At 48.2% G+C, this 70,300-nt stretch overlaps 1 protein-coding gene across 1 annotated transcript; it reads left to right on the top strand.

The window, feature by feature from the left end:
* Positions 1 to 24,112: 24,112 nt before the first annotated feature.
* On the top strand, positions 24,113 to 38,765 carry PRDM14 (PR/SET domain 14). The gene is made up of 8 exons (XM_010997561.3): positions 24,113 to 24,175; positions 24,545 to 25,268; positions 25,889 to 25,942; positions 26,038 to 26,195; positions 27,391 to 27,661; positions 31,759 to 31,961; positions 34,786 to 34,887; positions 38,512 to 38,765. The coding sequence occupies exons 2-8, from the start codon at positions 24,569 to 24,571 to the stop codon at positions 38,734 to 38,736; spliced, it is 1,713 nt and encodes a 570-aa protein (XP_010995863.1). The 5' UTR covers positions 24,113 to 24,175; positions 24,545 to 24,568; the 3' UTR covers positions 38,737 to 38,765.
* Positions 38,766 to 70,300: the final 31,535 nt, after the last annotated feature.

Here is a 70,300-nt window from a genome sequence, read left to right as displayed (position 1 = left end):
AGCTCATGTCCTGTCTCCAAGCACCTCCCCCCACTCCCCCCACCAAATTAACTAAACTGTCCCAGTGACCACTTGGCCACGCGTAGTGTAGCTCCACCGCTTCTGAACCCACCCTGTGAAAGTTACCTGATAAGAAACCAATGCATTGATTACACGGAGCTACCTGCCTGCTTTTTCAATCTCAAGACCCCTCTAGTTCACTGGTCACGTCTTGTTCCCTATCTTCCCTCACCTACTACTGTGGGTCCAATAGTGCCCAACCCCCAAATTTATGTCCATTCTGACCTCAGAATGAGGCCTTATTTTGGGACGTCTTTGCAGATGTAGTTAAGATGTAAGTCATAGCAGATTACGGAGAGCCCTAAATCCACCAGCTGGTGTCCTTATAAGAGGAGGGAGATCTGGACACAGACACAGAGGAGAAGCCACGTGGTGATGAAGAGGTGGAAGTGATGTAGCCCCAAGCCCAGAAGTGCCAAGGATTTCTGGAAACCAGCAGAAGTCAGAGAGGCCAGGGCAGATGCCCCTAAGATTCCAGGACAACCACACCTTCATTTTGCATTTCCAGCCCCAGAGCTGCAAGAGGATAAATTTCTGCCACTGTGAGACCCCATCCCCGAGTTGTGGCATGTTATCACAGCTGCCCCAGGACCCTCGCACATGCCAGGTGATGAAACACAAGGCACCTGAGGAAAAAACCTCTCAGCATCTGAATGAGTGTCTCAACTGGGTCCTGAACACCGAGGACACGCAGCAGCCTCCCTACTTGGGCTGTTCTCACTGTCCAGCTCGCTCCTGTCTTGTGCCCAGTGGACGGCCAGCCTCCATCGATGCAGGCACCCCACAGCTTCCCTGCGACGTCCACGCACATCCCACCCACTGGCCCTGCACCTGCGGCAGCCGGTACAGCAGCCTCGGCTTGGTTGTAACGACAGGTCAGGGGATGTGCCAGCCACTCCCAGCCAGGGGCAGTGCCTGCAGTAACAGCTGCCCCCAGTCCCCGACAGGGCTAGGCCTGGAGGAGGCAAGTCCAGCTCCGAAGGGTCTTGGATGCGCCCATGTGCCACTGACCCCGCACACTCCCCAGCAGGCTGGCGGCTCTGTGTCCCGAGACACGACCAAGGCGCTTCTCCTCCAAGGCAGCCTTGGGACACATCTTCAAACCCCTCCACATTCGCCACGACCTGGCCGGCTGCCCTCCTGGGAGCAGAGAATGTCCTTGAGGCAGACGAGGCAACCTGCTTCCGATGTCCCCTACCTGCCTGCTCTTCCTGGCCCTCTCGAGACCTCACTCCCCCAGGCCTGAAGCGACTGACCCCTGGGCCTCCCTCCTGCCTGTCCATTTGTCCTCGAGTCAGGACACTGCTTCCTCAAGAGGCTCCCGGATTCTGGCCTTAGAGCCACCTCCCCACCCCACAACAAGCTGTGTTGACGACCAGCATTTGTCACCCAAGAGGGCCCCAGGAAGACGAATGGACTCCTGGGACCTCAGAATGGGACCTCATGTGCAGGCGGGTCACTGCAGAACTGCCCGGGTTGAGATGAGGCCACTCAAGGGGCCCCGACTTGTGTGTGTGTGTGTTTGTGTGGTGGAGGGGGGTGGTCCCCATGAGGGGAAGTTTGGACACAGACACATGGCGGAGAAGGTGATGAGATGGCAGAGATGGGGTGATACGGCCATGAGACACCCAGGATGTAACCCCAGAAGCTGAGAGAGGCCAGGGACCAACTCTTCCCAGAACCCACAGAAGGAGCAGGCCCTCGAAACCTCGATCTTGGGCTCCAGGAATGAGAGTAAGCGTCCCCTGGTCCCACCCCCATCTGGCGCTTGGTGGTGGGGGTGGGAAGTGGGGTCGGGCGCTGTGCTTGCTGAAACCCAGGACCGTCACTGGCCACCTCCTCTCTGAGCACAACCCCACTCTTCTTCCGGGAGGAAACTGGGACCCAGGAAACCTTCATTCCATGAGTCCCTGTCATGGTGAGCTGCCCCCTAAACCCCACGCCTGGGGCATCTCAGGCCCTGGACAGGAGCCACAGCTGGCATGATGACCACAAGCGAGTGGCCACAGGTCACCCCCTGTCCCGCCCCCTGGACCTAAGTGCGGCTATCTGAAGTGAGCCACCAGCCCCCTACAGGCACCCCATTTCAAAAGGCAGGTCCTTATTTCTAGCTCCAGGGAGGAGGAATCAGACAGTGGTAACTGAGGTCTGCTGAAACTGTGGACCAGAGACGTCCTTCCTGAGAGCCCAGAGCATAGCTAGACCAGGATGCACCATCCCTCCATCCTGTCCTCCACGGAGTAAGAGTGAAGTCCAGTGATCCCCAAGGAGAGATGTGACACCGGAGGGCCAGACCACCCACAGATCGGGCTGAGTGTCCACCTCATTCCCCCAAAGAGAACTCTGTCCTCACCAGGGCTGCCGGACATGCCCGTGTCCCCACCAGCCTCCAGCCACAGGGAACCAGGCAGGTGGAAAACGTCCTTCTGGGGTGCCCTCTATTTATAGCCCCAGCCTGGTGACCATGAAGGTGAACACCCAGCACTGGTGTTTTCAGCAGTGGAGATTGACTTCTCTTCCTGGCCGGGGTCTGGCCGGACATGGGCGGGCTCAGGGTGCCTCCCACACCTAGGCACAGTGTTCACCTCCCCCTGCTGCTTCAGCTGGGCTGTCTCCTGTCGGGCAGTCACCCCTGGTCAGCACCGCCATCATCCCCAGCTCCACAGCCCTCGTCCAGCATCAGGGCTGATCCAGGGCCCTTCCAGACTTCACTGCCTGCCCACCCTCAGTTGGTGTCCTCACTCCATCAGCACTGATAGGTGAGGGCTCCCTCCAGATGCCCCCAAATGCTTCACTCCAACATTCTCCCAGGGTCAGCCCCATGTCCTCCCAGATGTCCCACTGTCACCAACCCCCCAACAGCACAGCAGGAAGGGGCAGCCCTGCCCCAGGATGGGAGGACGCATGACTGACCAAGGGTGGACAGCAGGTCCTGGCTCACCAGGCGAGGGCAGCTCTGTCCTCCCATCTCAGATGCTTTCTCACCCAGCCTGACCATAACCTGGCCTAGTTCCCATGCCCCGTTGTCTCTCCATTGGCCTCACTCTTGTTGTGAACAGAGCAGGACATTGTGGTCAGCGGCCACAGGCTGAGACACACCGGGTGCTGGCTGACCCGCGGACACCTGTGTGGACCACACAGAATGGGCCCTGCACCCGGGCCAGTGCAGGTTCCCCTGCCCACAGACAGCCTGGGGCCTGCTCCTGGCTCCAAGAGGTCACCAGCAATCTGTGGGGTAACCTTGCTACGTGGATCCACTCCAGGCTGGCCTGTGCTGACGGCATGACACACGGTGGGGTGTCTTAAGTCCCTGGCAGCGGCTAGAGTCAAAGGTTGGTGATACGGTGTTCCCAAGGTCAATGTGACAGACCCCAATGAAACCCTGCACCCCAGGACTCAGGTGGGCTTCCCTGGGCGGCCACATCTGATAGACCCCTGACCCTACTCCTGACCTCTGCCCTCAGCTGATTTCACTGCATCCTTTCACCATAAACTGACTCTGACTATAAAGCTTCAGTGAGTCCTGGGAGCCTCCAAGAAAAAATCCAGGGTGATCTTGGGGCCCCCAACCCCTCCATTGGGGTCAGAAGTGGGGGTGGTCTCTGGGCCCTGGACTCTGCAGGGCCCCTCTCCCAGAGGAGGTGTAGGAGTCCCTGGGTTGTAGTTAAGCTGAGTCCAGAGCCCTCCTGGGTATGGGGTATCTTAATCCCCTGGGTCAGGAAGAGGCTGGCTCCCTCCCACCTTGGCCCAGTCTCTGGCTTTTGTGAAATGCCCTGGGCCTCCAGGCACTGGAGGTCCCCCAATGCTGTGACCAGAGCCTCCAGGGGCAGCCACACTGGACTCTCACACAATGGTAAAACCTTCCCCCAGGGCAGGCCTGTCAGGTGAGAACCACTACCCAAAGGCTGGGTGGGGCCTGGGGCGGAGGAGGCCCAGGGACTGGGGCAGAGGGGAGGGTTGGAAAATCACCCAAGGACTTGCTCTCCCTGCAGGGACTGCCAGGGCAGCCCAGCTGCAGGCGGAGTGAACCCCTCGAGTCAGAGCCCTCATGGCTCAGACACGCAGGTCCTGGGCCTTTGGGGAACAAACACCTCGACACCCCGGTGCTGGCCAACACCTGCTATGGTAGGGCCTGCCCTGTCTCATCTTCCCAGTGAAGTTCTCACCCCTCCCAGCAGGCCTCTTGGGGGCTAATGGGACAGGGCTGTTCATAGGAGGACTGGAGGGCCTGTGGTGGGCTGGAGGCCACAAGGCAGATAGGAGGGCTCCCGCCGATCCTGCCTGTCTGCAGGGCATAGTCACAGGCCCACACACCATGCACCAGGCTGTCAATGTGGTAGAAGGTGCAGTGCTCCAGAGGCCAGTCCAGTCCTCTGGGGATGCCCAGCCCGTGCAGGTGTCTGACCACCAAGCAGTCAGGGTAGAGTTGGCATAGGGAACCTTGGCCACGCTCCCACACGCCCAGGGAAGGGGCCTCAGCAAGGTCCCGGGAAAGGATGGGAGGTCAGCCAGCCTCATCCCCTCCCCTTGAGTCGCAACAGGAAATAAAGAGCCTCTGCACAAAAAGAACATCATCAGCCTGACTGCTGTCCTGAGGAATGTCAGCCAGCAAGGATGGCCATCGGCCGACATCTGGGAACGGGGCTGCTGTAGTGGGTTGAATGGCAGCCCTCAAAAGTTATGCTCATGTCCTGACCCCAGAACCTGGGAAAGGGACCTTATTTGGAAATAGGCTTTTTGCAGATATAATTAGTTAAGGATCTGAGGTGAGATCATCCTGGATCAGGGAGGTGCCAAATCCAATGACGGTGTTCTCATAAGAGACAGGAGAGACAGAGGAGAGGCCACATGAACACTGAGGCAGAGAGGGGAGAAATGTGGTCACAAGCCCAGGGACACCTGGAGCCCCCAGAAGCTGGAAGGCAAAGGAAGACACAGGAAGGACCCTCCCCTGGAGCCTCTAGAGGGAGCTCAGCCCTGGGACATGCTGATCTCAGACTTCTGGTCTCCAGGACTGAGAGGTGATAAATGTCTGTTGTTCTGAGCCTCCATTTGCAGTCATTTGTCATGGTTGCCCCCAGGAATCTACTGCAGCTGCTGAACAGCCCCCTGCCCCGATCTGAACCCTCCCTCCCATTAGGGGCGGCCCCCTGCGCATACACTGTCTGCCCAAGCCATGGGGTTCATGCTGAACATAAGCCCCGCTTCTGGGTGCTGGCATTGTGGAGGGTGAGGGCAGAGGATGCCATGTGACCAGCCCCCAGCCCGGGGCCAAGCCTCTAATGAGCTTGCCTTGGGGGAAATGTCATGGTTCTGCCTTTGTCCCCGGAGCAAGAGGCTCTCCAAACCCTCACAGGAAGGAGGGGGCATGAGGCAGCCAGTGCAGGGATCCCCCGTGCGTCCCCACTGCACACTGTGACCCATCTTAGCTGTGCGCATGCAAGCAGGTTCTGAGTCCCGTGAGCCTCCCAGCAACTCCTCGAAGGTGAGGGTGTCCCTGCAGGCTCCACCCCCACCCTTCCAGCTAGTCGGTGGAAGAACAACTTTCCCTGGCCTTTCTGGGAGCTGTTCTGGGAGTGGTCCTGGGCTCTTGCAGGCTGAGCCCCTGTGGCTATGCACTGACTCCCCCCAAGAGCACCCCAGAACCAGCTGTTTGCCCTAGTGCCTGAATACCCTCTCCCCAGTCTTCTCAGGAAAGAACTCGGGGGTTCTCAGAGCAGTGTCTGCAGGCAGCTCTGCATTTGCCCCCACACTCACATCTTCCATGTAAACAGGCTGAAACCTTCCCTCGTGGACCCCTGCTGACCATCTCCACCTGCCAGCCCGCAGGCCCCAACCCAGGTGTGAGACCCACCTCCATCTCTGCCTCCTACTCTGTAAGGGGACAGTGGTCTCTGCCTGTGGGGTGAGTGGAGGGCATGCCTACAGACACAGCCCGGCTCCTCATGGGCCTGGACCGTTTCCTGACACCACGTGACACACAGTCATGATGCAGTGACATGGGTTGCCAGGCATCCAGTCAGAAGGGACTCACAGGCAGCACCTGGTGACAGACCAGATGTGCCTGTCCACAGGCAGTGGACACACGGGATGTTAGGACTTTGCATTGTGCAGAAAATAAACGAAGCCCACCAGAAGCTGATCTGCTCGTGTGAACCTGAAACCTTGAGAGCTCCCGCTGGACACAGGCTGGAAGCATCTGCACAGGTGCTGACCCACCAGCACTTCCTGCCTGACCCCTCCAGCCCTCCCTGGTGGGCTCCCTGACTCAGAGCCTGAGGGGCCACCAGGGGACGAGAGCAGTCACTCCACCACCGCTGCTCAGCCCTTCCTCCCCAGTGACCAGGAGCGGGAGGGCCAGTGGAGTCCAAGGCCCGTCAGAGAAGCTCCACCCAGCCCCACTGTCTGTACCTCCTGGGGTCTGTGTCCCACCGACCCACGTTCCTGGCATGGATGCCCATGTTCACAAGATGCCCCGTGTCCTGTTCCCACATGGGGCACCCGCCCCCGATCCCTGCTTCTCCCTGAAGCCAGCCTGGACTTCGCGCGTCCTGGGAGGGAAGGGGCCAAGAAGGAGGCCAGCCTGTCATGCTCACCCTCTGGGGGCCTGGACACAGGGCTCAGGTGAAGCTGAACCTTGAGGTCCAGATGCCTCCAGGTGTGGGCTGAACCTGCCACTGCCCACCAGAGCCTCCTCAGTCCATGATTCAGGAAACTGGAAAATCCAAACTGAGCCCATGCCCAGGCTCCGCTACAGATCTGCAAATCCAGGTTTACTCTCCCAGTGCTAAAGACCTGCGGTTCCCTAAAGTTAGTATTCTATGAAATTTCCACAAGGCTCCTTTCCACTCTGTTCTAAGCAACTTTCTAATCCATCCATACTGCCGTCATGGCACAGACTGAGAAGCTGAGGCTCTGAGAAGCCAAGGAACCCATGCAGAAGCACAAATGCGGGGCCACAGAGCAGGGTCTGCATCCACCACCCACCCAGGGTGACTGCCTGCTCCCTCAGGCTCTGTGTCCCACCTCTGAGGGGAAGAGCTCACAGAGCCTCCTCTCAGGGGGATTCACTTTGCAGAGCCATCCCTTCAGTGGGATTTGTGTCACGAAACCTTCCCTTGGTGAGATTCCTTTTACAATCCTATTCTGAGGGTCACCCTGAAGCAGGTTCAGTCTCACGTCACCAGGGCAGCTTTCTTGGGGCTCACCCCACGCTGGTCCACTCCCAGCTCAGACCCAGAGAGGCTCCCTTGGCCCTGAGCCCCATGACTCTGCCTGGTCCCTCCTGTGTCTCTAGCAGGGTCACCAGGAGCTCCCACCTGCCCGAGGCGGGCTGTGCACTCCATCCTGGGGAAGCCTCCCAGGTGTCAGGTGGAAGAAACAAGAGGTACCCGTGGGGCTGCCCGTCACCCACCTACTGACCTCGTTGCTGGGGATGGGCCTGGACAGGGGTCAGGGGCCCGCAGCTTCTCCTGGTTCTCATCCACTCCCAGCGCTGCCGACAGGTGAGTTACTAAGCAGCTCTGCACCTGCAAAGAAAAGACGCTTGCTCGCATGCTCCTCCCAGGGCACGGGGCCCACGTGGGCAGGCACCCAGCAGCCCCCAGGGCTCACGTGGGCAGACGTGTCTCAGGATATGGGACTCAGCTGGGCAGGCCCCTCCCAGCGCATGGGCTGACCTAGGCAGGCGCCCCAGGAGGGCTTGGCACACAGGAACCGTGCACATAGCCCTGGATGCAGAGCACCCTCCAGACCCACCTGACCCTTAGCACCTCGGAGCAGGACCTGACCTGACAAACAGCAGCTCCAGGACATGTCTGTGACCTGGGCTTCACTCTGTGTGGCCTCCCTCCCTCGCTCTTCCAGAGGCTTCCACAGCACCCAGGGCAACAGGCCTCTGTCCCGCCCACCACCCCTCCTCTCCCTGTCTCCTGGTTCTCTCTCATGCAGAGAGGGTCTGCTGGAAGTTGCCCCACCTCATGGGCCAGTTAAAATGGTCAGAAAACAAGCCAGAGCTTCCACCCAAGGCCGTCCTGACCCTCAGGCCCCCACAGCTGTTCCTGGGACTGGCTGGCTCAACAAGGCCCATTTCCTGCAACTGTGAGCCCCTGATGGGTGCGGCCTGGCCGACCTGGGCAGCCTGACTGGCCAGCCTTTCCCAGGTGAGCCTGGACTGAGGTCTGTGTAAACACCCCCTCCAGGCAGCAAGAGCACAGCAGGTGCACCTCAGGCCATACTCCCTGCCCCGCCAGCGGCTGTGGGGCTGGGCCGGCGGCTGGGAGTGAGGGGCCGCGGCCGTGCGGGTGGCCTGGTCTGAGCGAACCTCCGCTGGACCTTCCGCAGGAGTTGCGGGGCTGCCACTGCTAACGTGTCACCCTCACCTGCTGTTCTCCCCAGGCAGTGGGGACCAGGAAAGGAGGCTGACTCAGGGAGGTAAGTGGAAAGTTTCCACAAGAGTGCCCAGGACAGGACCATCCTATGTGGCCTGTGTCAGTGGCATGGCTCCAAGCCCTGTCCTCCAGCCTCCACGGTCCTTGCACGTATCCAGGTGGCTTACCTGGGAAGGGTGGATAAACTTTAGGAGCAGCTAACCTGGGAGACACCTCCGCATGGCCCACTAGTTTCCAATGAGGAGGCTCATTGCAGGGGGCTGCTGGCCGCTTGTGAGAAAATTCCACACCTGTGACAAACTTCAGAATTGTGTTTATCAGTGTAGCAAGCGTCCTGACTGGGTTTCATCTGTCAGGTTCTTAGCAACGTGACTGGTGACATTAAAGGTCCTCAGTCAGGTTTGAAATACCCAAGTGTACAGGTGCAAGAACCCAGGGAGGCGGTGTGCAGCCTGCACCCTCAGGGATGGGCTTCAGACTTGACCCCTCAGCTTCCTGGTGTCCAGCCACGGTTTTAGGATTTCTGCTGGCCCAACGCTGACTCTAAGGGTTCCATAACCCATCCTCTGTCTGCCTTTAATGAGACTCACACCCGCAGAAGCTTACATTGCAGGGTCTGTGTGACTGTCCCGTGGCTTCTGTAACAAATGACCACAAGCCAGGTGGTTCAGAACAACAGGTTTTCTTCCTCCCCTAGTCCTGGAGACCAGACAGCTGAGATCAAGGCATCCCAGGGCAAGTGCTCATATATGGATAGGTCTAGATATATTTCAAAGATAGAATCAGCTTTATTTTTCTTCACTTTGGATCTGGAGTTTGTGAAAAAGGAAGGAGCCAAGAGTGACACCATTGTTTGAGTCTGAGAAATAAGAATAGGCATCAACTCTGGGGAAGGCAACTGGAGGAACAGCTGAGGCAGAAAGTCATGGCTTTGGGCATCCCTTAGACATCAAAGTAAAGATGTTGGGGAGGCAGGTGGGGATAAAAGTATCAAATTAGATCTCTCAGAACTATTACCTTTAAAAATTAAAATCTTAATACTTTTTTGCTTTCAATTCTTTTGCTGAAATTAAAAACTGCGATTACTCTTTGTTTTTATTTCCCTCATTACTGGTAACTTTAACTATATAAATGTATAAATCAGTGGCGTTACTTACATTTACAATGTTCTGCAACCATCACTATTATTTCCAATTTTTTTCATCACCCCAAACAAATGTCTCTGTTTACTGCTTTTAGTAACATCCCACACATTTCATCTACTTATCCTGTCAATTAAAATTTCCAACCATGGCTTTGGGTTTCTCTTTTTCCTCTTAGTTCTATCAACTTTTGCTTCTTGTATTCAGAAGTGGTGTTCTGAGGGTACATAAATATTTCTTCAGGATGAACTGACATCATCATCATCATCATCATCATCATCATCATCATCATCATCATCATCATCATCATCATCATCATTACATAATGCCCCGTTTTATCTCTGGTGATCTCGTTTTCCTTGTCTGATATTAATATAAGCCCATTAATGCTGGATTGGTTTTGCATGCTATATCTTTATTCATCCTTTTATTTCTGTTCCATTTTTTGTTTTTTTTATCCTTTGAGTCATATATATTTTAGATATATATTGCTCCAGTCCTCGTATGGAATTTAAAAATAAAACTGAGTTTATAGTTCATTAAACTTCTGTATCTTACTTTTCTGATTTTAAATAAGCATTTCTCATGTTAGTAAAAAAATGAGTTTACCAATGTTAGTGTCCTACCTAATATCCCATTGACTTAAGTTATTTCCAAATTTTCAGTACCAGATGTAGTACCAAAATAATTCTGTGCTTGCAGATTTCTGTATTTCAGATAATTTGCCTTAGGAAAGATTCTCTAAATGGAACAAAACAGCTCCTGATACATATTGCCAAATTTCTTTTTGGAAAGCACCTACTATAGTGTATTCTACTGTGAACAGTGTAATACCTTCACCAGTATAAGGAAGTATAATTTTTCTTAATTTTTTCTGTGATTGACATTTAAAAAGAACTGATAAGACTATAGGTAACTTTTTTTCTTCAGCTCTTTTCTGTCCTTTGTAAATACCCTACAATGAAGATGAACTACTTTTGTAATCAGAAATGCACACAGATGCATAAGATGAGAGAAAGCAAACGGCTTCCCCCACTGGGGGGCCCCAAACCCTAAGCCAACTATCTGGCACAGCCAACCAGAAGAGGGAGGAGCCAAGGCAGTCATTTACGGCCTCCCAAGAGCATGGCTCCAGATCACAGCGCATAGATCTTCGTGAACGTTCGCTCTTCAATATTCAATCTCTAATTTTTGTTCCCAGAGGCTGGCCACTTTTCCCCTCCCGATCTGAACTCTCTCCTTGCCTTTTCCAAAAAGACACCCTGCACCCACCGTTGGGCTAACATCCTTGTGCCACTGGTTTCTGCAGAAGGAGGCTCTCTTGGTCTATGTTTGCTCTGAACAACCCAAGAGGAATTTAATTTAATTTACCTTTTTTAATTGAAGTATAGTTGACTTACAATGTTGTATTAGTTTCTGGTCAAGAGGTATTTAAAAACAAAACACAGACACAGGGAATGACACTACCTAGAAAGTACGTGCTGTCTCTGAATCCATCCTTCTCCAAACTGCACTGTGGATGACTTATGTCACTTTGAGCCTATGCATTTGTGAAGTGTATGCATGTAACAGTTACTAGAAATGTGGGGGCCAGGAGCCAGGAGATGGGTGCCGCCAAGCCCTCCATACCCATGCCCACAGCCTAGAGACTCCCTCTAAGGCTCTGTTCTGTTATCAGCATCTGTGGTGCCAAAAGGAGAGTCAGCCTCTGTTTATCCTCCTTCACTGGCTCCCCTGGTTTTCCAGAAGCCCCCAAGACTCACAACTAGTGGGCCGGGAGCTAAAACATCCACCCAGGTTTACCAAGCTGTGGCCTGGGACTCTGTCACAAAGCACACCCCGGGGTGGCCTAGCCACGCAGAGCTGCTCCCGGCACGGATGGGCCCTGCATGCCTGCAGGATCTGTAGAGCCAGGCCAGCACCAGCCCGCACTTCCATCATTTGGCAGATTGCCAGGCAAGAGCATCTCCAGTTCTTGTGCAGTATCCTGTGCATGCTGGGGACTGAAAGCTCTTTCTTCTATTTCTGCTCCTTGACAGGTATGTATATCACTCCATCCAAGGCAGTGGGAACACCCGTTTAGAAAAAGGCACACTCTGTGGACAAGACCATGAAAACGGCATTTCTGTCTAGTGAGGCAGCTTGGCTACAGTCATGTAACTATGAGAAAGAGGGGGCAGGAGCATTCTGGCTGAGAGGTGGAAAGGAGAAAGGGCAGCATAGGGTGCAGAGGAAAACGGAAGGGAAGAAGTGATGGGAACCAATGTAATTCACTCCTTCAGTGAGTCACAAAACAAATATTGAACAAGTCATTTAGCAGTAGACACAGAAATGGATGTGCTCATTATTTACCTGGAAGACAGCAACGATTAAAGTAGGATTCAAAGTCATAGTACCCCCTTTGCAAACGATGTGACTGCCAGGGGCTTAACTTCCAGAATATACAAACAGCTCATACAACTCAGTAACAAAAATACAAACAATGCAATCCAAAAATGGGCAGAAGATCTAAACAAATATTTCTCCAGTGGGACATACAAATGGTCAACAGGCACATGGAAAGATGCTCAGTATCGCTAATTATCAGAGACATGCAAATCAAAGCTACAGTGAGGTATCACCTCGCACCAATCAGAATGGCCATCATTAAAAACACCATAAATGATAAATGCTGGAGAGGATGTGGAGAAAAGGGAACCCTCATATACACTGTTGGTAGGAATGTAATTTGGTGCAGCCACTATGGAAAACAGAATGGAGATTCCTTTAAAAACTAAAAATAGACTCATCCTATGATCCAGCAATCCCACTTCTGGGCATATATCTGGAGGAAACGCCAATTCGAAAAGATACATGTATCCAAATGTCCATCAACAGATGACTAGATAAAGAAGATGTGAGATATAGATGATATAGATATAGATATAGATATAGATATATCACACACGTATATATACATATATATGTACATATACATACATACATACATATATACATACACATAGACACACACTGGAACACTACTCAGCCATAAAAAAGAATGTCATCTGCAGCAACATGGATGAACCGGAGATTATCATACTAAGTGAAGTAAGTCAGACAGAGATGACAAATACCTTATGATGTCACTTATATGTGGAATATAAAAAAAAATGATACAAATGAACTTACTTACAAAACAGACTGACAGACATAGAAAACAAACTGATGGTCACCAAAGGGGAAAATTTCTAATTTACATTACCACGACCACCACCACCATTTTATAAAGGAAACAAAGGCTAGATTTGCAAGAATAAAAGGCCTGGATTTCCTTGGCGCCTGCAGCTCCTCCAGTGCCCTCCTGCTGTCGTGCACAGCAGGGGTGACACTCGGAGGCCAGCAGCTTCTCCCAGCAACTCCTTCTGGTGGTTTTGTAGCAGAGTGCCTCCAGGGAGACATCTCCTGTGAACAACTTCACCCACCATGCTAGAGGGCTGATTTCTAGTACGTTCCAGAGGGTGGATGTCCAGCAAGCTCCTCCAGTGTGGCACTGAAGCAACTTGTCTGCCAGTCAGTAGCTGTGACTGAGAATTTTCCAACAAGATCTGCATCTCAGTTCATGGGCTATGGAGCAGCTATTAGATACAGTATGATGCAGTATGCTATCTGCTACTATATATTATATCTGCTACTCCTATGTTCTTTGGCATTCTCTTTACTTCTTACTATCCAATCCCTAGTTGCTCCATTCCCCTGCTATAGATAATAATTCTTTATATTAAGCTTTCTCTGTTCCAATTGCTGTACAATTTTCCTCTCCTGATTGGTCCCAGACTGATACAGAATTTTAAACAAAACCAGATCTCTGCTGTGGCTGTAATGGAGAGGGGGAAATCCCGCTTTTTGAAGGTAAACATTTTGTACACAGGAATAATCTGTTGTATAGGTAACAAATTACTGTTACATATTGTATAAAACAAACTCCAAAAACTAATGAAAACCAGACAGATGGTTCACAATGGCTAGTTTCTTCATATACTTCTAAGAAAAATTTAACAGACCTTTAATTCCCTAAACAAAGGATAAACTAAGGCCAAATTAAGAGAGAGTATCTAGTAGTGGAGTGTATCCAGAAGTGGAGTGTTAGGGGGAGACCAGGAGAAAGGCAATGGCAACTAACCATATTCAGAGTTACAAACATTATGTACATTTTCTCATTTAAAATAGAAAGGTATTTTTTAAAACAGAAGATGCAAGCACTGAGGAAAGAGAACAGGTGACTAATAGGAAATAAGAAGAAAATTAGTGAAATTCATAAATTGTGAAAAACATTTACTTTTCTTTATCTATTCTGTAGAAAAGGTTGCAAATTTTTTAAATGATAGTTTTAAAAAATCAGCAAAGTAGATTCTGGGAAGAAGATACCTAAGTATTTGGACTTCCTTTTTCTTCAATCAGTTCGTTCCCCCTCTGGAGACCAGAACAAAGCTCACATGTACCTTTGAAGCGCAAATTCCTGAAAAGTGGGTGTCAGAAGGCAATTCTCCATAGATCTCTCTGCACATCTTATAAGCAAAGCAGACGGCCCTCTTCTCTCGACCATGTTTTCGAGTATGTTTGGATGGCAAACAGTCTGGGAAGACAGAGATAACATTTCTCTCCAGAGCAAAGAACGGGTTTGCTTCATCATGGAAGATAGAGAAAAGGACAGGCATGTTCACTGTTCATTTAAAGAGTGCAATCCGATCCACTGCATGCCTGTGATGCAGCCCACTGTGTGCACTGGAGTCATCTGACCCTCTTTGCCCTGTGGAACTGGGGTTTAGGAAAATGGTCCAAAAATGCTGTGAGTCTGGCTGTTGCTATTGCTCCAAGTAACAAACTGTCCTCATGGATAAACTGACCCAGGATTCTGATGTCTTCAACCAGCTCCCATGAAACTGTGGCAGGATCTCTTGGTAACCTGAAAGTAAGGTATAATCTCAGACCTTTCACAGATCTTCACAGTGGGTTTCTTATGGAGAACCTATAGTTTGATCTTACATTGTTGTTATTTTTAATCCAATCTGACAACTTCTGCTTCTTAATTGGAGTCTTTCAACTATGTACATTTGATATAATTACTGATACACTTGGATATAAATCTATCATATTTTCCTTTTGCCTCAAGAGCTTCCTTTAACGTTTCTCGGAGCACAGGTTTTTTTGGTTATAAATTATTTCTACATCTACTGGTCTGAAAAGGTATTTCACTTTTATTCTTGAAAGATATTTTTGCTGGGCATAGAATTCAGGTTGACACTTCTTTCTTTCCGTAATTTAAAGACATTCTTATATTGTTTTTCTAGTTCTGAGGGAAAGTCTGCTGTCATTCTTATCTTTTTTCACCTGAAAGTCATCTTTTTTCCCCCTCTGGTAGATTTAAACATTTTTTATTTATGCTAGTTTAAAGCAATTTAATTATGATGCACCTTACTGTGGCTTTTGGGGACTCCTGTTACACATATGTTCGACCACTTCATATTTTCCACAGCTCACTGATACCCTGTTCAATTTTTTTAAGTCACTTTCTTTCCTTTGCTTCACCTTAGAATGTTTTTACTGCATTCTACTGCAGTATCTAAATGACTATTAATGCCACTCAGTGTGTTTTTCATTTTAGAGTGTATTGTTTATCTCTAGAAATTCCTTTTGTGTCTTTTGTACACCATCCATTTCTCTACCCATAACGTTCATGTTTTCCTCTACCTCCTTTAACACATGAAGATACCTTAAGAGCTGACTTAACATGTTTATCTTATGATTCATTCCATCATTGCTGTCCTTTCTGAGTCTGTTTCTATGGATTGATTTTATTTTGGTTGTGGATCCTATTTCCCACTTTTCTGCATGCCTATCTTTTATTGGATGGATGCAGACATTGTAAATTTTGTGTTCTTGAGTGCCATATTTTATTATACTTCCATTAAAGATTGTTGAACTTTGTTCCAGCAAGCTGTTGAGTCACACAGGATAAATTTGGTACTTGCTTTTGAGGCTTGCTTTTAAGCTTTGTTAGGGCAAGTCCAGAACAACCTTTAATTTTGGGTTAATTTTCCCTACTATTCAGGTGATGGTCTTCTAAGGGCTCAGCTAATGCCCTGTGTGCTTTGGTCTCCTCACTCTGGCTGGTTGGAATGTGACGTGCTCTCAGCTCTGTGTAATCCTGGAACTGTCTGTCCTGCTGCTTTCTAGTTCTCTCCCTGGCCTCACAGTTCTCTCTCATACCTGCACTACTCAGTCACAGAGCCAAGGAGATCCCTCTGCAGGTCTCTGGAACTCTCTTCCTGTGCAGTTCCCTGTTTCCTGGCATCCTGCCCCTCCCAAATTCTAATTGCCTTGCTGATCTCCATATTTTAAACTCAGCAACTGTCAGGCTTTATTTGGGGTTCCCCTTCCTGATCTATATCATGGAAACTCCCTCAGTAAGGGAGTCAGCTCAGGCATCATAACACTCATCTCATTACTTTCCCTTCTCTTGGGAATCAGTCCTGTGCTCCCTGTTGCCCAGTATCACAAAACAGCTGATTTAGAGGGGTGGGTATAGCTCAGTGGTAGAGCGCATGCTTAGCATACATGAGGTCTTGGGTTCAAGTCCCAGTATCTCCACTAAAAGAAAAAAAGTTGATTTAAATGCGTTGTCCTGCTTTCTATGTTTACAGTAGAAGGGCAGTTCCTGTAGCAGTTAATCCTTCAAGAGCAAAAGGAGAGTTCTGTAGGATAGATTTTAAATATGTTGCTAGATTTCAGCACCTTGTTTATTGGCAATTTCTGCCCCACCTGATACGAGACATTGAGCTTTTAAAGGTTCTCTATTTTTATCTGTCTTTACTGGACATAAAGATTTACATAGACTTCTCTAATAGTTATTTTAATCTTATCTTTATCTATGGTTGTTTTCTTCCTCATCCCTATTGCTGTGTATTTTTCTTTCTTTTTTTTTCCCCCTTGGTCATGTTTGCCAGAGGTCTGTCTATTCTAGATCTTTCCAAAGAAGCCACTCTTGGTTTTCTTTATCAATTCTATCATTTTTATTTTTTTAATCCATCAAGTTTGATTTTTATTTTTTATGAATTCTTAACTCCCGATTTCATTAAGTGAATTTAGTTGTTCTTTTTCTCGATTCTTTTCTTGAATTTTTATTTTGTTTATCTTCTGTCCTATTTAAGTATTAAAAGCACTACTTATGGCTATAATTTTTTTTTCCTACTTACTGCTTTGACTGCTGTAACTGTGAACCACAGCCCTCATCACTTGTGTAAGACAGAACCAGAACAACACTATCAGTTACTCCATTACAATTGTGCACTGTTTTGCACTTGAGTATCACTTCCTTCTTCAGTCAGAACCTCTCCTCACTTACATTAACCATGGCTTTGAGAAATCAGTTAATCAAAGAGTCATTCCACTTCTCATATCCCATCCCGGGGAACTTCCAAATTCAAAATATAAGAAATAAAAACTGTACACTCATTTCCCCTAATGAGAAGCCATTTCAGGATTGTCTGTGGGGCATTCTCACAAGCTGCTTTATTTGAGGAGAAGGCTTTCCACAGTTTGAGAGTCCCATGGAGACTCAGCTGTGACCCCCTTGCCATGTACCAGGACTCTTAATTTGGGCACCTCATGAGTCACCTTGCTGCTCTCCACTTGAGGTTCCTGGCCCCAAACAGAGAGGTGAGGTACATACTAGGTCCCAGCTCCACTTTCACTGATGTTCTTAATTTTCTCAGGGAAATTAGATGTCACTCACTGAAATCTCTATTTTTCTAATTAGACCTGTATTTCTAGAAACTCTTGGTGAAACGATGTTCTTCATTTAACTTTATCTTTAGCTTTTCCTCTCTTACAATGTTAATTGACTAAAAGGGGGAAAAGAGCAAAGAAGAGTCAATGAATAGAATCCCACTAGGTCCAGAGGACTGGCAAACTTAGCGTTTTCCCTTCTGCAGTCTCTCAGTAGGTGAAATTGGCCTTAGATGGTCATATAAAAACTTTATGAAGTCTATTCATCCTCAGCCTATCTTTATGTCCCTAAGAATTGGTTTAGGAGGAAAAGAATCTCCAAAACTTCAATCACCAGGGGCTGTGATTGTTAGGTCTGTGATCAGAGACAGCCAACCTCTGGCTGGGGACTGAGTTCAGAGATGTGCAAGCAACACACATCCGACCAACCATCGTCAGCTCTCATGGGGTCATCTCAGTCCACACCCATGCCTCCAGCAGCTAAACACCTGTTTCTTATGTATATTCTCATTATAATTCAAATTCTTGTGCATATCTTACAAAATGACATGATTTTCCAAGTGACCACTTTGAGGAGCTTTCAATATGACCCAAATTGTCCATCTTAAGAGCACCTTATAAAAAAAATTTAAAAAATTTAAAAAATTTAAAAAATAAAAAATAAATTAAAAAAAAAAGAGCACCTTAAAACATAGGGGCAAAACAGGTTGAAGCAGCAAATGCAATTAATTATTTAATTCAATATTCAATGGTCAGCTGCTTATGACTAATACGAAGAGCCTTAGAATTTAAGATGGTACAGGCAGACTGTAATCGCAGCCTTCCCAACCTCCGTCAAATAGCACATGCATCACCAGGTCCTCCTTCAGATGCTCAGCCCTGGCTTGAAAGAGTTGATTGGAAGAAGTTGGGAAACAATCTGTGTATTCCTGAGGTCCATCAGACAGAACAAGGACCAAAACAGGCAAACAAAAAGCATAAAATCTGGTATAATCCCTATTGAAGGCAATACTTCTTTGAGTCAAGACTGACTGGGCATTAATCCATTTTTTTAAGGAAAAAAAAAGCAAATTCATTGAGAATTTTAGAAATTGCCTTCAGACAGCAATCTGGGGTGGAGCAATACACAGATGCTTTGGTCACATTATCCTCATTTTTGAATGAACAGCCTTAAGCCAGAAATCAAGGAACTGATACTTCATGGCTAGAATAGGATAGATGTATATAGCATTTGTCCCAATATTTTGAAGTCAGAGAACAAAACTGGAGTTAGACTCTAATCAAGTTAATGCTTTTTCAAATTAAACACCTAGATGAACCCAGGTACTCCTTATGCCTCCCTCACAAAAGCTTCCCCCTCAAAAAAGATACTTGCTGCTACTATGAACAAACGTGCTGCTGGAAGGCCAGCTGATTCACTTTGGGCAAGGAAAAATCTTACAGTGAGAGGGGTTCCAAGGAGAAGGTAGCACCCAACTTGCAATTCTTCCCTTGAAACTCACACGAAGAATTACCATAAACTCTTGTGGGCCACACTCCTTTCGTAGCGTTACAGATGCTACATTTTCAACAATAACCTTGCTAGGAAGTCCATCCCTTCCCCTTGGAGTCAGTGAAAACCTAGGAGGAAGATGTCTCCAGCAGCCCTCAGACAGCCCCTGGGTCCCAGCTGCCATTATTCTCAGTCTTTTTGCTAAAAACCTGCTCTTCCCCAAGCTAAACTTAAGGAGGAGAGAGATTTATCATGGAAACAGAATTGCCAGATTAAGATTTCCTAAAAGGTTCTCTTCCCTATTCGTAATCATAACACAGCAATTTGGGTACAATTACATAAATTAGACACAACTTGAAAATTTCTATGAGGTACTAGAATCCCAATGGACTGGAAATTTACCACCACTTTCAGGGTTACTGGGGCTGAGCACATCTAGGCTCAGACCAACCCATCCCTGCTTTTACCCAGGCTTGTGTGGTAACTGTTGAAGCCAGAACAAAAGGAAGAATTAAAACCCATAGTAAAAGGATTAATAGGCAAAGGATTCATTTCACTTTGCACTAGCACTTAATTTTAATTAATTATAATAGTTATAATTAATTAATTAATTATAATACACCTATCCTGACTATTAAATAAGCAATAAATGAGTGTACAGGCTTACTCACCACGTCAGGGCTATCCTTAAGATGATTATACTCAAAAAATAAATAAATAATAGATTTTAAAAAGACTATTATGCCCCACATTCCAGTGGTCCACAATGCCCAGTACTATTCTCTCCCCCAGTTCCACCCAAGGCCACGGTTTACAGCTGCGCATCTACATTCTGCCTTCAAGCCTGTTCTCTTAAATTCAAACACTGAACACCTGTTCACCTGTCCCTGGGAGAAGCCGCCATATACATACATCATTATGCCTCAGAGATAAACTGTGGTTCCTTACTCTTCATAAGTTCTCAATTAGGACCTCAAAGTTTCTCTGTAGAATGAGCTTTTGCTAAACTAAAGATTAGGAAAGCACTAAAATGAGGTCTACCTTCTCTGACTTTGAGCACAAAAAGACACCGTCCCCCCAAAAATCACAGTTTTCAGCAAAAGGCTCATTATCTAGGGCATGATTTATTGCAGGCAAGCTCTTACTCTCTGATTAACTGCTTACAGGGCCATCCGCAACTTCCCTAGACCCAGTACTGAAAAAGAGATTGTAGACAGACCGTTCCCAACTTCTCTGAAATTGCTTCATCTTTAGGACTTTTAGGTGACAAACCCTCTTTCCTGGAAAACACATGCCATAAATGCAAATTTGGTAGACCAGAGCTAGCTCTTCAACAACCCCTAGCCTTGGACAATTTAACTCACTGTTTTAGAATCTTCCTTGAACCAAATGGTCAAAACTTACATCTTCACAAGTGTCTTGCAAGACCTGGCCTCTGCTGATACTCCAACCTCCCTAGCTGTCTTTTCTCCAACAAGCATCCTTCAGTTCTGTGAACAAGACTCACTCCCTCCAGGCCTCAGGGCCTTGGCACCAGTGTTCTGTTGACCTGGAATACCACTTGTTCTCATCATCTAGTTAATTTCTACAGGTATCTTTCAAATCTTCTGGGGCAGGGGAACTCTCCCTGTCCTCCCAGCCTAGGTCAGGACACGCTCCTTTTCCCTTTTATTGCTACTTTATATTTTCTTCTTTCCCATCACAGTATCTACGTCTCCCATCACAGTTCATAGTTACACATTCATCAAGTACTCACACAAATATTTATCTTCCTGTAAGACTGTTATGAGGACCAGGGCTGGACTGGGCCTCTCTGCTTCCAACTGTGTTCCCTGTGCCTGGCACGTTAATAGTGAGGAATTCAGGAATTTTGCTGGCTAAATGACAAAAAGGCAAATTAAAATAAGATATTACTTTTCACAGGAGAGATGGCAGCTTTAAAGGATATTCAGTATCAGGTAAGGGCGTGGAGACACAGGGTCCTCACAGTCGTTGACGGAGGTATAAATCAGTAATGGTTTGAAGTACCCATCAAAAGGTTCAATGTTGATACCTGTTGATCCAGAGATTTCACAACTGGGTATTTTATCGTACAGACACAGCAGCACAGGTAAGTATCTGTATAACCATGTTCCCAGAAGTGGCTTGAAGTGTTGAAAAACTGGCAACAACTTACATACCTTTCAAGAGGAGGCTGAAAAACTAAGGGTACACTCAAAATGAATTTCTGCACCATGCAGCTGTTATAAGGAAAATAGTTAATACCAATGTACTGATAGGAACAATGACTAGTAGAATGGGAAAAGTTGCATAAAAGTCTAAAGTATAATCCCATTTTGTTTCTTTAAAAATCATGCATATATAAACACAATTTTAAAGTCTGCTTTGTTTTGGTTTTTTAAAGTAATGGAAGTAGGGAATAAACCAAACTGTTAGCCAGTTTTACCTCTGGAGAGTAAGGGTGAGGGGTAGGCAGAGATTCCCACTTCTATTTTTATAGATTTCTCTAAACTATTTAAACAAGCAAGCTTATAATTTAAAAAATATTTTTTAAAAATTATTACAACTTCTAGATTCTTTGCAGAACAAGACGACGATAAGGCTCATGTTGCCTCTGCTAAACCGAAACTACAACCAGTGAGCGACTGCACTAAAAAAATGGCCCCCAGAGGACCCGACATCCACGGACCACCCAAGCGACAGCGCATCAGTCTTTAAATCCTACCTGTGAGGTCTAGGAGGAAGGAAGGAAGATACAGTAAATGGAAGGGGGTCGTGGGGGTCCTGGGTTGAGCATGCCGCCAGAAGGAAGACGGCAGCAGAATTTATTCTGCTTTTCAAAGTACATGATTCTCCCCGGAGGTGCTTGCTCTTGGGACAAGATTCGACGGATACTTTCCCACCCTTTAGCCAAGATCTTAAGAACTCAGGTAGAGGTACAGAATCTAGAACAAGAAGAAAAGGAAACCCTGGGCTCCTTGTCCATCCCACCCTGGTTGAGAAAAATCACGCGCCGCCCCTCCATTTCCTTGAATTTGGGAAACGGGTCTGGACGTGGGCAGCGTGGGCTGCACCGACCACGTCGGGCGGGCGCGGGGACTTGGCCCCCGCACGTGGGCGTGGCAGGAGCTGGAAGAAGAGGTCGGCCGGGCGCGCACCGCGCTGGCCCTGGAAGGCCCCGGAAGGCCCCGGGGACCCCGCGCCTGCCTCTCCTCCTCCCGCACGGCCGTGCCCGCGGCGAAGGCAGCAAGGTCAGGCCCCCGGGGCCGGAGGAGGGGGCGCCCGCCAGGCTCTCGAAGGTCTGGTGGGTCGCGGAGGAAGCCCCACTGAGTCGCAGGCCTCCCTCCTCCGCTGATTTGAGGACCTTTAGCGGTGTCTCTCCGCCGGAAGGACGCTGCCTCCTTTCCTTCCCTCCACGTTTAGTGACCCAGCCAAGGCCAGGCCAGATGTGAGTGAGGGTTTACGCCTCTACTTTCAACCCGCACAACCGCGCCTAGAGGCAGGGAGTGCTCGCCCCACTTTGCAAAAAGGAAGCAGCGGCGGGGGTGGCGAGGACCTGGCCAAGGTCACCCGGCATTACAAGGATATTCCCCCACCCTAGATGTTTCCCTGTGTGAATGTGAATAGGCCTAAGTGCTCCTTTCTTTCCCTCAATGGCCGGCGAGGAGAATAAAAATGCGGCCTTTGAGCGCCGGGTGTGGGCCTGAAAAGTCCTGCACGTTCGAGGTCGCGGGCCTTCCCCGGGGGTAGGGACGACCACGGCGGCACGGTGGCCGGTTTCCGCACATCGAAGGCTGCTTAAGAAGTAAAAGCGCCCGAGAGGGCTCAACACCTACCCAAAGCCGGGAGCGGCACGGGCGCCGAGCCCACCGCGTCTAGGTGTCACCACCTGGGACCCGAGGAACGGTGCCTGGCTCTTCACGAGGGGTCAGGGACAAACGTCCACCTGGTCCCTAGGTTTGACGCCGCCTTCAGTCAAGCTCGGCTCTGCGAACTAGAAGGCGAGAGGCGGGGGCGCGACCCCGGCACGCAAGTCCCGGCCTTACCGGCGCGGGTGCAGGGTCGGCGTGGGCGCACGGGGCCTGTCTGGGGACCCCGACAATTCGCCCAGGCTTTTTGCTGTCCCACCCCACCAGCCTGGAACAACAATAGTTCCCGCCCCAGATAGCGGGCGGCGAGCGCTCTCCGTCGGGGTCCTGGGAAGGGTCTGGAGAAGTGAGAAGGTAAGGGCGCGACCCCCTGGGGACCGAGGGCGAGTCGAGCGTCAGCCAATGGCGGCGGTGGGCGGGGAGGAGACAGACCTGGGAACCTGCGTGGACCACGTCCCTTCCCCACCCTCGCGCTCTCTATGCCCCGCGGCCCCGCCCGCCCGCCACCCTCTTTAAACCCGGCTCAGCCCTCCCTGCCCTCCCGAAGCCTACCGGTCCGGAGCCTGCGTCGCCCTTCTGCGTCCCGGAGGTGCCCGCTCGGCAGCTGCGCTCTCGTAGGTGGGTGCGGACCCGGGCGCGCGGCGGTGGCCACGGGCTGTAGTCCGCTGGGGTGGCCGGAGAGCGCAGGCGGCAGTTGCTGACGCAGTTTGTTTTGGGGGTCGTTTTGCCCTCTCGGAGCTTTTACTCCTTAAGAAGCTTTCAACCGTAAGTCGCAGATTCTTGGGCTGAGGGGAGGCCGGGAGCGGAGTGCCTTTGGGGACTCAGGAGGAGACGGGCGGATGCCTTCGTCGTGGCTGACCTCTTCTCCTGACCCCGTGTTCTTTAATTTCTGAGTCACGACCCTAGTTGGTTTCCTTATTGGGCTCATTGATCTTCTCCTCAAGACCCGCCGACCCTGCGGGATTCCATCTCCCAGCCTTGGTGAACTTCTGCCCATTAAAACGCCATCCTTTCGGGGTGGGGGCCGCGGCGGCTCAGGAGCCAGAGTCTGCTCTCTACCGCCTGGCCTGGGGCTCATCCTCGCTTGCTCCCGAGAGGCAAACTCCAGGTCCCCTAAGCCCATGGATGGGGTAACGAGTTTCCCCAGGGACTTGGGAGATGTGGCGGGACTCAACCCACGTGGGGAACTGGAGATGGCTGCAGAGCTCGGAGGGGAGCCGAAGGTGGCGTCCTCCTCTTAGCTCGGACCGCCTAAGTCCACGAGGTCACACCCCGGCCTCGCGGCGGGGCTGCCTCCCCAGACCTGCCCCCGGGCGGGGGGTGGGGCGCATCTTCTGCTCGATCCGACCCGGGCCCTTGGCTCTCCCCTCCCTGCTAGGGACCCAGTAGCGCCGGGAGTGGGAAGGCCCCGCGGCTGCGACCCATCCTACAAAAGAGGATTTTCTGGACTGAGAAGTAGGTGCAAGAGGGAGCTGGAAAGGATTTTGCAGGAGCCGGGTTTGGGGCGGATGTAGAGAGCGGGTGTTGGAAACCACGGTGCTTGGTCAAACAGTGTTTGGAGAGGGAAAGCCAAGGCAACGCTTACCAGGAACTTGGAGTCTGGCAGAATCCTGGCAGATTTTCGTTTGGGTTTTGGGGGGGGGGGGATGTTTGTTTTTATTGCTGTTTTTGTTTCGTTTGTGGGGTAGGGCTTGCGGGATCGAAGTGAGAAGTTTATCTAATTCCCTTCGACCCAGGACTGCTTTGGATGGTGAATGCTAGGCCAGCAGGAGCCGGGCCTCAGCGGCCCGCGCCCCTCACTCCGCCGCGCTTGTTTTTCCGCAGACCCGCCGCGTGCTGTGGCCGGGGATGGCTCTGCGGCCGCCAGGTGAGGCCGGAGCCCTGGACAAAGTGTGCTACCCGCCCGACAGGCTCCAGAGCAGCCCTCAACACCTGGCCGCCTACTACACGCCTTTCCCGCGCTGTGGCCCCTACGGGAGCACCCTAACCGCTGCGGAGGAGGGTTTCCGACCTTTCCGGCCGCTGGAGGCCTTGTCTGCGTCCCCGGCTGTGCCCCCCTTAGCCTTCCGGCCCGCGCCTCCCTTGCTGAGCCCCGGCCTGGCCCTGCAGAGGGAGCCGCTTTACGACCTGCCCTGGTACAGCAAGCTGCCGACGTGGTACCCCATTCCCCACCTGCCCGGCGAGGTGCCGCACTTCCTGAACAGCGGTCCCGAGTTTACGGGCGCCACCAGTGAAGACTTGGGCCACATTGGCTGCCGTAGCGACAGTGGCCAATGCTGGGGACTTGAAAGTTTAATTCCGCCGCCCCCTGCGGATGCTTCCCTGTTGCCTGAGAGGCCGAAGACCTCCCAGCTGTTATCTTGCTCTCGCAGCGAGCTCTCTGAGGATGGCCCCAAACTCGTGAACCAAGAGGGGAAGGCATCTCACCGTTACCACTTCAGCCTGGAAGACCTGGACTTAGTTCTATACGGAGTCATTCCCAGCCCTCAGCCCTCAGCCCTCCTGCACCATGCGATTTCGGGCCTCCTGGTCCCCGCAGACAGCTCTGGTAAAGGCAGTCCTCCTCGTGATCCAGGAGTTGGGTGTAGGGTCGGATGGAAATTGAGCTGGGGACAGGAGGGGGAAGGGGCACTTTAAGTGGATCTGAAGCTGTGCAAGTACTGAAGGGGAGTGTATGTGCTTCCATCAGAGGATGTACCTGGGATGGCGGGGCTCACCCCCGAGGCCCTATTTGCAAAACTGCATGGCTCCTGGTAGTTTTGTGAGAAGTAGGGTGAGGAGAGAAATGGGCCATGAAGTGGGCGTATTGGGCGGGCTCAGATTCGACCAGGATGTACCAGGTATGTCAATGAGAGAGAGCCTCAGGCAGTTCACAATGGGAGTCTCAGCTCAGCCTTCTGACCTTCGACAAAATCAGCATTATCTCTGATTGTCGAGGTACTTAAATTTGCAAAAGGAATTAATTTACAACAGAACCAACTAGGATTGTCCTGAGTCTCAAATGAGAAACTGTATATGCAAAAGGAGCAGGAAAAATAGAAAGGATAGGTAAACATTAAATGCAGGGTAATGGTGAGCTCTGGGGAGTGGGGGGGGGAAACTGCTGGATGAAAGCATTTCATAGTACATTTTATCAAAAAATAAAAATTTAACCCTGTCTTATTCTAGGGTCTGATTCTCTTCCTCAGACTCTGGATAGCGACTCCCTTCAGCTGCCAGAAGGTAGGCAGGGCTCCTGGCTTGCTTCTCTTTTCCCGAACAAATAAATGCAGGCAGTCTCCTCACTGGCTTTCTTTCCTGCCCTGGGCTCGCCCTAGGTCTCTGCCTCCAGCAGACCGTGTTTGGTGAAGTCGCACACTTCGGTGTGTTCTGCAGTAGCCTGGTTGCCAAAGGAGTCAGGTTTGGGCCCTTTCAGGGCAAAGTGGTCAACGCCAGCGAGGTCAAGACGGATGGAGACAATTCTCTGATGTGGGAGGTAAATGTGTTTCTGGTGGGTTGGTGGAAAGTGGGGAGGGAGGCGCGTGGGGAAAAACCTTCTCTGCTCCTCTGGGAGAGTCTGGGCCTGAGAGAGGGGACACTCTGGGCAGCAATCTGCTAACTATGCTGCTTGTTTTGCAATATAAAAGGAAGGAAAGGCAGACGACCAGCCCAGGGGAGGATAGCACCTCTGCATGGATTCCAGGAATTCTGCGGGGCCTTAAGGCATTTTCATCTAAAGATGAGCCGTAATATACATTTAAACAATTAACACATTGGGTTACATTTATAGACAAAACCAAATGCTTTAAATATTAGTGATGCTAAGAATATACCAAAGGGATGAAAACCAGATTTAAAATTTTTGATGTTATTTGAGGATTTTTAAAAACTGATACTCTTGACTGTGCATGAGGCATGCTGGTAGAACTGCAGTTTTTCAGAATGTATCAGATTGCCCCCCTCCCCCTGAATTTCTACTTCGAGGAATATAGTTTAGGAAAACAATCTGAAATTCGGACTTCACAGGTTTGTTAGTAATAATAGAACATTGGTGTTGGTAGAATTGCCAACAGCAGAGAAAGAATTAAATTATGGCTCCATCAAAATTAAAATTAAAAAATAAATAACTAAATTTTTTTTTAGTTATGGCTCCCAATACACATGAAAACTAAGTTGGGATAAAATACAAAACTAATCAGTTGTCTTTAAGTGGTGGAATTAAATGTAACTTCTTGTTTCCCTTACCTGTGTTTGTGAAATTTAAAATCTGCTTAGAAATTTGGAAATCAAGAAAGTGATAAAAGTAAGAATCTTTTAAAAATATCGTATCACCTGCAGAGATATTTTTAAGTTAATAAATGTATTTAGGCTTAATAATATTAATAATAAATATATTTAGTGGGTCAAGTGTGAGATTTGTATTATAAATTTTTACTGTATAGCACAGGGAACTATATTCAATATCTTGTAGTAACCTGTAACAAAAAAGAACATGAAAAGGAATATGTATGTATGACTGAAACATTACGCTGTATACCAGAAATTGACACAACATTGTCAACTGACTATACTTCAATTTTAAAAATAAACAAATTTTTTAGAAGAATTATAAAATTTTAATAAGTAAAGTTGATTTTATAGGTCAGACCAAAAATATATTCATTCCAAACTTTGTGTTTTATTTCATTTAGATCTTTGAAGATGGTCATTTGAGCCACTTTATTGATGGAAAAGGAGGTGCGGGGAACTGGATGTCCTACGTCAACTGTGCCCGTTTCCCCACAGAGCAGAACCTAGTGGCAGTGCAGTGTCAAGGACAGATATTTTACGAAAGCTGCAGGGAGATCCACCAGAACCAAGAGCTCTTGGTGTGGTACGGAGACTGCTACGAGAAGTTTCTGGACATTCCTGTGAGTCTGCAGGTCATAAAGGAGGGGATGCAGGCGTCCGAGCCCTCTGAAGGTGAGTGCACACCTTTGCCTCACCCAGTGAGGCCCTGTTAGTGGAAGGACTGAGCTCTTTCCCCAGCACAATGTTCCTGCAGCTTCTCCACTTGCTTGTGGAGTTTCTTCCCCAACAAAGGCCAGTGCAGGAGACAAAACCGAGGAGAGTGTCTCTAACCAGGCAGGCCTCACCCAGCTGGAGGAAGATGCCATCATCTTTCCAAAGCTGAGGAAATCCAGATGCTGAAGCTACTTCTGTTCATGACGATATCTTTCCTTTTACCCCCGACCCCTCTCAGAGAATAAAATACAAGTGATTTAGACGGATGCAGCCTCTGCCTTAGGTGAGCCAGATTCTGCTGCATCTCTGCTGAGGCTTACACAGCCCATGAAGTCAAAGCTTTGGAGCAGTGTTTTTCGAGTGGAGGGTTGCGGTATCTTAATGGGTTGGGAAATCGATTTGGTGGTAGAGACCAGCATTGAAGAAGAGAGAAAAAACAAAGAATAAAATAGAATAGAAGATACTGATGTGAATCTCAGAGCTTAAGTAAGCATTGTTTGATGATATTTTTGATTTAAATGGATATGGGTGTGCTGGGTCTCAAACAGAAAATGTATTTCTTCAGTCAGCTTTCAGAAGCATAGAGCTAGACCTTCACTCTCAAGTTTTATGTGGCTTGGAATACCTGGGGATCTTGGGAAGATGCAGATTTTCATTCAAGGTTGGAACCTGAGAGTCTGCATTTTTATCATGCTTCCAGGGGATGCTGCTGGTCCCTGGACCATATCTTAGTAGCAGGGAGCTAGAGGACCACCAACCCACTCCTTGGGAATGAGCCTCTGGAATTTGCATTTTAAAAAAGCTCTCTGAGCGATTGATTTTTATATCCACAAAAGCTTGGGAACCACTGGTCTCCAAGGTGGGACAAGACAAATGCAAATCACTGTAATATGTGTAGTCAGATCGAAGACCACTTCATTAGGTTATAACAAATGTCATAAGTAGCATGTAAAAGAAAATGTGAATTGCATTCATCACATACTGCAGCGATGGTCTACATGCATGTCTCCCTGTTAGAGTGAGACCCACAGGGCAGGAGACAACCCTGAACACCTTAATATCCCCTGTTCCTGGCTCCCCATGTGTGTTGAATGGAGAAAGACATTGCAACTAAACTGGAAGAAGCTGCTTAAGGCTGAGATGAAATAAGAGATACGTTAGGCATGGAGAGGAAAGGCAGTCCAGGCTCCAGGAATAGTGAAGCCAAAGGCAAGGACGGGTTCACCAGGGGTTAGGAGGTGAATAATGAACAGTCTGTTTCCAGAGGCCAAATTATGAGGGCCTGTCTAATTGTTCTGGTGAACTGTCATCCCACTGCCCCAACATGTGGGTGGGATGGGATGGTGGTGGGGCTGAGATGGCAGGATTCTCTTGAGTCCATGGGGTTCACAGTTGGGTTCACAGTTCACAAAAAGCCAAGTAAGTCTTTTTAGTCACTTCCAAAAATGTAGCAATCACTTTTGAAATAAAAGTGAAAAATAGATTTGAGAAAAATGCTTATTATCATGCTTAATAACTCACAAAATACAATCATTATCCTTTTCAAAAATTATTTAACACTATGTGTCAGAGCTATTAAAATGATCATGACCTTCAGTGTATCAGTAATACTTTTTTTGGAAATTTATCTTCAGGAAATAGTCCAAAAGGAAAAGCTTTGTCCACAAGGATTTTTAATACAGCGTCATCCATATTAGGGAAAAATCACGAACAACCTAAATGCCCAATAGTAGAATAATTACTAGGTAAATGATGATATATTAACATGGAATAATATGCAGAGATCACAATCATAAGTAACAGGGATGAGGGCTTTTAATGATAAGTGGAAAAAATCCCCTGCCAGCGGTTGGTTGCGTGGTTACTTCTAAACCACGTTCAGTGCATATTGGCTCTGTTAACGGGGGTACGTATTTAGGCTAATTTGTAGCAGAGAACTTGTAAACAACTTAATTTGTTGGGAAGACTAATGGATGAATTCGTTTGTTTTCTGTTAATAGGAATGTTTTGGGAGAGGATAAAAAGGAAAGAAAAATCAAAATTCCTCTGTCCTCACAAAAGAAAGGCCTTCCCCCCCACCCAAAGGCTTTTGGTGACATTTGATGGGAGCCTCCTTTATGGTCTTGATTGGGAGGGAAGGGCCTGGGCCCTATGTGGGCGGGTTATTTGAGTTTGCAAGCCTGAGGAGTGTGTGTTTTGGGGGCTCGAGGTGTGGAATGTGAACATGGCTCTTACCAAACTCTGAATGTTGTGTTTGTGGTGGGGCAGAAAGCTTCATTTTCAGTATTGAGAAACCCTGGGCTAAAAAGATTGAGATGGGAGGGAGGGAGGAAGAAAGGAAACAGGGTAAAATTTGATTAAGATAAATTTCCAAAGACTTGAGCAGAAAACAGGCAGCTGAAGCCTAATTAGTGAGGGTGCTGTGTGTCATTTCTGCCTCAGTGGTGGTTCTTATGCAGATTTACTGTTGAGCCGTCATTCTGAATTCTGGTGTGCTTTTGTGCTTTGATTTGTAAAGATTGCTGACCCAGTGTTGTAGACTCCCCTCTCTCCCCAGGAAGCAGGAAGGCCAGGTATTTCTAACCAATGAAAATTCTAGCTCCAAGCAAAAACCATCCCAGCAGGGGGATTCCGAAAGCATTAGCACCTCAATGAAAGCGGCAGACGGAACTGGGCAGTGGATCATCCTGGGGTCAGTGGTTGCTTTCCTGGTTATTTACTTAATAAAATGATTTATTTTCATGGCCACCTGTTAAAAGTGCCTGGGACATAGTTATCAACTAACAAAGCTCCCGATGGATGGCTTCCCTGCTGTCCTGCCATTAACTAAAAAGATTTCCACCTACACACTTGCACATACTCACTCCTGGTCCTTCTCTCCCTCCCTGGGGCCAGACAATGAGGTTCCAGTGATGCATTCAGTCAAAGCCACTTTATCCCCTGGAATCCAGAGTGTCCTCAGCAGGGATGCTTTCGTAGGTGGCTCTGGTCCTCTTCCCACCCCTCAACACATAGACACCCCTGAACCTGGCACCTCCTTTGCTAGGGTCGGCTGCATCCTCTCTAACCTCTCCCCCACTGCCTCCACTGAAACAGATTTACCTTTCTCAGTCCTGTCTCATTCAGTGACAGTATCACTTGTGGGTAAGAACTTGCTGTTAATATTAAATTAATCATCGGAACAACCCTATGTATTTGGGAAGGCAAGTTATTGTCATCCTTGCTCTATACATAAAGATTCTAGTTCTGGAATCTTCCCCAAAAGTTCAGAGCAGTGACCTTTAGGCTAAAAAGGTGCCTAAAACTTTCAGTGGGGTCAAATAGAACAGTAACTTGTGAAGCCTGGAGAGAAGCTGTGGGTGCCATCATGGTCCTGGGTGGACTTCCTTGAACTTGTAGCTCAGGCTGATCTGAAAGGGGCAAATGTAGTAGGTATTTGGGCTATGAACCTTGTAACACAGGCCAGTCAGGAGTGTGTTCAAGAACTGTAGGGTGGACCTGCTCTTACATACAGCTAGAGGAAGGGCTTCTTCAGCAAATACATTTCAGGGAACAAAAGAAAAGGAGAATCTATAGATGAAGAGATTGAAAAGACAGCAACCGTGGAAAAAATGTAGGTGTTGAACCCTACGTTGAACAAACTGACAAACTGTTTATAATTAAACAAATAGACGTGTGCATATGTAAATATATATGTATTTCTATTAAGGAATAAGGGTTGACTATTTATGACAACGGCATTAAGGTTATGCTTTTTTAAAAGCACATCTCATTATCTTTTCAAGATTACCATTTGAGATGTTTATGAACCAAATGATAATTGATGAAAAGAATCCATTATGGAGCGAAATGACATGAATGGTCATTGTCAAAGCTTGGTGTTTGGACATATGAGGGTTTATTCTTTTTTAATTTTTTTCCCCTTTTTCAGTTTTATTCTACTATTTTGACTTTGGTATGTGTTTTAAATTTCCTGTAATAAAAGGTTTTTTTAACAATCGCCTTGAAAATAAAAATAAGGGAAGGTAGCTGACACTCCTCCCTGTGCTTCACAGAGTCTACGGAAGGTTACAGATGTGAGCGGTGTGACAGAGTATTTACCTACAAGTATTACAGAGACAAGCACGTCAAGTACACCCCGTGCGTGGACAAGGGTGACAGGAAATTTCCCTGTTCCTTGTGCAACCGATCCTTTGAGAAGAGAGACCGGCTCCGGGTCCACATCCTTCATGTTCATGAGAAGCACCGGCCTCACAAGGTAGGAATCAGAGCAGCAAAGAGCGCGCACACAGACACGGACACACACACACATACACACACACACACGGCCTCCTGGTGCAAGTTGCTAGGATTCAACGCCTGGTGCTTAGCATGCACAAGATCCTGGGTTCAATTCCCAGCACCTCCTCTAGAAATAAATAAATACCTAATTACCACCCCGCCACACCAAAAAAAAAAAAATCAGAAGCTACGAGATTAGTTTTTGTTTTGCTTTGGTTTTTGATAAAAGTAGAATACAGAAAAGGGGTGTCTGAGTCAGGTCAAGAAATGTCTACTAGGATGTTATTTGGATCATTTGCCTAAACAGCATGGACAATGGTGGGTCTTGGTTTGGAGTTCGAGGAGAGGAACTGTGGGTTCCTGGGGGACTGCAGACCAGGAGGTTGAGAGGTGACAGGAATGATGGGGAAGGGATGGAAACTGGAAGTAGTGACGTGAAATGACTCGGACTTCAAGAGAGGAGTTGTTTTTAGGGGAGAGTGGAGGGAGAGTAGTTTTAAAAGGCTGGGTCCTCTTATACTCTGTGTTCCCAAGAGTTCTTTAGTATCTTCTCTTTGCAGAGTCTCCCTGAGTCCTGAGTGGACTGGCCCCTTATCATGACTGTAAATACCATGTCACGTTGGGTTGCAACTCTCTGGCAGGAATTCTGTCCTGAGCTGGAGCTTGAGCTGGTCTGGCAACATCTCAGCCTGAATTTCGCAGGGCACCGACTGCACCTTCAGAGGGTTGAGGTTTTTCTCTTTTCTTATCTTTACTGCTTAACATTTTTAATTCTCTTTTAGTTTTCTTTATTTCATATACTTTAGTTTGAGTACTTAACTTTCAAGGAGATAAAATATATTTAATTTCTGCCAGAGCCCCAAAGAAAACATTTGATTTAATTTGAAAAAAAGAAGCTCAAGTAAAACAGACATGCAGAACTTCAGAGAAATGATTCACAAATCCCAGTTTCTGAAAGAGAAAAAATTACTGATTTAAAATGTTCGAAGATGCTGGGTGTACAACCAACGGTGAAAAACCCTGTTTTACCTTCAAGGAATCATCTTTTAGGATGCATAGTGAAAAATTTTCTGAGTCCTTTGTCTGAGGGTACTTTACTTACATACATACGTCTTTGATAATTTGGCTGGATATAGAATTTCAGATAGAAATAATTTTCCCTTAGAAATTTCAAAACATCATTTCATTTTCTTCTATCATTTGATGCTAATTTGGTTCTTGTTTCTTTGTAGTCAGTTTTCTGCTTTGGGAAAATTGTTCTTTATCTTCAGAGTTCTGAAATTTTAGTAGAATGTGTTAAATTAGATTTTAGAAAATTAAATTAAATTTTAGAAAAAAATTTCTTTTTTTTCTCCTGCTTTGTAATCAGTGGAAGGCAAAATATTCTTTCCACCTGAAGGTACAATTCCTCAGCTCAAAGGAATTTTCTTGTTCTTTCCTTTGTTTTTATCTGCCTTCCAGACCTTTATTCTCTCCTGAAATTCCTTTTGGCCAGATGTTAAGTTGAATCTACCTCCCTGTGCTTAACTTTTGATTTTTTTTATTAGCGTTCTCTGAGAATTCCCCAATCTTATTTTTTACGTCATGTATTCAGTCTTCAGCAGTCCGCTGAGTTCATAACATATACAGCATTAAAAAAATGTTTTTTTGGCGGGGGAGTAATTAGGTTTATATATTTATTTTTAATGGAGGTAAGGGGGATTGAACCCAGGACCTTGTGCATGCTAAGCACATACTCTACCACTGAACTATTTCCTTCCCCCAGCATTTCTATCTATACTTTTGTTGTTGTTCATTTTTAATTTCCAATAACAGTTTTCATGTTCTAATTGCTTCTCTTCTATAATTGAGCTGTTCTTTTTCCAATATTAACTCAACATCTGACTTCTTTTGCTTTAGTAATGATAATACACGCTCATTATTAAACTTCAAGTAGTACAGAAGAATTAAAGGAGACTTTTATATTCACCCCAAATTCCCACCATCCAAAAAGACCCAGTCTCCCATTTGTGCCCATTAACACACCTGGGGAGCAAGGCATGGAAACACCATAGTTTCCTTTATCTGGTTCAGAATTCCTGAAAAGATCCAATAGGAGTCTTCAGGGTCAAGAGCACAGAGAAATGACTTGAACTGTTTACAGCAAGTGACTCTACCACCGCCTCTCAGTGGACCTCCAAAACGTTACCCTTTTTTTATAGGTACATATCCTGAATCACCTGTCACCTGCATCACCATGTTGGTCTATATATTTGTCCCCACCCTACAAGGTTTTTCTCCTTGTCTCTAGCAAAGTGTTGAGCACATAGTCGGTTCTCCATGAATACTTGAATAAATTGCTAGGGGCTTGCAGTTCACTTCCAGCCTTGTGAGGAAGGCAGAGCAGGTATTTTGCCCATGAGGAAGATCGGGAAACAAAGAGTTCAAGTTTAACTGATTTGTTCTGGTCACACAGCTATTTGTTGACAGAGCAGGACAAATTCAGGCCCCTTGCTATCACCGTGATCCTGTCCAGTGCCCATGTTTCACACCTGAAGCAGCTAACATCCCAAGACTTCAGATGAATTGCCTGAAGTCACAGCATGGAGACGGCTCTGGAGCAGAGCCCGAGCTGCCGGAGCCTTCTCTGCCGTCCTGGGTGGGCTTTCTCCTGCCTACCAGACCCTCAGCCTGGATCTGCTCTATCCTCTGCCTGCAGATGCACACAGAAGAAACACAGTCTCCCCCAGGTGAACAGAATGGGGACGTTAACTTGTTAAGGGCAGGTGTGATTTCAGCTCTGTTTTTCTTTTTTGCCTTAGTGTTCTACGTGTGGGAAATGTTTCTCTCAATCTTCAAGCCTAAACAAACACGTAAGAGTCCATTCTGGAGACAGACCCTACCAGTGTGTGTATTGTACAAAGGTAAATGAAGCCTTCTCTTTTTTAAGTGTTTTAAATGGAACTTTCTTTTAAAAGATCTGTCTTGAGCGAGAGGGCATAGCTTAGTGGAGTGCCTGTGCTTAACATGCACGGGGTCCTGGGTTCAATCCCCAGTACCCCCACTAAGAAAGAAGGAAAGAAATCTAATTACCCCACACACAAACACACACAAAGAAAACATCTGTCTTGAGCCCTGTTTGGGTATCCATGGATAAGAATTTGGAGCATAAAGCCTGTCTTATGATGAGTTCTTGGTAAATTAGTTCATTGTCAGCCCAGTTCCCATTTCCAATCCCAGATATACTCATGTTTGCTTACAATGGTCAGATACAACTTCCTATTGCCAGTGGGCATTTGGGGGTGTATAATGAAATAGACCCTAAATTTACAGGAGCCTGATGACAGCAGACATGATCATGTAGTATTTCAGAGCATAGACTCTTAAACGCTGCTAATCTGAGTTTCCAGAACAATATAGCTGAAGTGGCATCTAATCTTCGTTATACAGAATGTTGAGTTACAAGAATGAAGAGACAAATAAGTGGTTAGGGGTTGCAGGGCTAGAAACAACATTTTGACCATGTTTTTAAAAAATACCAAAACACTTCACGTACTATTTTGGTGATAATACATCTGTGCTACCTAATGTATAGTTAGCCATTAACCATTTGTGGCTATTTAACTTAATAAAAATGAGGTAAAATTGAACATTTAGTAGCTTGGTTGCACTGGCAACATTCCAGGTGCTCAACAGCCCCACTCTTGGTGGCTGGTGACCACCGTATTGGATAGCACAGATACAGATCATTTCCATCACTGCAGAAGGTCCTGATGGGTAGCACTGGAACTTGCTGATTCTATCACTGAGTCATTTACTTTTTTTTTAATAATGAAGTCATCAAAGGAATCTAGGTTCCCTTAGGGTGACCTCTAAACCTCCCAGACAGGAACAAAGCAGGAGTAAAAGTCTACCAGGCTTAGGGAAACGAGTACTACCAAAGAAGCTGTGTCAATAGAATGGAAATAATCAGTGTGGCAGAATGGGGCTGAGACATAGCCAGCCCCTTTGGAGCCAGCACAAACATGAGGAAGGTGGCCCTGGATCTGTGTGAACGAGCTGTTTGCCCTGGCGGATAAATGGTCTCCTGCAGGATTCCAGGAGCAACGTCAAAACAGCCCACCACCCTTCCTGTTTCTGGCATTCTAATTCTGATCCTCACTTCGGACTTGTAGCTAACCTGGGGATGAGAGGTGTCTGAAGAGGGAACTGCATGCACTTGGGGTCAGAAAGAGCTGTCTGGCATTCTGACTTACATATTAGACTCCTGTTACTTAAGCAGATGGAGATTGTCCTTGTCTGGGTGTTCTAGGCAAGCACCCTCTGTGCTCCTGACTGAGCAGTGGCCCAACCCCACATGTGTCCGGGACACCCCAATGTCAAGTGCTTCTCTCCTAGCCCCCCACATCCAAGGTCAGTGGTTTAACCTGATGTTTTGTATCACTGTCAATGGACCCCCAAAACAGAATCATCACATCTCTAATAAATACTTGAAAATGACAAAGGTCAGAGCAGAGTATTGAAATGAATTAGGGGAAAGGTTGTAAGTAAGGGAAAGAAAAAAGTAGCAAAGAAAAGATATGTAAATAGAAAAGAATATGAAAAAGAATATATGCGTATATACATAATTGAATCACTGTGCTGTACACCAGAAATTAACACAACATTGTAAACTGACTTTACTTCAAAAAAAATTTTTTAAAAAGATACATAAAAACAGCAAAGTGCTTAGGAATTGAAAATGGTACAGCCATTCCAGAAAACTGTTTGACAGTTTCTTTAAAAATTAAACTTGTAACTGCCATACAATGCAGCAATTGCTCTCCTGGGCACTTACCCCAGAAAAACGAAGGTTTATGCATTCACACAAAAACCTTAATAGCAGCTTTATTCATAAAAGCCCCAAACTGAAAATAACCCAGAAGTCTTTCAATGGGTAAGTGACTAATGAACTGTAGACTTCCACACTGTGGACTACTCGGCCATGAAAAAGGGTGAGCTATTGTACGCAGAACAGCCTCAGTGAATCTACAGAGAATCATCCTGAGTGAGAACAGCCAATCCCAGAAGGTTACATACTGTACCTTCACGTGCATAACATTCTTGAAATAGTAAAATTTTAAAAATGGAGAACAGATTAGTGGTTGCCCTGGCTTAAGAAAACAGTCAGAGTGGGAGGCTATGCCCATCTGTCCCCTCCCCTCCTCTGTTTTTTGGTAGCCATGGAGATACTTATTTTCCCTTTGAAAATGGATAAGTTCTGCTTTTCTGTGATTGGCAAATGAGCTTGGTAAACACGTGGCATTTCTTGCACTTCTCCCTGTAAATTGTCTGCCATCTTCCTTTCCTCTCGCCCTCCAATCTGTCTGCCTTGACCTCTGCTTTGCTACAGCTCCTTTGCTATCTGCTGTTGGTTGACGCCTCACCTGTAGTGCGGTTCCCAAAGCCAGCCTCGGGCTACCTACAGCAATGGGCTCTGATGCGTGCGACAGCTGAGGCCTTGGGCTGTCCAGATTATTTTTTTTTTCTTTTTATTTTGAGGACCCTTGAGGGTCCTTATGATGGAAATGTTCTGTATCTTTTTTAAATTAAGTTATTTTATTTGGGGGGGGAGGGAGAGGTAGTTAGGTTTATTTATTTATTCATAATAGCGGTTCTAGGGATTGAAGCCAGGACTCATGCCTGCTAAGTACACACTCTACTACTGAGCTACACCCTCCCTGTATCTTGACTCTATCAATGTCAGTATCCTGGTTGGGATGTTGTCCTACAGTTTAGTAAGATATAACCATTGGGGAAACTGGGTAAAGGGTATATAGAATCTGTATTGTTCCTTCTAACTGCACGTGGACCTACAATTATCTCAAAATGTTTAAGTTAAGAAAAAGAAGAAAGAAACCAATAATTACTGATTTATGCAAAGACATTGGCCAGTATTAAGTACTCCTTCTGTAATGCAGTTTATCTTGAAGTGTGATCCTGGGATCACTTGCATCAGAACTGCTTGCTTAAACAATAAGGTCCTACTGTGCAGCACCAGGAACTAAATTCAATACCTTGTAATGGCCTATAATGAAAAAGAACATGAAAAGGAATATATATATGTAGAAATGAATTACTGTACTGTACACCAGAAATTAACAACACTGTGAATAGACTATACTTCAATAATAATAGTAATACAAAGACCTGCTTGCTTAAATGCAGTTTCCTTATTACCCCAAAGAGTATACTTAGCAGGATGCTTCGTGGGTAAGGTGGTCAGTCTGCATTTTTGACTAGACCCCCAGGTAGTCTTGGCCACTGGAGAGCCACTGTTCTAACCAGGGCTACTCAAAATCAGCCAGAACAATACAGCAGTCATGTCCTTTTGTATTAAGGCAGCTCCTGATGACCAAGAGTGCTCTGTGGCATTAAAGCCGAAGGTTCCTTGGTTGGAGAACTCAGGGGTGACAGAAGCATCAGTGACAATGACATCAACCCCTCTGACTAATTGGTTGTCCAGCTAATGAAAGTTTACTTTTTCTGCTGCTTTCTGTTCTCTGCAGAAGTTTTCTGCCTCCAGTATACTCCGCACACACATCAGGCAGCACTCCGGGGAGAAGCCCTTCAAGTGCAAGTACTGTGGCAAGCCTTTCGCGTCCCATGCTGCCCACGACAGCCACGTCCGACGCTCACACAGGGAGGATGACTGCTTCTGTGGCATCTGTGGGAAAACCTTCGCAGATCAAGACGCCTTCTACTCCCACGTGAGGTTTCATGAAGACTGCTAGCCCTCTGAGAGTTTGAGGACAATGTCTTTGTATTTCTTTCTTGATATTTCTTGTGTATGGCTGTGTCTTGTGAAAAAATGATAGTTATATTGAGATGAGAAACAGAATGATGGAACTGACCAATTAGCAGAATTTACCAGGTTTACTAACTGTGGTTTTAGCAGCGTTTGCAGAAATGTTTTTCACAGTTTCTTAAAAGAATGGAGTTTTGGTGAATTCAACTAGAAATTGTGAAAGCTGACTGCTAATAGGGCTTCAAGGTCTGGAAACTCAACATCAACCCTGAGAGGGACTGTATTTCATTTCAGGGACTAGGAGTAGAGTCTTTTGATTACATGAGGGAAAAAAAAGGAGGCTTTTTCTCTACTATTTGCCTCAGGTCCCTGATTATAATATGCCTGTAGCCATCCCCTGTTATATTTCTTGATAGAATAAATTCTTTAAAAATTCATTCAAGCCTGAACTTTATCAGTATTGTAACCAAGTGTTCAGACATGAATTAAGCCCCCATCTTTATTTGGATTCATTTTTAAACCCCTAGTTTCTACCCCTCCCCCATCATATGACAAATACCTGTTAATAGTTCGTTTAGCACCCAACAGAATTACTTGGAGGACACAGAAGTTACTTATTCACCCGACCATCTGTGACCTTTACCAGTTGGGAAAGAAAAGTTAAAACCAAAGGAAAGGCTAAACCTTGCAGTAGGCTAAGAAATAAATTAGTGTGTTTATATTGCTCTAGTTTTAAAACCTGATTTTATTCCTGATGTAGAGACAAGTGGAAATTTTGGTGGGTCTTCTAATTAGCTGGTCAGTGCTCATATAGACGATGCCATATACATGGTCACAAGGCTGACAAGCATGTGGAGATCATCTTTTCTAATAGGTAGGGAGACAGTGTCATCTCATGTGGGTAAACGTAGCCAACATGGTAGAGCATGAACCCTGTGAGTTTACCTCTTTACAGATGAGGAGATCAAGGCTGATGGGGGAGGGAAGTGGCACCACATTTGCCTCTAAGAGGCAAAGCCAGGTTTGCCTGACCCCAAAGCCCAGCCTCTTAATGAACCCTTGATGCTCAACTTATGAATCCTGCTACGAAAGGAAGGGGCATTTTTCTGTTAATGGTCCCATTGTTCCCTATATGAAGGCAAGCAACAGCAAACTTTTAAAAATTCACATGGGAAATTGGAGCCCAGAATAAAAATGCATCGTAGCAAGCATTGCTACCCATCTGCTAGGTCACATCCCTAGTCATGACTCTGTTGGCTACCTAGGATTTTTCTTCACTCTTTATGCAGGGTCCACGTCTCAAAATGGAGCAGTTTTGGTGTGGAACAGATGCCCCTTCCAGAGGGAGGCTCCCAGCTGTGGCAGAGTCCTCTGAGAGAGAGATGTAGTGCAGGTGGAAAAGGCAGTGACAGATTTTCCTCTGGGGAATCCTTGGCTGCGTTGACTAGGTCTGAGTAATTTATCCTAATGGGAATGTGCCCTATTGTTTTAGGGCTGTTTAGTTCATGTTAATTAAGTCAGAACAATGGTCTTTTGAAAAGATCAGGGCTCATCCTGTAATTAGGCAGCCTTTCTCTGACTGCTAGTTCAAAGTATATTTCTTACGGTGTATTGGGTTTGAACGTTATTTTAAAACCAAACAGTAAAGCAAGACATCAGGAACTGGTGCAATGCCAGCTTTTTCAGTAGTTGAATAATTCAAATTAACTACTTTGTTCTTTGAATCAGAATACTAGCAAAGGAAGGTGAAAAAAAATTTTTTTTCCTCTTTTCTAGCACTAATTCCAAAATGCATGCATCCCAAATAATCCCTCAGTGTGTGAATCATGCATGCCCACTCTAACTGGAATCCTTTATTTAATCTGACCTGTTTATACAAAGTTTTGGTCATATTGACCGGGTTACATATATCAAGTTTTGATTTGGAAAATACAGTTAATTCATAACATCTTCCTTTGGTACTGACCTTAAACTCTCATGTTTCTTTAAAATGTGTGTCTCACCTATTCCTAAAGATAATTTAGATAAGCTTATAGCAATAAGAATAAAAAACTGGACTAAGAGTAGAAGAAAAATTACCACATGGAAAGAGTTGAACTAAAACTCTCAGCTAGTATACTTGTGCTGGCTGAACAGTGTTGAAACAGGACAATTAGACTGTAGGCAGAATTTGGAGTTGGACAAACTTGTATTTGCACAACAGGTCCTCGCTGTATAGTGTTGGGCAAGTCACTTAATTTGAGGTTTAACATCCTCATCCATAAAATAATGTTTTAGGATATTATGAGAATTATGTAAAGTGAAACTTACATTCTGAATGATACTTAGTGATTCTATTTCCTTTCTCTTAATCTGTCAATGAAGGCAAAGGAGAGACAGAATTATGTGAGTTTTATTATTGATACATAGATTTTCAGTGGTTCCTGGACCAGCAGTATCAGCATCACCTGGAAACTTGTTAGAAAGGCAAATAAATTCTCTAACCCCACCTAATATCTACTAAATCAGAAGTTCCAGGGGGGGACCCAGCAAAGCTTGAGAACCGTCACTTTATTTGATTTATCCTCTCAGTCCCTGCAACCTATTGGTGAGTAAAACTGAGTAGCTGGGTGACTTAGCAAAATCACAAAGTGGTTCAGTAGGAGGAACCATTAGAATGCAGATTGCAGGTCAAAGCGTGCTCTTCTTGGTTATAAAGGATAGGGATACCAACAGAACACAGCTGTCATTTACTGTTGGAAGCACGGAACTTTCTACAGCCACTAGGTTGGTCGATGGGATTTAGAGACCTTCTCATGAGGTAATTTCTCTGCTTACATTCTTTTTCTCTGAGTCTGTGTCTGATGATAAATGTTATCTGTTCATTTATTAAGTAAAAAAAAAAAGGAGGGGTGGTAATAAAAAAGGACATCTGAACCCTGGGGGTAAAAAAGGCTTAAAGTAAAGAGGCATCTGTGATATTGAGGGAGCTCTTAATGGGCCCTCTGGGTGTGCTTTTAGGACTCAGGGAAGCTGGCAGTTGCAGTGGACAAAGCAGACAGATGTTTGGGACCTCTGTGGGGCCTGCAGTAGGCGCAGAGTTGTGGCCGTAAAGTCATAAATGGGTTTGTACCCAGAGAGTACATGGTAAATTGGGGTTTAGAGAAACGGCCGCTCACAATATGATAGAGGTATGATCACAGACACCATCCTAGATGGTCTATTGGTGGTTCTAATTTTGACATGACAGTCTGCACAGTGTTTCATTCATGGTAGTTTGAAATATTTTCAGAATGAAGGAGAAAGGGTATAGCTCAGTGGTAGAGCGTGTGCTTAGCATGCATGCATAAGGTCCTGGGTTCAATCCCCAGTACCTAAATTAAATGAATTACCTCCACCTAATTACCTTCCCTACCCACCCCCAAATATATATATATATATATTTTTTTTTTTTTCTTTTCCAGAATGCTTTATGACTTCTTAGGGGCAGTAATTGCCCTGAACTGTTATTTTTATGGACACTCTCCAAAAAGTTCAGGAGAGCAAATTTATATATTCTTTCCATAGAAACATTTAACTCAAATATATCACAGCACTATTTTGTTCATTGACATAATATCAAAATAGAATAACCAAAATTATTTTGAAAAAAAAAACACAACGTTAAGAATACTATAAAAATAGAGATAAATTTCTCCTTCATTGATGATCTATCTCTACATAAAGTATGGAAATTTCATAGAAAACAGTATATTTTCCCGTTTATTTTAAGAAGTTATTTACTCAGGAAATGTAAAGTACAAAATACTTTTGTTGCTGCAAAGAACTTAAACTTTATTGCTTTGTGGGCTTAAAGTAACATCACAAAAAATTTTTTTTTTTAAATGGGAGTACTGGGGATTGAACTCAGGATGTTGTGCATGCTAAGCATGGACTCTACCACTGAGCTATACCCACCCCCTACCAAAAATAAATTATAGTATTTTGAAGTGAGATATCTAGCCCTGATTACAACTAGGGTAAAGAATTTTACATGTGATCTCAGGACAAAATATTCTTTTACTGTCATTCTTTCTCATCTTAAATTATCTCCGGATTTTTGTAACCTCATATTAAAAAGTGGGCTAAATTGTGTGTTTTAATGGTATGTAAATATCTATCTATAAATCTGTGAAATTTGTTTTGGATTTTTTTCTAGCATGGTATTTTGTGTTGAAAGCAGTTTGTTATCAAGAAAATATACCAAAGGGATTGAAATTCCATTCATGGTTTTTAAAAATGTAAAGTGTTTTTCCATTTGATTCCATGGTGTTTTCTATTTGACATCTCTGTATCAATCATCTTTAAAATGTTAATAAAAAAAACTATGTAAGATTTGATTGTAAGGCCAAATATGTGACTCCCCCCTCCCCCCATTCTTAACCAATTTGATACAGCAAAACGACTGAGAGGGAAAACAGCTTGTTTCTGATGATGAGAGGATTTTTCTTCTTTTTTTCCTTTGGAAAGATTTTCTCACCCTCTGTTGCTGCAAAGTGCAAAGATGTGGTGAACCAGGGAAGGAAGCTGAGTCATCTTGGTGAATTGCACTCTCCAGGGTTATCTGATTTAAAGGTGCCAGCGCTACATTGTCTTAAATTTGATTTTCAAACTTCCTTCCACTAAAAATAGGCTGGGTGTCTTGTTCTTGCAGGTTCTCCCTTAGAGGGAGGCTGCTTTCTGTGTTTCCCTGTTAAAACACCAAATCTCTTCAAACCCATACCCCGCTGGGCCAGCCCTGGGCAGGTCTTTTATTCCCGTACCTGGAGGGCCTGAAACCTTCTGTGGTGACTGGGAGCCTAGGGCTGGGTAGTTTCAAGAGCAGGCATGATACAGGATTCTAGTCTTTTCCATTTGCCAAAGGGGAGGACTGAAGAGCCTGGAAAGGCCAGTGCTGGAGACAGTGCTCGAGTGCAAGCCCCTTTAGGCTCTGCACAGCCCTGGGGTTCTGATCTGCAGACTCACAAACACCCCAGGGGAGGTTCCTGGGGGCAGAGCCTTGAGCAGGGCCAGTCTGCAGTTTCGGCCATTGTCAGCTTGCAGGTCACAAAGGCCTCTCCTGGTCCGCTAGTTACCTGGGGACTTGTATGCCATTGTTCTTCCAAAGAGTGTCAGGTTTTGAGGGAGAGGAAATAAAAATGAAGACCTGGATGGTTTTCAGTCTGTATTGACTAACAAATACAAAATGTCAAGAGAGACTAAAAAATGCAGGTGTATGTGTGAATTTCCTTAATTACGGAAATACTTAAATGCAGAATGGGAGATTCTCTCTGAGAAACCTAATCCCACAACCCATATGTCAGTCATCAAGTGGCCTATCAATCTGGGTTTGAAAACTGATTTTAGATGTAAAATGAGAAGTGTGGGTTTGTGGTTACAGCTGTTTACTTATTCAACCTCTGAGATAGTGCTGGCCCCTAACTTTCTAATAATAGATGACATACTGCAAGACCAAGAATGCGAATTTTGAAAGAAGTACAACCAGCCATCCATTTATCAAGCTTGTAATGTTTTAGATCCCAAACAAGACGGGCTTATAGCTAGTAAAGGGGTCCCTATGGAGCTGAAGCCAAGTTTCTCAAACTTGCCTGAGGTTAAGAATTATGGGGAAGTGCTTAAGAAACCTCAGGGTGGGTGAGGAGGGGAGGAGACTTCAAACCAAGCATTGTTTTCCTAAGAATCTCAGGAAGGTTTTCTGGGCCCTGGAGTATTTTAAAACTGCTGTCAGGAGTCAGGGGTGGGGGGTTGGTATAGCTCAGTGGTAGAGTGAGTGCTTGGCATGCAGGGGGTCCTGGGTTCAATCCCTAGTGCCTCTGTTAATGGGAAAAAAATTTAAAAAAATTTTTAAATCCTAAAAACAAAAACAAACTGCTGTCTAGGGAAGATGAATAAGTGAATTTAGGGTCACTAAAGGAGTCCACACAGTAGCCAAAAGGTGGAAACAACCCCGTGTCCATCAACAGATGACAGGTAAACAAAATGTGGTCTGTACAGTCCGTGGAATAGAATTTCATTTTAAAAAGGAAGAAAATTATGACATGCTACAACACGGATGAACCTTGAGGACACTATGCTAAGTGAAACAAGCCTGTCACAAAAGGACAAATACTGTTGATTTTATTTATACGAGGTGCCTAGAGTAGTCAGATTCATAGAGACAGAAAGCAGAACCGTGGTCACCTGGGCTGGGGTGGCCAGGAGGGGAACCAGGGAGTTAGTATTTCACAGATACAGAGCTTTTGCAAGATGAAAAGAGTCTTAGAGCTGGATGATGGAACCGGCTGCACAGAAGTGTGAAAAGTCCTTAATGCTGCTGAACTGCACACTGAAAAATCGTTAAGATGGTAAATTTTATGTGTATTTTACCACAATTTCTTAAAAAATGAGACCACCGACAGCTACTACAAATGGACAAGCCGTATGAATTCTGGGCTCTAAGAATACCGCCCTGATGGAAGGCCTTTCCTAAGCTGAGTGGCTTTTCCCTGCTGCTGAGGCTTTGTTCCTAATCCTTTCCTGTCCGATCCCAGCACTGACTGTAATGGGATGGCAGGACACTCCCCCGCTCCCCAGAGGAGCTCCACTTTCAGAGTGTTTACCCCAGACCTTCTCTCTAAGTGGCTACCTGTCAGTTTCCATTTCAGCTCTACCTTTCTATTTACAGGATGCCTAACCACCAGCTGACATTACCTGTATTGATTCTCTAAGAGCCATCAAGGTGGAGGGGAAGATTCTCCTCCTGAGCTCTTAGCTGAGTGGGGTCATAAACACCCCCATTAAAGGTTTCATTCAATAACAATCTTTGCTAAAGTAAATGGACATCAGTCTCCGGCCCCCACTATCAATCCAGAGGCCATTATCAATGGGCAGAGGGCTCGGAGCTGCGGCAGTATCAGTTTCCACATTTTCAAATGATTCCTTTAATGAAAAGCTGCATTCTTTCCAGGCCATAAAACGCCAAGGAAAAGTCTATTCATTTAGTTATTGTACATATTAGCTTATTTATTTATGGCTAATGCTGCCATCAGCATTCCCTGGGTGAAGAGTTTACTCGCTTAATGATTGGTTGATAACTAGCTAAAGAGCAGATATGCTGAAATCATGCCATCAGGCAGCATACTGCGTTTTGCTAACATGCAGGGTGATTGGAGTGTATTTTTCACTGTAAATACAAACCCACCACCTTTATACTCTATTTAAAGTTATTCCTCTTGCATAAAACATTCCATATTTGCATGCCTGTGTGACTCAGAGCTCACAAAGATTCATTTCCAAACATGTTCTTAAGAAATAAGTGTATCATCATTATTTTACCAAATATCCGTTAGTTATTTACAGAAGATCTTCACCACCAATTGTGAGCTCTTTTACACCCAGAATCATCTTCCTCTTTGTTCCCCTTCTTTTTCTCTTCCTCCCTCCTGTCCTTCTTCCATGAAATAATTAGTGAGCATCTAATCTGTGTGTCTCAGCACCTGTGTGTCTTGCACAGGAGGGACTCAATGGTTGGTAAGAGAATCAGTTCTGTTGGGGAAAAAATAATGCCCAAATGAGACTTGTCTTTGAGGTAACTGAAAAAAGGACTGGGGCCTCTCTCTCTGTCTCTTTTTGGAGACGGCCCGCACTCTGTCTATGGAGTGTGTACCTGCTTCTAATCTGAGTACCCAATCCCCACACATTGTGGCCTTTCCCTTGCCTTTCAATGTATCTCTTTGAATAAAGCTACCTTTACTCAAAAAAAAAAAAAAAAAAAGAGAAGAAAAGGATTGGGACTTGCAGGTTGATGTTTTCTGAAGATTAGGGCTCAGAACTTCATTCATTATTTTTGTTAGTGCAGTTCTGCAGTGATTTTAAAATATTCAACTGCATTCACTTGTTGTGGCTAAACCGCACACATAGCGGAAACTATGAGTAATGACAAGAGACCCAGGGACATGTAAGTGTTCTTTCATTAAATGATGCCCCCTTTTTTTGTTAGGTGAGAATAAATATGAAAATCTGAAACAAACCACAAAGAAAAGCCCTAAAAGTCAATTCAGAATTATGTTCTGCTGGAACAGAATTGGAACAGGAGGATGGAGGGTCAGCCCCATGAGCCCCAAGAGAGGTAAATTTACATCTAGGCCTGACTTCCATCGCAGACCCCCGTGGACAGTCTAACCTCCACTGGCTGTGGGTCTGCATTTGAAACTCACACCCCTCTGCTGACCTTCCACACCCCTTTTCTTCTGGAACCTTTACAGGCCTTTTTCCTGTACTTCACCTGTCCACATTGGGAACCTGCAATCCCATCCCACTACACATTCTGTCCCCGCAGTCTCCTGCATGCCCAGCACTGGCTCCACTGCCACCTCGACCTTCCCAGTTTCCACTTTCTGACCTGACTCCCTGCTCAGAATCTCTGTGTCTCGGAGACAACTGGTTTTACCCACATCTAAAACTAAACTTAAACTCTTTCCTGCAAAACTGACCACTCACTGGATCCCTGTCTTGGGAATGGTCCCACCACCTCCCATCCCAGGAAGCTGGTTGTCACACCTCAGTTCCAGTTCACACATTTCATCTCAGGAGCCCAAGGCCCATCCTCTCTACCCCACTGATGCAGTAGCTGTTGCCTCTCCTCGTGCCCCTCCCCGGGTCCTTTCCTTCCTAGCCTGAGGCATCCTTTCAAAACACAAATCCATTGTCTCTCATTTATAGTCCAAAATCTTTAACCTTAACCTACAAGCTCTCCAGTCCTTCCTGAAACACACTCCCCTCAGCTCTGGCCACCCTAGCTTTCTGCCAGTTTCTTAAACAAGCCAAACTACTCTCTGCCTCGGGGCCTTTGCCAGTTGTGTCCCTTCTGCCTGGAACACTCCTCACCCTTCTGGAATCTAGCTTTGGGTGCTGGCTGCCTGGATTATGGATCGGGACTCCACCATGTAACCAGTTGTATGACCTTTAGTATCTGTAGGCATCTGTTCCTTTATCTGTAACATGAGGGGAACAATAGTGCTCACCTGACTGGGCTGTATAAGGAGTAAGTAAAATCATGCACCTAACCTCATCCATCATGTGCTGTAAGACATTTAGTGTGTGTTCAGTAAATGTTAGATCCTAGTATCAGTATCATTTTCTTCTGTGTTGCCAGTAAGCATAGGACCCCATTAGAACAGAAGGCTGGATAAATATTTATTGAATGAATAAATGAATGAATGAGTGTATGAAAGATGAGATATGGCCTCCGCTTTATTGTCATTACTGTAGAACCAAAGTGTTAAGCCACCCAGGGTATATAATAGCGTGGACAGGGGAGGGCCAGGACAGAGGTAAAGAGCAAGTGGGATCCCCAAGACTAAATAAATAAACCTAATTACCTCCCCCACCGGGGGGAAAAAAAGGGCAAGTGGGAAAGCACAGCAGGTGTGAAGATGAGGATGGGGGATATTGAAAGGCTTCTGTCTTGTGGTAGCAGGCACAGAGATGACTGCTCAGAGCCACCAGGCGGGACCTATGGGGGTGAGGGATGGGAGGCAAGGTGGGAATGTGGAATGCATTCATTTAGTCAACAACACGCATGGTCCCAGGTGCTAAAGAGGCCAAGTACAGTGGGTTCAAGGAACACTTAAAGAAGGTGCACTACCCTGGGATGCCTCTGCACGATCCCATATGGCCACCTTCTGGCTGCATCTCCACCTTGTCACTTTTGTGCACTCACAACAAATGCTCAACCTCCTGGGTAATCAAAGCCAATGGGCACTCTCCTGCTCGGTACACTTACAGTCTGGCACAGCTCTTTTAGAAGGCAATTAGGCACTGTGCACCAAAAGCCTTATTTGAAAAGGTCTGTGGCCTTTAATCCATTACTTCCAGTTTTAGAAATCCATTCTATAGAGACAAATGCAAAGATTTATGGACAAGCATGTTCTTAGCAGCACTGTTTTTGACACTGAAAAACAGTAACAGAAACGTTCAGCCATAGGGTTTCTCGCACGTGGGCTCAACAGAGTGTTGGGTGACTAATTAACATTGAGGTTTTCCAAAGAATGTTTGCCATTCTTTCTACAAACCTACTGCGGGACATTGGGAAGAGCTCACAATGCAATGCTGAGCCAAAAAGAATCCAAACTCTCTATACAGCAGGCAGGTATCTGTACAGAGCTTATATGCAGTTTCTCAAGACCAGTAGAAAGAACAATTTTCCAGACATTAGTAGCTAGGCAGCAGGAAATTAGATAGGAAACCCCCATCTCAGGCCTTATTTAAATTCTTTCAGGGCTTTCTTTACATCCAGGACAGGCTGGCCTGTCACTCCACTGGGCTTCAGTTTCCCTGTCAAATGAGGAGGTTGAACCATATTATTATAGCTAAGGCTCCCAGAAACGAACATGCTGGGAAGGCACCATCTCCATTATGGTTTGCAATTGTCAGGCCTTCCTTTTTTGGCCCTGTTTGGAAAGGCCAAACTGGGGTGCAAAGCTAGCAAGCATTTGAATTGGAAAACTCAAGAAATGGCTAGCAGCCTCCGATAGGGCAATTGAGGTGAAGAGAGAAGTGCCCAAGTTTTGGTGGGGGCAGCACATGGCAGATTCTGAGGAATAGATGGCCAACCCCCCCACCCCCCATTTTCTGGTCTTGAGTTTGAGTCAATCTGGTCTCAGTTCCCCGAGTCTCTGAGACCCGTGGCGCCGCCTCCTCCTACAGGCAATGATCAACTCGGGGAGATTTCTGGGTTTGGGGGACAGCAAAGATGACCGCGGTGGAGATCTCCGAGGAACTGGGGGCAGTTTTCTTTCAGGCTTAACCAGAGCTCTAAATCGGAGGACCTTTAATCTGCCTTGTAATTTCCAATCGATTCCCGAATCCAACACACTTTAAAGATGGGCGTCGGAGGGATGGAAGGGAGTGCAGACGCCACGACCCCGGCCAGTCGCCCCCACCCCTCTGCATCCCGTCAGAGGCGAACCTCGGACGCTTGGGTTCCCAGTACGTGGTGGGGGCGGAAGAGGGGTGGGGTTGGGGGCACCGAGGGCTTTCCCTTCCTGCCCCCCCGCCCCCCCCACCTCCGGATTCTCAGGACTCGATGACCCCCAGTGAGCGAAGAGGGAAGAGAGGATTTGGAGAAGAGCGCTCAATCAAGATTTTTGAAATAACTTTTTTTGTTATCCTCGGGGGAAATTTGATGCTCCGCATCCAGCCACCTAACAACCGTTTTCCAGTCTCTGTCCAACCAGATGATGTCTATACATTTTCTTTATTAAGTAGAAACTGTTTTATAAACTGCCCCTCCCCCCACTTACTATATCATGAGCGTTTAATGTTGATCAGAAATATCCTTCCATGAAATGACTTTAAACGTGCACATTAAATCCCACAAGAGTGTGCCCTAATTTAGGATCAATGTTGATCATTTAGGTAGCTTCCAAATTCTCAATATTACAAATAGCTGTGCTAAACATCTGTGTAGACAGATACTTGTTTACATCCTTAATCTTTTTTCATTTCACGCGAACTAATGGGACCAAACAGGTAAAGGATGGTAACGCTTAGGTGGGCGCAGGTGTGCTGACCACAGCACAACACAGCGACATAAACAGTAGCTATTATTATTACTTTCTTGATTTTTCATCTAGCTCTTCCCCCTCCAATAATTATCTAGAACTTTCCCGGATAAAAGGGGCCCAGATTTCGCCGGACTGACCCGGCCAAGAGACCAGGCATCCGGAGTGAGGCTGGAAGTTCTGGAGGGGAAGAGGCACAAGCGTGATCCAGACCCAGTTTATGGATGGGTGTCCCTCCCAGGTGACCTCCAGGGCCCTGCCCCGCCCCATCCCCGTGGGTGGGTGTGGCAGGGGTGGCGGTCATGACAATGGCCTTGACGCAGGTGTCCCTCCTCTGAGCCGCTGGCCATGGGGGAACCGCAGTCTCCCCTTTCCTTCTTTCTTGTCTCCCTCCCTAACCGCATACCGGACCTCTTCCTCCTCCCCTCCACCCGCAGCCGCCGCAGCCGCCGCAGCCGCCGCAGCCGCCGCAGCCGCCTCAGCCGCCGCAGCCGCCGCAGCCGCCGCAGCCTCCTCAGCCGCCGCAGCCTCCTCAGCCGCCTCAGACGCCTCAGCGGCCGCAGCCGCCGCAGCCGCCGCAGCCTCTTCAGCCTCCTCAGCCGCCTCAGCGGCCGCGGCCGCCTCAGCCGCCGCAGCCGCCGCAGCCGCCGCAGCCGCCGCAGCCTCCTCAGCCGCCTCAGCCGCCTCAGCCGCCTCAGCGGCCGCAGCCGCCTCAGCCGCCTCAGCGGCCGCAGCCGCCGCAGCCTCCTCAGCCGCCTCAGCCGCCTCAGCGGCCGCAGCCGCCTCAGCCGCCGCAGCCGCCGCAGCCGCCTCAGCGGCCGCAGCCGCCTCAGCCGCCGCAGCCTCCTCAGCCGCCTCAGCCGCCGCAGCCGCCTCAGCGGCCGCAGCCGCCTCAGCCGCCGCAGCCGCCTCAGCCGCCTCAGCCGCCTCAGACGCCGCAGCCTCCTCAGCCTCCTCAGCCGCCTCAGCCGCCTCAGCGGCCGCAGCCGCCTCAGCCGCCGCAGCCGCCGCAGCCGCCGCAGCCGCCGCAGCCGCCGCAGCCGCCGCAGCCGCCGCAGCCGCCTCAGCCGCCGCAGCCGTCGCAGCCCCCACGCCCGGGTGAGTGGGAAGCCCAGCCGCCACCAAGGCTGGCCTCGGGCCGAAGAGGGGGCGGGCGAGGAGCGTGGCGGCAGACAGAAACCGAGGCACGGATTCGCTCCCTGCTCCCCACGCTGTCCCGGGCATCCCGGAGCATCGAAACCGGCTCCAGGCTGAACCCTGGCTCGCCCAGCTCACCGCCTTAATCCTGGAGGCTGGGCCGGCTCTCACCTAATTTTGGGGAGACTTCCAGGCTGCAGCTAGAGACCCGCCGTTTGAAGAAAGGGTCTAACTCAGGGCTCTCTACATGCACACTGAGATGGGGAGACAGATTTCTTTTTTAATAAGGAAATAGGTTTTAATCATTGCGTACAATTCAAATAAGAATCATGACAATTCTGAGTAGATCTAAAAGTTCCTTAAGGTGTTATTGATTGCATGACGTAATTGTAAGTAATTCAGGAAAGGAAAAATAATAAGGAATGTCTGCACCATAGGGACCCCCCCAAGGCTCATCCCAGAGAAGTCTGCACAGACAGGGACCCTCTGGGGTGTCTCAGGCTCCAGGCCAGGGCATCATCGAAGGGGCTCTGTGAGCCAGGAGTAAGGCCCGGATTCCTTTCCTTCCCAGGTTCCACTCTGTTTTAAGCCTAAATTTTCAGCAGCTTCTAGGGGTGGCCTGGGGTCCTGGCATTTCCAGGCTGATTCCAGCCCCTATGGGCTGTGCTGTCTGTAGCAAAAGCCTCTTCCTGGGACGACTGTCACTCGTCTCAGTTTCAGCCATTGGCTTTTAGCGTTTTTGGCCCCTCTATACTCCAGAAACGTTGGCCTGGTGCCAGCAAGACGCAGCATGCATGGTAGCTCTGTCCTCGCAGCAGAACTATGGGCGTTGGCAGTAGTGGCGGCTCAACTCAGGGAAGTTATCCAGTGCCAGTCCCAGGCCCAGGCCTGTTCTCTGTTCAGGCCCTGTGACATGTGAGGCTCTGGACATGCCCACCGCCAAGACAGAATTTCCAAGGTCCATGCGTGGGGTTCCATAGGTCCAGCTTCCGAAGAATGCCCAGACACATGGCCAGGCTAGAGAAAGGGGTGAGTCATCCTGGTTTCTTTTGGTGGTCTTTTTCTTTTTGAAGGGTCCAGACCTGAGAGAGAGGTTCCTGCTGGGATAGGGCTGAAGGAAGGCATTAGAGGGGGCAGGCAGCCTTCCCCTCTGCCCTGTCCCCTCCCCCATCTTTGTGGTTCTGTTTTGCAAGCTGCTTAGGGAGACAGTGAGTGGGTAAAGCCTGAAGTGCAAGCTTGATGCAGCCACTCACCTGGCACATTATGAAGTTTTTCCAGTATTCCGTCTCCCTGAGTCTGACTACACTATATATGTCCTTTGCTACTTACACGTCCTATATTGGTTCCCTAACAGATGAATGTGCATATATTTTTATATGCTGAATACATGTATATTTAATATATAACCTGCCTACTTGTATACTACTGTTTGGGCAAGAGAGAGCTGGGAGTAAACAGCAGCAGTTGTGTGCATGGCAATAGGCTGCCTCATGGCAATAGGCTGCCTCATCTGAACACCTTCTTTTGAGAGAGGCTTGTTCCTGACATGCAGACCTCTGACTTGGGGCGGGGAGTGGGGGAGTCCTAGGGGCAAGGTGCCTCCCCCCTCCAACTCCTCCAGGTCTCGCTGCCAGGACCCAGGAGGGGCATCTACCACCTCGCCCTCCCAGGGCAGTGCTGCTCCTGCACAGCTGTCGCTCATCCTTTCCTGAACTTAGGTGGGTGGCAATCCAGAGCATTTCTAGGTTTGGCTGAAGGAAAGTGAGAAAGTTGCAGAGGAAATGTCTCCCATAGAGAAATGGACACAGCACAGAGGCCAAAGCCCGGCGGAAGGCAGGTCTGGCTCTTTTCTGTGGGCCCTTCCCCCTGCCCCACCCTCCCGCGCAGGAGACGGGAGCTCCAGCTAGATTCCGTGGGGGAAACAAACTGTTAGGAAGTCAGAGAAAGACGCCATTAATTGCCAGAGTGGATTCTGAGGACCTGAGTTGTGTGAGAGGGTGAAGCACCTGCTGCGGCGGGAGCCCTTCTCCAGCACTTGTTCCATGCCTGGCACTGCTGTGAATGCTTTTATGTCTTAACTCCTTTCACGCTCACAACTACCCCAGGAGACAGCTCCATTTTACAGATGAGGAAACTGAGGACCATGAGTTAAGTGGCCTTTCCAAGGTACCCCCCACAAAGAGTGAAGCTGGGAATCAGATTCAGATACTTTGGCTCCAAAACTCTGTTGCCCACCAGGCAATGCTGCTTCCATACAGGTTGTTATAATAATGGTAACCGTCATTTATGAGAGTCGTTGCTATGTGCCAGGCACCAGTGTGAGCAATTTATAAGCATTAATTCATGTCAAATTTGGGAAAACATACATCCCCTGTCCCTCCCTTGGAGATGCACAATGGGCTTTAGTGTGATAAAGGCTTCTAGAAGCAGTAAAGTAGCAAAGAAATCTGTTAACCTTTGTTTTCTCCGGCATTCTGAGCTGAAGACAGACTCTCTTCATATAACATCTGTTAATGGCCCCAGGCCCAGGGGTCAGAAGGAGGTGATTTGGAAAGCACTGCATTAGATCTGAAGGGTCGCTAACAACTTGCCCCCTGCCATCATCCCATCAGGGGTTCTTTTTTGGAGGTATTCCTTTCCTGGGGTCACTCCTCACACAGGAGAGGCCTGGGTTTGTCCCATTCTGTCCCCAGAGTGCAGGACTCTGGCCCGAGGCTCCAGCTGTCAGGATGGGCTTTCTGGACACCAGGACAGCTCCCTCTTTTATGGCCTCATCCAACTTGAGCCTCACATGCATCCCAGCATGAGGGGCCCCGGCCTGCCAGGCTGACTGGGCCCACTGCCCACCAAAGCACCATTCCAGACAGTCACTAAACAAGAAACCTGGGGGGACAGCTGCAAGCGCACAGGCATACAACCAGGGCTGGGCGTGGCTGGCTCGGGCCCGGGTCAGTGAGCCTCAGAGAGACTGGAAAGGGGCCAGTGCTGGCCTGTGCAAAGAGGGGAACTGGCGACCAAGAACCGTCAGTCCTTAGAGCCTTGTGAACATCTCCCTGTGGGCATGCCTATCCTGGGCGGCCTGGAGTCCCCCTGAGTGGGTGGAGCTCAAAGGGGACCAGACAGCAAGGAGGCTGGCTCTTCCCAGGAAAAGATACACCTGAGCTTCCACGAAGTGAGCTCTAAAAGGCTTCTGACAAAGTTTGGGGTTTCATGTCTTTTTGGGTAAATAAGTCCATTTTTAATAAAACCTTGAGCTTTTAATACAAGTGCAGCCACAAAGACTGGAAATGTTATGAGAAGGAATCAACAGGGAGGAATAGGGGCTCTTGGGAACTCATGGCTCTTGTTTCAGAGTCTCAGTGATTATATTTTCAATATACTGAAACTTATTTCCAAAGATGAGGGGATGGAGAAGTGTCTGCCCCAAGGCTGGGCCCCGCTATGGGCTGGCTCTCCAGGGACGGTCTCAGCTAGGGGTGCACCAGGGCATGGCCAGGAGAGCAGATGGGTGGGCCCAGAAGGGCTAGAAATGGGGTGCACCAGACCACAGGGCTTCATCCCTTCACAGGAACTCCCATTGCAAGGATGCCCCCTTCTGGGAAATGAGGCTTCCCCGAGAGAGGCCAAAGGTACACAGGCCCGTGGGGTCCTGACTCCTCGTGGTGGGAAAAGCAGTATGGCAAGGAGGGTAAGGGTTTGACTCTGTGGTCAGACTTCCTGGGTTTGAACCGTTCGAGTGAGTTACTTAACCTCTCACTGCCTTGTTTCCCCCATCTATAAAATCGGTATAACAACATTCCCCACGCCTCAGGAAGTGAGACACGTAAAGTACTTGCAATAGCACCTGGGCCATGGTCAATGCTATAAAACCAACTGTCACTATTCACTGGGGCCTGGAACCGTGAGCAGCCGATGAAAGCTAAGATACCTCTTCCCAGGCAATGCATGCACGTGATGTTCCAAACAACAAATTCAGACTCCCCAGGACCCCAGGTTAATAATCCCTGCCCTAGTGGTAAGGTGTTTTCTGGCATTCTATAGAGAGAACAGCTAGGCGCTCACAGGGAGAGCTAGCATTTGTTGAGCACCTACTGTGTGCCAAGCCTTGTGCTGAGCCCCCAGCATAGGTTCCCTCACAACTCCTCCCAGTAAGGGGATATGTGGGGAGACTGAGGCTCACGGGGTTTGGGATTTGCTTAAAGTCACAACGTGCGGTGAGTGGGTGGGTGAGGGTGTTGGGGAAGATGGAGGGCTGTATCAGGGTGGGTAAGGGGTGCCAGGCAGCCCCAGCCTCTGAGGCTTGGGTACCAGAAGGGAAGTCGGGGCAGAGTCAAGAGGAGCTGGGATTGCTCTCCCTCCTGTGGCTGCCTCCTTCCAAAGAAGCTGGCCAGGAGAGTGGCTGAAGCTGGAGCCTTGGGGGGCCCGGTCCACCTCTTCCCTGCCAGCCCAGCTGCCTCCCTGCCCCACTATTTCCATGACAGGATTAAGGACTTGAAAGGTGGACGTGCAATTTGCTTCAGGAGTGGGAGGCGCCCTTGTGGGGAGGAGGCTGGTGGGGGCTGAAGGGGACTTCCGACAAGAGCTGCCACAGCAGATTCTGAGGCAGAAAATCCTATTTCTCAGTCCTTAATTCCAGTCAATTCCAGTCAAAGGGCTGATAGGCATCGGCTGGCAGTAATTTGTGCAGTTTATCCGCTCTTTTCACCTTCTATCGGTCCTTCACTGACGGGCAGGCCGACATGCTGCTGCTCGAGTGAGGAAATTAAAATTTGATGCAATAGTCCCAAATAAGAAGGATTTTGTTAGGTAATATATACACTTTAGATGAGGCATGCTGGCCTGATACACTGATAGAGGCAGGCATACATGCTGGGAGCCGCAGATAAAGAGGGGAAGCGAGGGAGAGAGGGGGAGGGTCCGGATGAGGCCCCAGGCCAGCAGAGGCAGGCCTGGGTTGAGGGATGCCTGGGTCCCCCGGCCCTGGGGGCTAACCAGGCCGCGCTGGGGCTCCTCAGCCTTGGCCTGGCCAGGGAAGCACTGCGTTAAATCAGAGTTCCACACTGTAAAGAAACATGGAGGGCCTGGATCAAGGCACGGAAACTGATTAGAAGCAGGGAAAAACCAGGCTCTGGGTGTATGAGAAGTGCAAGAGATGTGAAAATTTTCAAGCGTGGAGGCAGAGGGAGTCAGAGGTGTGTGGACACTGAAGTGATTCCATGGGCACTGAGAGAGCCCAAAATTTTCAACTTACTTCCTTGTCTGGCTCCCTCAAGCCTGGTCACATGACCCAAGTGGCGGGACTCAGACTGGCACTCTGGGAGCGACCCAGGCATTGGCGTTAGTGGCCTCGAAGGAATGAATAAATTGGGAGTTTGAGATTAGCAGATACTAACTACTATGCATAAAACAGATAAACAACAAGTTTCTACTACATAGCAGAGGAAACTATATTCAATATCTTGTAGTAACCTCTAATGAAAAAGAATATGAAAACAAATTTATGTATGTGTATGTATGACTGAAACATGATGCTGTACACCAGAAATTGACACATTGTAAACTGACTATACTTCAATTAAAAAAGAATGTAAATTTAAAAAAAAGAAAGAAATTGTGATATACACACATACATACATACACACACACACACACACACACACACACACACACACACACACACACGATGGAATACTACTCAGCGTTAAAAAGTAAAACAATGCCAATGCCATTTGCAACAACATGGGTGGACCTGGAGATTGTCATACTAAGCGAAGTAAACCAGAAAGAGAAAGAAAAATACTATATCACTTATATGTGAAATCTTAAAAAAAAAAAAAGGACACAAATGAACTTTTTTACAAAAGAGAGACAGACTTACAGACATAGAAAACAAACTTATGGTCACCAGATGGGAAAAGGAATGGGAAGGGATAAATTGGGAGTTAAGGATTTGCAGATACTAACTACCATATATAAAATAGATAAATAACAAGGTCCTACTGTACAGCACATGGAACTATATTTAATACTTTATAATGGCCTAAAATGAAAAAGAATATGAAAAGGAATATATATATATATATATAAAATGTGTGTAAATGAATCATCATGCTATACATCAGAAATTAATACAACATTGTAAATTGACTATACTTCAATTAAAAAAAAACCTGCCGATCTGAAAGGAACACATGTAGCAATGTTTGACTTAGTATTACTCTGCTACGATACACGGATGCCAGGAAAAGACAAGACAAACTGAAGGGTCTGGGAGCACATGCACACCAACAGCCCTCTGGCTGACTACCAAGACTCTGAAATGAGGCTGAAGCTGGAACCCCCAGCCCAATCCAAATACGCAACCACTGTTTACTAGCCTGCTAATGCTGGCATTGCTAGGTGCGCCAATCTCTAATACCCACAGGCCAGGGAGGCACTATTAAGACAGCCTTAGCCCCAGTTTCCCAAGGAGGAAGCAGTCAGGAGGTCGTGTGATTTGGCCAAGCAACAGCACGGCAGTGCAGAGACCTGCACCGAGTTCCCCTGACTGCCCCACCACCAGCACGTCCTCACTTCAGTCGACAAGCTGGCTTTGCCCATATTCCCTGCAGTCAGCCCTGGGCACAGTGCCTTGGGAGGCCCATGGAAGGTGTGAGACCAGGCCCCAAAGACTCAGGCACCTGGATGACCGGGAGCCCCAAAGTAACCCACTTACACATCACTGAACATTATAGGTGTGGCTACAATTCAGTGGTAAGTTATGCTGCATAGAGAGTGAACTCCACCAAAATTGAGAGGAGAGAGATGACTACACCTGTGGGCCATGGAGGATGAAGCCAGGAAAAAAATTCTAAAGATTGTCAGTGAGCTGGGAACAAAGAGATGGGTGATGGGAGCAATCACAAGGGGTGATGAGGATGACAGGATAGTGAGAAGGGTGGCCTGAGCAGGGCATTTGTTTATTCATTCCATAATCACTTCCCGAGCTCCACGGTGTGCTATGTCCACAGCAGACCCCTCTTCCTACAGCACTACCTTCTCAGTCCAGCAGAGAAGCTGAGGGTAAGCCAGACAAGAACACTGAGCACTAAGAAGGGGATGGCCAGGGGCAGGATGGAAGGGTCCACCTCATCTGAAAGTTTGGGGCCAAGAGCACGTGGGCTTAGCAAAGAGGTTTTGTGGGGCGGTAGCCCTCAGTCTCAACAGCTAGAGCTCCTGCTGTCCATGGACCACCAAGAAAGAGAGGGCTGGGGTGTGGACATTCAGAGGTACCCCTCTTCCCTTGAAACAGCTTCAGACACCTGCAACAAGAGGCCCAAAAGCATCTTGCTTGTTGGAGCCCTTAGGCCCCAAGTGGCCCCAAGAAGGAAGTGGCTACCCCCTCACACCTGGAGACTGCAGCACAATGCTTGGAAGCAGCCAACAGTCAGGACAGATCACAGTCCCAAACTGGGGCAGGCTTCCTGGTCCAGGGAAGCCTGTGGACACATCCCTATGGGGTGCCAATCTACAGTCTGGCTGGTGACCTATGACCTTGGGACATGGTACAAAATCACGAGCATGGCCAATCAGGTGTCTCTCTTGAAAACATGGCCTTGAGAAACCCAGAACCTGGGGAGTTGGGAGGGGCAGTTGGAGCTGTGGGCTCTCTGGGAGGAGCCCAGCCTGAGAGGGCCTGCGGGGTGGAGGGCAGTGGCTGCCATCTCGGACAGCATTGGTTGGTCGAGAGACACAGGCTGACCGATGGACCCATGGTGGGCAAGGCTGAGCCCCACTGATATTTTGGTGAGCCTTGCTGAGTCCAAGTCCACTCTCCAGCCCAGGCTGGATTTTCCATGGGCATCCCCATCATTCCACATGAATCCTTCTGAACTGCCCCCCTACAGTGGCACTAGCCAGTCTTTGCTCTTTGGCACTTGGACCCCTCTGGGGATGAAATGAGAGGGTGAGGAGGTGAGGTATGGTACAAGAGGGGTTGGATTTTCACTGTGCTGGGACAGTCATCATTGCCACATATGGGGGTTTGGGGGAGTAGAAAACACCAAGGAGTCTGTCCTACCAAACAGGGCCCCCATCCCTACCAGAAGTGCAGTGGGAAGTCTCACCAGGGCTGGGGAGGGTCTTACCGGAGGAGAGTGCTCATAGATGTTGGTGCTGTAAGGCAGGTTGATGAAGATGGGGTCCATGTCCTGGACGTCTGTGATGATGATGGCCAAGTTGGCCAGCATGGACAGAGGCCTGGTTTTGTCTTGATCCTTAGTGGACAAAGATACGTAGCCTTAGGTTAAGTGATGTTGTGGACGTGTGCACACATGCACACACACATGACACCCATGTGCACAAAGGTGTGCAAACATGTACACATGTGCTCCCACACTCCCATGGGTAAGGGCATTAGCACAGAAGTTCAAGAACCCTAAGAACTCACAGGGATCCACAAACAGTGCACTCAAGGCCCAGTGGCAGATGGTTTATCCACTGTCACAAAGCAGGGCTGGGGCAGAGCCACATCTCTTGCCTCCGGCCTGGCCTAGGCCTGACCACCCCGCACATCTGATGGGTGGGATGGTGGGCTTGGGGCAAAGGGACGGTGCTGCCCTTAGCTCCTTCTCTGGATTCAGGCAGGGGACCCCTCTCCATGCCCATTTCCTGCCCCCTCTCATGCAAGGGCAGCAAGGGAATTGACTGGGATGGGGATTTTTCAGAAGAAGGGCCCTTTGACAGCAGAGGGGTCTACTCTGGGACCTGCAGCCTGCTCTGCACTGAGTTTACTGGTCAAGCAACTTTTTTGGTAGAACCAGCAGGGGGAGCTCCAGGGCCTGTGACACTTGGGGGACTCTGGGAAGGAATCCTGAGAGGTCATGCAGGCTATGTGGCCAGGCAGGCAATGTTTAAACCCTCCCAGATGGAAAGGTGGTCCTATGAAAGCTCACCAAGAAAGAAAACCCAAAATCCATCTTCTATTACCCTAAATGTGATAAACTTTAAATAGCTCTGCTACTGAATAACAATAGCCAACAAGAGTAGAAACTACATGCTCAATACAGATTATATCCCAGGCACCATGCTAGATACCTCATTTGCTTTCATAGGTATTATGTGCCCATTATTCAGATTTAACAGAGACCAGAGAGGTTAAGTAACTTGCCCCCAGTCACAACTGTTAAATGTATAGCCAGGACTCAAACTCAGGTCCTTTTGACATAAAAACCTGCCCTGTCTTGATCTGGGGTCCTAACATCAGCCCCATGGCTGACTAGCTAGGTCACCTTGAAAAAGTTCTCTTTCATTTTGGAGTCTTAATTTCCTATTCTGTGAGATGAAGGGACTCACTGGAATGACCTCTATGGTCTCGGGCTTATAAATTCTCTGGTGTGGGATTTGAAGAGGACTGTCCTTGGGTTAGGTCTCCCTTGATCTGGCTGGGTGATATGAGCAATGCAAGGCATTCCCCACCTTACAAGGCCAGTGCCTGCTTCTGCTCTCCAGAGAGAGAGCTACAGAGCCTCCGAAGGAGAAGAAGGGCTGGTTGTCCTTAAGAGTCCTCAGGGGCAGCCAAGGAGAGGGGGAGGGGCTTTGGAGGGTGCATCGTGGGTGCAGCAAGGGAGGGGAGAGTCTGTGGGTGTGGGGGGAGCTGGGCAGAGGGACCACAGCAGAGACAGCCTTGCAGCCTCCAAGACGATGGGGCCCACAGCCCAGACTTGGGGACTGCCCATGGTGAGAGTGCTCAGCTAGGCACCAGAATGACCACCAGGCAGACAAGGCCAGAGGGGGAGGCCTGGTAGGAAGTCCCTTGACCTCTTGGGTCAGGGATGCCAGTAGTTCTGATTTGCCATTACCAGGCTTCTGTAGGCAGCTGGCTTGGTCCAGCCTGGCACCTACCCTCCCTGTCCCACACCTGTGGCTGCAGTCTAGCTCCTGCCAAGGATGCCCCTGTCTAGCCCACCCCAGACTCCATGGTTTATCCTGCTGGACAGGCACCTGTTACTCTGGCACCTACAGCCCTAAGCAGCTTACTCCCAGGGGAGTCCTCACAAGTCCCCACCTGCTACCCACCCAATGAGGGCTGGGGACCCACACTGCTCCCTGAGATGTCTCACAGGAGAATCTCCTTGGGGTAATGTCCCATGGCCAAGGGCACAGCACCAGCCCTGAGGCACAGCGCCAGCCCTGAGAGGGACTTGTGCATCAGGTGGGGGAGCCACTGAGACCTAAGGAAGTTCTAGGGCCCCTCCTGCTCTACTGTTCCAAGGCCTGATGGCTGGAAGAATAACATCAGTTTAACTGCATTCACCATCCCAGCTTGAGCCCAGGCCTCTTGATAGGCTAGACAACCCAGATTCCTGCCTGTGCCCAGCTCTGGTCTCTTCCCCACTGGCCCAAAGCCATTTTTATGGTAGGTGGAAATTATCCCACAGGGACAAGTTCATAGTGAGAAAGAGAGAAAGTATCTCTGCATTTCTGGGCCCAGGGATGTGCAAATGGAAAGTAGTGGGAGGGGCATCACCTCCAGTGTGTGTGCAAGAGAGCGTGGAAGGGTACAGATGTGTATAAACGGTAAATTCCGCCCTTGTAAATCCCCTTGATCCCAGAAGTCAGTTTTACAAATAGCAGCACACACGTCCTCCCAGGCAACTAACACTCCACGAGGGGAGAAGGAAGGAACGTGGGTGTCATCTGTACTGGCTTCCCCAGGAGCTGCTGGACCAGGTCCAAAGAAAAAGTTTGCATTTCCGGGTTCTCGGTGTCTCCCTGGATCTTGCCCCATCCTAGGGGAAACGCATCTTTCAAACTGGACCCTTGTGTCTTCCCCTGGGATCTAGGCTCTGTGACCTGCCAAGTGGAGACCACAGCACTAGCAGCAGCCCCTGCGGCAGTGATGGGGGCCAGGCGGTGGATGCTGTGTGTCAGGCTAATGGGTCCTGGAGGGTCAGAGGGACTCCTGTAATTTGTTTCCCTGTTGACCTGGGCTTTGTAAACAGACATCTAAGGGACAAATAGGTCAGCTTTCACCCTGCTGCCAGCTGAAGGCTCCAGCTGTGCTTGAAGGCAGTGGCCAGGAGCAGGGAAGAGGGGAGTGAGAGGTAGAACCCTACTGAGGGTGTGGCCTGCCTGTCCCTCAAGCCCTCAATAACAGCTGGTGACAGAGGCCACGCACCTGTGATGTCCTGGAGACTCAGAGACTCCTGGCCATGGGGTACTGGACAAGGGGTTCAGACAGCCTGGGTTTGGGCTTTTGCTGCCCACTACTCATCAGCTGGTGAGTCTCAACAGTGCCAGCCATAAAATGGGATCATTATTCCTCTCCCACCACCCTCTCCTGACTAACTCATCCTGGAATTCCCAGGACCCCGCACAGTGCTCAGCACAGACGGATGCTCCCTTCTGTGTAAGAGTCACCACTCTAGAGTAGCGCTCAGGGGACCTGGACCCTCTGGCTCCTGCATGTTGGGTGGTGTCAGGACACAGCTGGGTTGACATCTCTGTCCTGTGTCCCAGAGAGCGAGAGGACACCTTGCACTTGGCATGCTCTGTGGGATTACAGTGCAGGCTCTGAAGTCCAACTGCTGGATGACCAAGGGCAAGTCACTGAATGGCTCCTGTGCCTCAGTTTCGTCATCTATAAAGTGGGTATCTTAATAGTACTTATGATACAGGGCTGTTGGAGGTTTAACAGACACAATTCGAGTGCTCAGCACAGTGCCAAGAAAACAGCATGGACCCTCAGTAACATCAGTTGTTATTATTATTACGATCTCCAGCAACACCATTAGAAGCCTTGACTAGCAGGGAACGGGGATGATGTTCCATTGCTCTCTTTGAGGGTGGGAGGAGGCAGGCATCTGGTTGCCTGGGGCCTCAGGGAAGTAACTCACCGTGGCATTGACGGTGAGCTGGTAGGCCTGCGTGGTCTCGTAGTCCAGCTCCCGGATCACTGTGACAATGCCACGTGCACTGTCGATGGCAAAGAACTGGGAGGGGGGCTGGAAGGAGTAGAGGACGCTGCCGCCTGCACCCAGGTTGGGATCCGTGGCGTTCACAATGAAGATGGGTGTCCCCACTGGTGTGTTCTGGGGGGTGAAGCAAAGCAAATAAAAGGGTGAGCTGGAGCTTGGAGCAGCTGCCTCAATCAGTGACTATTTCCCCAAAACCTATTAACCACGGACTCCAGCCAACAAGACCCATGGCTTTGTCATTTTTATTCTAAGAGGGTTCAGAGGAATTTAAAATGCAATATCTTTTTTTTTTTTTTTCATTTTTTGATGGCCTCCTGGTGGCTGTAACAGCACCAGTTCCAAAGATGATCTGCTCGTCCTGGAGTTCTGGGTGAGGGCCTTCTGGTCCCCAAACCCCCATTTCTTGGTGGTTTTGCTTCCTCTGTCAGGTGCCCCTTCGCTGCTCAAGCCTCAGGCCCGAGCTGCTCTGGAGGGCACCCAGGATGGAGGTTCCAAGGGCAGGGGGCTGGGAGGAGTGTGGTATGGGGATGTGGCAGAGGGCTTGGGGGCTCTTCCTGGCCCCACAGAGATTACCTGGTTTGCCCTGGGGTGGGGCATCCACATGCCATCCCTGGGCCATGGCAGCCTGCCACCAGAAAGACCCATGAGGCGCACTTAACTGTCACCCCATTTTGGGAGCCTTCCATGATTCCCTCTGCTAGACACTGTGTATAAACCCCTCCCCCTTTATGACTTTCGGTCTCTGAATAGATTTGACTTCTACACGGAGGCCTTTCAAACCCCTGAGGCAGGTCAGCCCCTACCATGCCCCCACTCCTTGCCATTGTTTATATTCAGAGTCCCACAGCACCCTGGAATTTTTCATCACCCACATTTCTTCCCTAATTCCCTGGTTAGTGCCCATCTTCTCTCATAGCGCATGTGCTCCATGGAAGCTCTATCTGCCTTGTCTACATGGTGCCTGGCACATGGCAGGTGTCCAGTAAACATCCTGTCTGAAGACATGAATGAAGCTCTATGATAGTGCATCATATTTTAAGTATCTGTTTGCATCTTCTGCCCAACTGTCAGCTCTCATCACTGCCGTGCCCACCAAAACCATGTAAGCCACGCCTGCAAAATGCTAGGTGAGTAAATTTATTACTGACTTACTGAGCTCTGGACTCATCTGAAGAGGAGCAGTCTAGTGAGGCTCTGCCTGGAGACAAAAAGGAAGAAACAATCCCCGCTCCCATTGACTGATCGACTGTATGTGCCATGTCTGTGCTGTGGGCTACGCCTATCAGCTCTGTAACAAGTAGCTTTTCAGGTGGTAGCTATTACATTGTTTTCAAAAAGGAAATTGAGGCTCATAGAGGTTAAGCAACTCACCAAAATCACATAGCTAGGCAGTGGCAAAGAATGCCTTGAATTCAGGTGTAGTTAACTCTAAGCCCATGCTCTTAAACTCTGCTAAACACTCCTCTAAACATCGATGGTGGTTCCTTCCCTAACTCTTCTGTATGATGCTGAGGTCAACTGTCAGCTTGGGTGGTACCTCCTAGCCAGGAGTGTGGGGTTGGCCTGTCAGTTCCCTGAGGGCAGAGACAACGTTCCTGGTCCTCTGTGATCTTTTTACACTGGGACAATGACTGGATCGCTTCTCACACCTGCAGGGCTCCTTCCAAGGAGGGCATCCACATGGCTGTCCCTCTCCATGCTGCTGGCCATGACTTGTGCCCTGCTTCACTGCCTTGAACAGTTTCTTTCTCTGGGGAACAGTCTCGGGCATGCTGGTAGCCCTTCCCTGGGACTACCTGCTTGAGGCAAGGGTGTTCTTTGTAAGGCCCCAGGTCAGTCTGGAAAGGGCCTCCAGGGGGCAATGCCACAGAGCTGCCTCTGTTTCTCTCTGAGTGCGCTGCCTCTCCCTCATCACCAGGCAAATGTCAGGATGAAAGGACAGGCTCATAATCTGTCCTTCTCCAACTGGCACTGAGACTGGGGCAGACAAGGGAGGCCCTTCTCCTCCATACCTCTGCATAGGACACCGGCCCTCGTGGTCTGGCCCTGTCTCCTCCTTCACACTTTATTTCCTGGCAGGTATTGCTTTCTGGCTAAGATCACATGTAGTATCTTTTCTTATCAGTTTACTATTTCCTGGCAGGTAGAGCTATTTGTACTTCTCCAACCCAGCAGGCTCCCTCCCACTTCTGGGCTTCTGAACCTGCTTTCCCTTTGCTAGGCCTGCCCTACTTAGCTCAACGGCTTGGGAAACAGATGCTCTCTTTCCCTTCAAAAGAGAGTCAAGTGTGCAAGGGGGCAGAATGGGTAAGTTGGGACCCGAGCCTCACTGTTGTGTCTTTGGGCTAGTTACTTAATCCCTCTGATCCTTAATCCCTTCTCTGTACATCGAAGTTAATAACACGTCATAATGTCAATGTGAAGAGTACATAAGCTCACGAGCGTAAACGTCCCAGCGTACAGTAAGTAAGTGCTCAGAAGCTGACCGTTGCGGTTTTATTGTCTGAGTGCCTTCTGGATGACGGCAGACAAGAATGCCTTCAAGGGTAGGGCAGGGAGGAAACATTAATGATCCTGCACTGGGCATTCCCTGTCTGTGCTCCCTCAGATCCACTGAGTACTCTGCACTGCTATGACCTCCCTCTTCTCCTCACTCCAGGGTGGCCTCAATGAATTGTATTCCACAGGCTTCCTTGCTGGCGGGCTTCTGCCAATGGCAGGTGCTGGTAGGAGCTCAGAGTTTGGGGAGGAGGCAGGAGGAAAAAGAGTTTGGGGTATTACTTCCCCAATCCCTCCAGCTCCAGCCCAGCAACCCCTCCTCCCTGGTCTCAGCTTTTGGTGGGCTCTATCCCCTCCTCTTGCCCCTGCAGCCCCAGGAATAGAAGCAGCTTCCCAGTGCTGCTCGTCTCTGGTGCCTCAACATCCCTTAATATCCCCCTAGTCCAGCACCCCCTCTGGAAGTTGTCCCTTCACTGAAATGCCTTTATTGGAACTCTCTGAGATGAACTGTTTCCTGGGGGACCCTGACGGATACGGGCACTCTGCAAGTACCTACTCCAAGCCACCACATGCAAAACCCCAAAAACTGAATTCCCTGGGCACTGGGCTCAGTGAAGCGAGCCTTCACCCCAACATGTCACTACAGTGGCACTGGTCTTGAGGCACTCTTTATGAGGTTCTCAGCTAACCCACAGCTCTCTCTCTCTGCCCCCCCACACCCTCTGTAGATTCAGCATGTATGTCACACACGAGTGCCTGAGTCACTCCAGAACAGACACGCCATCAGGGCCTGTGGTTCCTGCCACGAGAGGGATGGACATGTTCTGATTTCAGAGCCACAGACCCCTGTGAGGCAGCTAGAGAGCCAGCACTTCAGAGCACGCCCCACATGGAGCCTGTACCCAGAGGAGAGAGATGGCTCCCATGAGAATGTCAGCTCTCCAGCCCCCTGCCTCAGGAAGGAGAGGACATTTCACCCATCCATACTGCATGGTCCGGGGTGAAGGCTCTCTGGGCATCTGATCAGAGGATTTAAGAGCAAGATCCAAGAAGACAGAAAAAGGAAAAAGAAGGGATGGTCCTGAGTCTGACCTTCTTGGATTATGTTTCATGCCCTGCAGTGAAAACCCATTTAATTTCTGCATAACTTAAAAAAGACTTTAAAAAGGCCTGGCGAAGAGCCATTTATATACTTAGAAGGGACAAGCCATTGGAGAGAAAAGAATGATGACTTTCTGCATTTCAGGTCCTGGGCGCCATGCTCTATGAGGGAAATGGGGGGCCCTCATCAGCACATACACCGGGGGCTTCTCTGAGCACCCAGCTGCTGTTTCATGGAAATGTGCAGATGTGCTCACAGGTCTACCCCCTCAATGCAAGCAGATTTCCTCTATGGGGCCAGGTGCATTTGGATTTCCAAGTGTACCGCAGACAATAAAACTTGGTGGCTCAGAGTGTGGGCTCTGAGTCAGACCCCCTAAGTTTGAGTCCCAGCCTTTCCACTTAATGGCTAGAGACCTTGGATGTACACTGTCAAACTTACTCTTTTTGGCTCTCAGTTTCTCCATGTAAAGGAAAATGTAAAAATGGAGCTGTTACCAGTACCTACCTCCTAGGGTTCTGAGAAAGAATTACATGAGATAAGGTGTGAAAAAAATAAAAAGCCTCTCGTGGAGCCAGGAACATGGCAATATTGAGCAACATTCAACAAATGGTCGTTGCAATTATTATTAAGGTAATAAAATACCATCAAGGCAGCGTGAGATGAGCCGTTTTTAAAGGAGGGGTATTAGAAACATTATAAACAGCCAATCAATCTCTTCATCATGAAATTAGACAAAGGGGCATTTTAAAATCAGAAACAGAACATCTCTTTTGATTGGTTCATGGCTGCTGCAGACAGGGTCAGGATGGGAGAGGCTCTGAAGACCCTCCAAAGCAGGTTTGGAGAGTGTGAGAGGAAGGGTGGGATCTGAGGCAGGGGTGGGAGGGATGTCTGCAGGCCAAGGAAGCTCCTGAGTACGGAGGCCAGGCCTGACCACCTACCACTCAGGGATGGCTTGAGTGAAGGAGCTGGAAGGAGCCTTGGAGATTATCCAGCCCAGCCTCCCTATTCTATTGATGGGAAAAGTGAGGGGGCATGCCTTATTCTTGGTCTCACAGGTGGTTAATGGTAGAGCCATGACTGGAAATCTGGTACCTTGACTCATATATAAGTGCTTTTTTCACCCCACCCAGAGATGCCAACCACTGCTTCCCTGTCCACCCTCCTCTCAACTAGGGATGCTCTCTGTACCCACAGCTCTGCTCAAGGGATGGACCTAGGTGGCCATGTTTGTACCAAGGGATTTCAGACTCAGGCCACATGTGATTGGTCCAGGGGTAACCACCTGACTCAACCAGGCCAATCAGATGGGGCCTTGGAAGTTAAATCAGTTTTCTGTGGGGAACTGAAAAAAGATTCTTGCTACCTGGTTAGGGCTGGAGTGGGCACTGCGACAGGCCCAAGGCCACACAGAAGCCAAAGTTACAGGGTGGCAGGGAAGCCCATCTGCAGTGAGAATGGAGCACAGTGAGGCAGAAAAGCAGAGACAAGGGGCTAGCAGGGCCTCTCCTGCCTTGGCCTTCATAGGCCCCGTCTGGCCCTCCCCTCCCATCCTGTCTGTGGTGCTGAGACATATTTGTGCTGTCCTTCCTGTGAGTACCCCTGATTCACTCTGGCCGGTGTGGGTCTCAGCTTTTTGCTCCCCACCAGGCACCCTCAGAGTGCATCCAGCCACAGGCAGGGCCTCCTCATCCCCACAGCTCTGCCCCAGGCTCACCCTGCCCCTCGCCTGCTGGGATTTGGCCCCCTTGAATCCCATGGCTGGGCTGCAGAAGACAAAGCTCATGGCCAGCGCTCCTGACTCCTGAGGGCACAGAAAGTAATGTGGGGAGAAGAAAGCAGCCTGGATGGATGAATGCCGGCTCCCGCTTCTTTTTAAGTGTCCCCAGACACTCCTTTAACATGCAAGTCTGCTCAGGTCCCTGCAATGATCAGCGTGCATGTGTGGTGGCGGGGGTGGGCAGGGGACAGCTTGATTGTGGGTTTGACACAATCAGCCAGGACAGGCCTGGAGGAGAGATGCCCCACAGAGTCAGGCTCTGCCTTCCTAGAGACAGGAGACCAGGGAGAAGGCACCTCTCTGGTGTCTGGGCTTGGAGTTCGGGGTCTACAGAATTATCGCCATGTGGGTCTGGGCCATGGAGGCAGGGCCAAGAGGTCCGTTTTGGCTGGGGGTCGGGTTGCCCCATTCTAGGGCAACTTCTCTCCACTTATTCATTGTGGAATATGGCTCTGGGTCCACCTTCTTGCTGGAAAGGAGCAGTTGGTCTTTGGAGGAAAGGCCCCATGGAATGTGATTACCCCTGTTTCTGAGACAGGTCTCTTAGCACACTTCTCTGTCCCAGTTCTGCTTCCAAAGCCCCTTTCCCCACGGTGCCCTCTGCCCAGTCCTGTCCACTTCCTCACAGCTTCTTAGCCATTTCAAGGGAAATCTCCCTAAATGCACCACCCAGGCCTCCAGGGGGGCTGGGAAGTGTGATCGGGCATCATCCCCTGCAAACCTCTTGCACCTGCTAGGTTGCCCCTCTCAGCGCAGGGCCCATTCCCTGCAGGTCGCAGACAGGGCAGGCCCTTGCCTTTTCCAGCTCCACATCACTTCTGATGGACCTGCTGTAAATGGGCCACCCTGTGCAATTCAGAGACAAATAAATCTTTTTGCTACTCCTGAGTTGACAAGGGAATAGGCTCTGGCAAAGTTCTACCATGCAAGGGATCTTGTTCGTTAATAATAATGATAAATAGCTCACTTCTCACATGTGGTGTGACTCACATTACACTCTGGGCTTCGACAGAGGTGGCTCAGGGTGCTCCCTGGAATGGTTAGAGGTGTGCGTGGGCAGTGAGGGAGGAAGGGGGCAGACAGAGAGAGGCAGAGTGGGAGGCCAGAGAAAAGAGAGATGAAGAGAACGTAAAGAAAGGGGAAAGGAGAGAAGGTGGAAGGCAGAGGGAAGACCACAGGGGGACAAAGATAAAGAGGAGGGGGTGGTAGAGAGGGTGGAATTGGGGGCCAAAGGGGAATGAGGATGAGAGGGAACAGAGTTTGTGAGAGAAGAGAGAAGAAAGAAAGTTGGGGAGAAAGGAGAGAAAAACTTAAGGGAGCAAAAGAGACATTACAGAGGAAAAGTTGTGAACAAAGGAAAAGAAGATAAAAATTCAAAGCAGCAAGAGAAAGGAAGATAGGAGAAAGAAAAAGCACACTATATCCCCCCATGCTCGCAGTGTACCCCCGCTTCCCTGCCTGTTAGATTTATTCTCAACTCTCTGCCAAACCTCGGAACGAGCCCGACCATT

Source organism: Camelus dromedarius, chromosome 30, assembly GCF_036321535.1.
Source record: "Camelus dromedarius isolate mCamDro1 chromosome 30, mCamDro1.pat, whole genome shotgun sequence".
In the NCBI taxonomy this organism is placed as follows: Eukaryota; Metazoa; Chordata; class Mammalia; order Artiodactyla; family Camelidae; genus Camelus; species Camelus dromedarius.
The sequence above is the reverse complement of the archived record's forward strand: the minus strand, read 5'-3'. Positions and strand labels throughout refer to the sequence as shown.

Bases quoted from the DNA above. Each gene is read 5' to 3' on its own strand.
- PRDM14 (XM_010997561.3), top strand. From the start codon at position 24,569: ATGGCTCTGCGGCCGCCAGGTGAGGCCGGAGCCCTGGACAAAGTGTGC. The intron at 26,196-27,390 runs GTAAATGTGTTT...TATTTCATTTAG, and splicing joins ACAATTCTCTGATGTGGGAG to ATCTTTGAAGATGGTCATTT. The intron at 34,888-38,511 runs GTAAATGAAGCC...TGTTCTCTGCAG, and splicing joins AGTGTGTGTATTGTACAAAG to AAGTTTTCTGCCTCCAGTAT.